This window comes from Hyla sarda, chromosome 1 (assembly GCF_029499605.1).
Source record: "Hyla sarda isolate aHylSar1 chromosome 1, aHylSar1.hap1, whole genome shotgun sequence".
Lineage (NCBI taxonomy): Eukaryota > Metazoa > Chordata > Amphibia > Anura > Hylidae > Hyla > Hyla sarda.
In genome coordinates this window covers 167,093,009-167,165,097 of record NC_079189.1, presented here as the reverse complement: position 1 = coordinate 167,165,097, position 72,089 = coordinate 167,093,009, and the positions used below count along the sequence as shown (strand labels likewise).

General features: G+C 45.8%; 1 long non-coding RNA gene across 1 annotated transcript; it reads right to left on the bottom strand.

The window, feature by feature from the left end:
* Window positions 1-45,529: 45,529 nt before the first annotated feature.
* Window positions 45,530-68,938, bottom strand: LOC130360989 (uncharacterized). Its single transcript, XR_008890870.1, has 3 exons — window positions 68,789-68,938; window positions 59,603-59,712; window positions 45,530-45,615 (listed from the first exon to the last, which is right to left on the bottom strand). It is a non-coding gene; the product is annotated as an uncharacterized LOC130360989 (long non-coding RNA).
* Window positions 68,939-72,089: the final 3,151 nt, after the last annotated feature.

The following is a 72,089-nucleotide window of genomic DNA, read 5'->3' as shown; positions in this document are numbered from 1 at the left end:
GCGGTCAACGGAGCCAGATTGGACTGCACCGTGCGTTACCGCACAGAACCCCTCCTGATGTCTATTGGACCCCACCTCGAGAGAATTGAGCTCTTCGTTCTCCCCGGCTGTACCTCTGAGGTCCTCCTCGGTCTGCCATGGCTCCGGCTTCATTCCCCCACCCTTGATTGGACCACCGGGGAGATCAAGAACTGGGACTCTGCCTGCCACAGGAAGTGCCTCTCCACCCCGCCCAGTCCCATCAGGCAAGCCTCCGTGTCCCCTCATGGCTCCCGTCCTTGTGTCTCCCTGCCCCGTGCCAAACTTCACCCTCTGCCCTCCCTCCCCATTCCAACTCCTGCTGTACTGCCTCCCGTTGAGGAAGCCCTCCATTCTTTCCCGGTGTCCTCATCCCAGGGGAGGCAGTTACCGGACAAAAAAAAGGGGAGACCTAAGGGGGGGGGTACTGTTACGCCTAGCGCTCCGGGTCCCCGCTCCTCCCCGGAGCGCTCACGGCGTCTTTCTCCCTGCAGCGCCCCGGTCAGTCCCGCTGACCGGGAGCGCTGCACTGTCATGGCCGTTGGGGATGCGATTCGCACAGCGGGACGCGCCCGCTCGCGAATCGCATCCCAGGTCACTTACCCGTCCCGGTCCACTGCTGTCATGTGCTGGCGCGCGCGGCTCCGCTCTCTAGGGCGCGCGCGCGCCAGCTCTCTGAGACTTAAAGGGCCAGTGCACCATTGATTGGTGCCTGGCCCAATTAGCTTAATTGGCTTCCACCTGCTCCAGACTATATCTGACCTCCTCCCATGCACTCCCTTGCCGGATCTTGTTGCCTTGTGCCAGTGAAAGCGTTTAGTGTGTCCAAAGCCTGTGTACCTGAACTTCTGCTATCCATCCTGACTACGAACCTTGCCGTCTGCCCCCGACCTTCTGCTACGTCTGACCTTGCCTCTGCCTAGTCCTTCTGTCCCACGCCTTCTCAGCAGTCAGTGAGGTTGAGCCGTTGCTAGTGGATACGACCTGGTTGCTACTGCCGCAGCAAGACCATCCCGCTTTGCGGCGGGCTCTGGTGAAAACCAGTAGCCTCTTAGAACCGGTCCACTAGCACGGTCCACGCCAATCCCTCGCTGACACAGCGGATCCACTACCCGTAAGCCGAATCGTGACAGTATCCTTTCACTGCTTCATTTTTTTAACAACCAATAAAAGTTTATAAAAGTTTAAATTGAGAAAAAAGGCCCTTTTCTATTTCACCATTACAAAACCCATAATTACATTTCACAGGAGCTTTACTATAAATACAATTATTTATGTCACTATGTATAATAACCTAAATGGCCGGCACAGACATCTACACCCATCCCATTAAAATCTATTAAGATGAACAGGAACTATGGGGGAAATATATGCAACTTTTTACACTTTCTCCTTATTGCAGTTCTACCTGCACAAATTTTATCAAATTTTCTTGTATGATGAATTTGTTTTTAATGCACTTTTTTGAAGTGTGGTTGTACACCACTTATTGATTGCCAAATGTTGTTAATTAAAAAGTCACATATAATAAACATGGCTATGAACTCACTACACTTAAACAGCACCACTTTTATCCTTAAGCCAACCCCCTTGGCAGAGTGACTAAAGCATAGGAAAAAGGTTTTGAGCAAAAAAAGGCTTGTGCAAAAATGTTACTTTTTCCCCAAGAAAACTAGGCCTTAAAGAGCACCTGTTACCAAATAAACCTTTTAATATAGTGTTCCTTGTATACCGTATTTATCGGCGTATAACACGCACTTTTTAGGCTAAAATTTTTAGCCTAAAGTCTATGTGCGTGTTATATGCCGATACCGCCCCAGGAAAGGCAGGGGGAGAGAGGCCGTCGCTGCCCGCTTCTCTCCCCCTGCCTTCCCTGGGGTCTAGAGCCCTACTGCTGGCCCTTCTCACCCCCTGGCTATCGGCGCCGCTGCCCGTTCTGTCCCCCTGACTATCGGTACCGGCTCCGATAGCCAGGGGGAGAGAAGGGGCAGAGGCACCCATTGCCGGCGCCGCTGCCCCGTTGCCTCCCCCCATCCCCGGTGGCATAATTACCTGAGTCGGGTCCGCGCTGCTGCAGGCCTCCGGCGTGCGTCCCCGGCGTCGTTGCTATGCGCTGAACGGTGCGGCGCATGACGTCAGTGCGCCGCGCCGTGCATAGCAACGACGCAGGGGACGCACGCCGGAGGCCTGCAGCAGCGCGGACCCGACTCAGGTAATTATGCCACCGGGGATGGGGGGAGGCAACGGGGCAGCGGCGCCGGCAATGGGTGCCGCTGCCCCTTCTCTCCCCATGGCTGTCGGCGCCGGCACCGATAGTCAGGGGGACAGAACGGGCAGCGGCGCCGATAGCCAGGGGGTGAGAAGGGCCGACAGCAGCGCTCTAGACCCCAGGGAAGGCAAGCGGAGAGAAGCGGGCAGCAACGGCCTTTCACCCCCTGCCTTTCCAGGGGGTATATCAGGGTATACACGCGCACACACGCACCCTCATTGTACCATGGATATTTGGGTAAAAGACTTTTTTTACCCAAATATCCTTGGTAAAATGAGGGTGCGTGTTATAGGCCGGTGCGTGGTATACCCCGATAAATTAGCAGACACTTTCCCATTCACTTGCTTTTAAAATTATCAACATAAATATGTTTAAATAGGCACAGTCAGATATAAAAAAAATTTGATATGTTGTAAAGCATGCAAAACCAATAGGTTTTTCAATTGCTTTCATTAGAAAATTTTTAGTATTTCATACAAAAAAAAACAGTCAAAATTAAGGTATTTCAGAAATAAAGCTAATTCTGAGAGAAATGTAGGTCATAGACACATAAAAAAGTACATGTACATGATCAGGATTTGATACTGAGCAACATATAACAGTTTTGTTTTTTTGAGTGATCTGACGGGTACACTTTAAAATGTAATATAAAAAATGCCACTAGGTGGCTCTGTTCTGTTCCCTGCCACAATTAATATAGCGAGTTCGGTCTCCTCCCGGCCTGGCAGGTGTCCAAACTCAGGAAGTGCTTCTCCCTGCACTGAGCTTGATTGACAGCTGCATAGAAATTGAAAGCTCCACAGATTCTCACAGAAAGCTGCACAGACTGAAAGCTGCAAAGAGCCTTAGGGTGCGTTCACACTGAGGAATTCACGAGGAATAATTCTGTCAGGAAATTGTTGCGTTCTCCATAAAGCGGAATTCAAACGGAATTCAAGCAGAATTTCTATGCGGAAATGAAGAGGAATGAAGGAGGAGGCTATTTAATCTACTTTTCTGAATTCCGCTTGAATTCCGCTTGAAAACGATGTTGGGCAGAATTTTTTTTACCATTGACTTCTATTGGATTCTGCTTGCGGATTCCGCTTGAAGAATGAACATGTTCTTTCTTCAAGCGGAAAGGAATTCAGCATCGGAATTCTGCTAAACAGGACAGCAGAAATAACATTAAAGTCAATGGGCAGAGGAGATGTGCATTAATTTGGAGAGGAGAATTCAAGAGGAATTACTCAAGTAAATTCCTCTTGAATTACTCAGTGTGAACGCACCCTTACTGACAGCAGCACAGACTGAAACATGTACAGAGCCTGAGGTCTTCTATTCATCACAGCACTGCAACCATGTGAGGGTGGAAGTGGTCCCCCAGCAGGCTTCAGTGATGTTATGCCTGTTGGGAAACACCCACTTTCTCCTGCTAGGAAACTGCATGTGAGCAAGAGTAAAAGTATGATACACAATTTTTTTTAAACTTTAAAAAAAATATAAGGACTGGAGGGGTGTTAGGAGTAGTTAGGGAACACAGCCTGAGTTAGTTTATAACAGTTTATTTAGTGACAGGTATTTTTTAATAAATTCCCCCCCTATGACTGTTAATGGCCTTGCTGTGCAACTGTTTAGACTCCCCCTATAGACTATATTCACTCTATAGACTATGATTGAGTGAAAGAGTTGGACTGAGCATCCAGCCAGGGAGTGGTGTGTGTGGCAGTGATCGCAGCGGTTTTTAGCATTGGGCCCGACTGTGATCTAAACTTTGACATGTCTGGATAAACTTTCTGTGGATAAGGGATAACATCAAAGCTTCATCCCCAATGGGTCAAATATAAAACCTTTCATTCTATATTATTATATGTAACTATTTCCATTGTGTGATTTGAGCTACATCATGGAGTGTGTAGCTAACAACTGTAACTGCAACTTGGATGTGTATCCAATGACTAACTTTAAAAAAAAAATCAAACAAATGTAGTAAACTGCTATGTGGTCTCTTTGTCCAACATATCAGCAAATTCTGCATGATAAGTTATTTTTTGTTTCAACATTGCCACTTCTTAAACAATCTTTTCTTTTCATGTTGTGGAAAATACACAATATTTAACAAACATCGTAACGTGCTAATTGGCATTCTAGAAAAAATGTGCAGTAATCACGTTCAAAGAAAACATCTGTCCTTTTGGTGTCTCAGAAACAAAGATTTTCTTTTCCAAAAGACTGTTAGGGAATGCATGTCTAAATTAAGACCAGGCTGTATGTCTAGTCAGTAAAAGATGAGGTGTAAAAATATAGGAGGAAACAGATGGTCTAAAGCACAAAAAATGTAAATATTGAGACTGTAAAAGAGATCCCCTTCTTTCTTATTCGTTATGTCATAAACCAAATATCATATTTATTTCATATTTATAAAGTTAATTGAACTACGTTTTGTAAGATCACTGATTATAGGAGGAAAGTCTTGAACCCTTTTACACAGGCCCATGGGCAATCACTGGATCGTTTGTGGGACAGGATTATCTGCCGCAAATGGCGATAATTTAAATGCATGCACAAAAGATCCAATCACCTGAAGTCCGCTGATCACTGTCCCTTTTACACAGTTACAGGCACATTGTCATATATGGCATCATTTAAAAGAGATATTAAGCCAAAAGTGGTAAAAATAAAACTTAAGATGCAGATGGAGTTTCCATCAGAAAGCAGAGCAGGTCACATGGTTAGAGAAACAGTGAATATAGATGAGTGAGGTGTGTGCACCTCAGCCAATCAGTGACAATCACACACTGCATCTGAAGTGCTGCTCTCTGAGCTGAGAAGAAGAGTGTGTGATGTTACAAAGTGACATGGTGGGCACCAGGCAAACTGGTGCCCGACAGTCATCATCATGTGTGCTAAGTACTATTGGACTTCCTACGTGGAGGCAAAACTGAGAGAAACATGGTACATGCTAAGCAAGGATTACACTTGTACATTGCAAAGTTATATAACTTTAACATGTACAGCTATATAAAGGTAATTTAATTTGGCTGGAGTTCTCCTAAGACAAGAAATAGTTGGTGTGGTCTTATCCTCTACTCTTATGTTTTTTTGCAAAAAGCAGAGCTGATTTCTTCAGGAAACGACACCCCATTTGTCTGCAGGTTGGGTGGGATTTGCTGTTTAGATCCATTGAAGGGGTACTCCACTGGAAAACATTTTCTTTTAAATCAACTGGTGCCATAAACAGATTTGTAAATTACTTGTATTAAAAAATCCAAATCCTTCCAGTATTTATCAGCTGCTGTATAATACACAGAAAGTTCTTTTCTTTTTTAATTTCCTTTCTGCCTGACCACAAGTGCTCTCTGCTGACACCTCTGTCCATGTCAGGAACTGTCCTGAGTAGGTACAAATCTGTAAGCCCTTCGTCCTTAAGGGGTTAAAATCAAACATTCTAAAGTCATGCTTATTTAACTCCTTAAGGACACAGGGTGTAAATGTACACCTTGTGCCTGCTCCCAATGAATGCAGCATGCTAAGGAGCTGAGTGTGCTTTATACACAGAGGGTCCTGGCTGATACTGTGAGGCTAAAGCCTAACATTACTGATCAGGCTGACATGTGGCATTATCCCTTTAGATGCAGTGATCAAAGTTCATTGCAGCATCTAAAAGTGCAAAAATCCATGTCCTGGTCCTTTATGTTAGCTGATCTCGACCACTGCAGCAAAATCGCAGGATCCAGATCAGATAGGGGTCAACTACCCTGCTTCAGCCTCGGCAACCTGTCCAAGTGGAGTGCCAATAACACTAGAATGATTGTAGGTAAGAGTTTCCTATGGGGATAAAAAAAAAATATTAATGTTATGATTCGGCAAGCTGGAGGTGGATCCTCTGTGTCAGAGAGGGATTGGCGTGGACCGTGCCAGCGGACCGGTTCTAAGTTGCTACTGGTATTCACCAGATCCCGCCGCAAAGCAGGATGGTCTTGCAGCACCGATAGCAACCAGGTCTTATCCACCGGGAACGGCTCAACCTCTCCGACTGCTGAGATAGGCGCGGTACAAAAGGACAAGGCAAGAGCAAGGTCGGACGTAGCAGAAGGTCAGGGCAGGCAGCAAGGGTCGTAGTCAGGGGCAACAGCAGAAGGTCTGGAACACAGGTTATGGACATACACTAAACGCTTTCTCTGGCACAAGGCAACAAGATCTGGCAAGGAAGGGAAGGGGAAGTGAGGTTATAAAGACAGGGAGCAGGTGGAAGCTAGTTAGACTGATTGGGCCAGGCACCAATCATTGGTGCACTGGCCCTTTAAATCTTAGAGAGCTGGCGCGCGCGCGCCCTAGAGAGCGGAACCGCGCGCGCCGGAAAGTGACAGCCGGGGACCGGGACGGGTAAGTGGCTTGGGATGCGTATCGCATCCCCGTCGTGAGTGTCAGTGCAGCGCTCCCGGTCAGCGGGTCTGACCGGGGCGCTGCAGAGAGGAGAACGCCGCGAGCGCTCCGGGGAGGAGCAGGGACCCGTAGCGCTCCGCGTAACAGTACCCCCCCCTTAGGTGTCCCCCTCTTTTTGACTCCTTGTCCCTTCAAATGAGACGAGAACATAGGGGGCGCCTCTTGAGTTTCCTTCCGGAACAAAAAGAAGTCCTGGGTAGCTACATCAGTGGCAGGTAATCCAGAAGAAGTGGGAATGGGGAGGGGGGCAGAGGGTGAAGCTTGTCACGGGGCAGAGTGTCACCAGGAAGGAGGCTATGAGGAGCAGATGTGAGGCATCGTTTGTGACAAGCAGGGCCCCAATTCTTGATCTCCCCGGTGGTCCAGTCAAGGGTGGGAGAATGACGCTGGAGCCATGGCAGACCGAGGAGGACTTCACAGGTGCAGTTGGGCAGAACAAAAAATTCAATTTTCTCGTGATGCAGTCCAATGCTCATAAGCAAGGGCTCTGTGCGGTAACGCACAGTGCAGTCCAACTTCACTCCGTTGACCGAAGAAATGTAGAGCGGCTTGACGAGACGGGTCACCGGGATGCAGAAACTATTAACCAAAGAGGCCAGAATAAAATTTCCAGCAGAACCAGAGTCCAAGAAGGCCACAGCTGAGAAGGAGGAGTTGGCAGAAGGAGCAATCTGCAAGGGCACAGTAAGACATGGAGAAGCAGAATTCACACCAAGGGACGCCACTCCCATTTGAACAGGGTGCGTGCGTGCGTTTCCCAGACGTGGAGGACGAATAGGGCAATCCACCAAGAAATGTTCGGTACTAGCGCAGTACAGACATAAATTTTTATCTCTGCGGCGAGTCCTCTCTTCATGGGTCAGGCGAGACCGATCCACTTGCATAGCCTCCTCGGCGGGAGGCACAGGGGTAGATTGCAAAGGATACTGGGAGAGAGGTGCCCAGAGATTAAGGTCCTTTTCCTGGTGTCTTTCAGAAAAACGCTTGTCAATGCGGGTGGCCAAAAGGATATGTTCTGACAGGTTAGCTGGAATTTCTCGTGCGACCAGTACATCTTTGATGTTGCTGGATAGGCCTTTTTTAAAGGTCGCGCAGAGGGCCTCGTTGTTCCAAGATAATTCAGAGGCGAGGGTACGAAATTGGATGGCGTATTCGCCTACAGAAGAATTTCCCTGGACCAGGTTCAGCAAGGCAGTTTCGTCAGAAGAAGCTCGGGCTGGTTCCTCGAAGACACTACGGACTTCAGCGAAGAAGGACTGGACTGAGGCTGTGGCAGGATCATTGCGGTCCCAGAGCGGTGTGGCCCAAGACAAGGCCTTTCCAGACAGAAGACTAACTACGAAAGCCACCTTAGACCATTCTGTAGGAAATTGGTCCGACAACATCTCCATATGTAGGGAACATTGAGACAGGAAACCACGGCAGAGTCTAGAGTCCCCATCAAATTTGTCCGGCAGGGACAAGCGGAGGCTAGGAGCGGCTATTCGCTGCGGAGGAGGTGCAGGCGCTGGCGGAGGAGATGGTTGCTGCTGTAGCAGTGGCAGAAGTTGCTGTAACATGGCGGTCAACTGTGACAGCTGCTGTCCTTGTTGGGCAGGGAGCAGGTGGAAGCTAGTTAGACTGATTGGGCCAGGCACCAATCATTGGTGCACTGGCCCTTTAAATCTTAGAGAGCTGGCGCGCACGCGCCCTAGAGAGCGGAGCCGCGCGCCAGAACGTGACAGCCGGGGACCGGGACGGGTAAGTGGTTTGGGATGTGATTCGCGAGCGGGTGCGTCCCGCTATGCGAATCGCATCCCCGTCGTCAGTGTCAGTGCAGCGCTCCCGGTCAGCGGGTCTGACCGGGGCGCTGCAGAGAGAATAACGCCGCGAGCGCTCCGGGGAGGAGCAGGGACCCGGAGCGCTCGGCGTAACAATTAATTTTTTTTTTTATGTTAATAAATGTAAATAAGCCCTTCCCCTAAAATAAAAATTAAATCACCCCCTTTTTAAATTTTTCAAATAAACTAATGTAAACAAAAAAAAACATAAACATATTTGGTCTCGCCGTGTGCAGAAATGTTTAAACTACTAAAATGAAATGTTAATGAAACCATACAGTAAATTGTGTAAACAAAAAAAAAAAAAAAAAACGATGTTCAGGATTGTAGATTTTCGGTCACTTCATTTACCAGAAATTTTTTTTATAAAAAGCAATCAAAAAGTCCCATCAAAGCAAAAAGGGTACTGATAAAAACTACAGATCACGGCGCCCCATATAAGAAAAAAAAAATGTTATAAGGGTGGACCATTTAAAGCATACTAGATATATATTTTTTTAAGTATTAAAATAAAACAAAATTTATATAAATTGGGTATCCTAATTATAATTTGGGTAATCATATGGACTAATAGAATAAAGATATTGGCCCTCATTTACTAAGACCAGAGAGTTTTTTTTGGAGTGTTTTTGCTTTTCCTCCATTATTTTTCTCACCTTATTTACTATTGTGTCGCAAGTGTCGGGTTTTTTCTGTCGCACGGAATATTGTTTGGTCGCACAAACTAGGCGGGTAAAATCCGGGTAAAAAAAATGCAGACTTGGAGACCCTATTGTGAAGAGAGGAACGTTTGTAGAAAATTACTATTTTCAAAGCAATAACAATCAAAATATCCATCACTAATCAAAATGTATTTTAAAGTTTACAAAAATAGTACATGTAAAGAAAGGCTGGCACAAAATCAACCACCAGCTTGTAAATCTAGCCTGAGAGATGCAAATAACATCTCTAATGGCTGTTGTGAACATCATTAAAAACCTTCGGTTTTTATGAACTTTCTGAGGCTTTCGGGTTTTCCTTTTCACAATCTCACACATTTTCCGTGTGTTTCACATTATACTCCGAGAGTTTTTTCTTATTTACTTGGGAACACATCTCATTTCATTGAAAACACACCCATTTGGTGTGTTTTACTAAACACTCGGAGTGTTTGCAAAAAGACACAAAGTGTTGCATACATCGTGCGACAGAATATTAGGTGCTAAACCCAACAAAAACACTCGGGTTCATGTTAGTAAATCAGGGCCATTGTGTCATTTGAACCGAAAAGTTCACACAGTAGAAACAACCCCCCCAAAAGTGCAAAATGGTGTGTGTAACAGGTCATGGCAGGTGGTGGATCCTCTGGGCCTGTGTGGATGATGATGTGAGCCACGCCAGAGAGCAGAGTCTAAGGTGCCACTGATTTTCACCAGAGTCTGACGCAAAGCGGGATGGTCTTACTGTGGCAGGTGGCACCCAGGTCGCTACCCCTGGCACGACTCTTCCACACAGGTGGCTGGGGGGTGGCATGGCACAGGAGACTGGCAGGACGTGACAAGATGTCAGTAGGTCAGGGCAGAAAACACAGGTGCAGGGTAGGTAAGGTAGCAAGGAACAGGTACACAGTAACAGAGACACAGGACTTTCACAATGGCAATAGACAACAAAAGATTCGGCACGGAAACAAGGGAGGAGCTGATATTTAAGGACAGGGTGCAAGTGTAGACACTTGATTAAATGAGCAATGGCTGTTTAACCCCTTGGGGATGGAGCCCATTATGACCCTTAGGACGGGAGCATTTTTTTCAAATCTGACCTCTATCACTTTATGCATTAATAATTCTGGGATGCTTTTACTTATAAATTTGATTCCAAAATAGTTTTTTTGTGACAGTCTACTTTATGTTACTGTTAAATTTTTGCATCATTTCTTGGTGAAAAATTTCTAAATTTCAGAAAAATTTGAAGTGTTTGTATTTTTCTAACTTTGAAGGAAAGGGGACATGTCAAATAAATGACATATTGATATGATACAATATGATAACTTTATGTTGCCATCATAAAGTTGACATGTTTTAACTTTTTGAAGACATCAGAGGGCTTCAAAGTATAGCAGCAATTTTCCATTTTTTCACGAAAATTTCAAAATATGAATTTTTCAGGGACCAGTTACGTATTGAAGTGAATATCAGGGTCTTTATGTTGGAAATCCCTTATAATGGACCCCAATATGAAAACTGCACCCCTCAAAGTATTACAAAGGACATTCAAAAAGTTTGTTAACCCTTTAGGTGTTTCACAGAAATAGCAGCAAAATGGAGGAGAAAAATAAAAATCTAAATTTTTTACACTAACATGGTATTGTAGCCCCATCTTTTTCCTTTTTACAAGGGGTAAAAGGTAAAAAGGCCCCCTAAAACTTGTAATTCATTTTCTCTTGAGTAAGGAAATACTTCATATGTGGATGTAAAGTAATCTGTGGGTGCACTAGAGGGCTCAGAAGGGAAGGAGTGACAATGGCATTTTGGAGAGCAAATTTTGTTGAAATGGTTTTTGGGAGGCATGTCGCATTTAGGAAGCCCCCATGATGCTAGAACAGTAAAAAAAAAAACACATGGCACATTATTTTGGAAACTACACCATTCAAGGAATGTAACAAGGGGTAAATTCAGTCTTTATACCCCACAGGTGATAGACGAACTTCGTTAAAGTGGGACAAGAAAATGAAAAATTACATTTTTAATACTAAAATGCTGGTGTTACCCCAGAGTTTTCATTTTCACAAGGGGTAATAGGAGAAAATGCCCCACAAAATGTTTAACACCATTTCTCTCGAGTAAGTAAATACCTCACATGTGAATGTAAAGTGCTCTGTGGGTGCACTAGAGGGCTCAGAAGGGAAGGAGCGGAACTGGGCTTTAGGAGAGCGAATTTTGATGAAATGGTTTTTTGGGGGGCGTATCGCATTTAGGAAGCCCCCATGATGCCAGAACAGTAAAAAAAAAAAAAAAATCACAAGCCACACTATTTTGGAAACTACACCCCTAAAGGAACGTAACAAGGAGAAAATTGAGTCTTTATACCCCACAGGTGATTGACGAACTTTCGTTAAAGTGGGACGTGAAAATGAAAAATTTGATTTTTAACACTAAAATGCTGGTGTTACCCCACACTGTTCATTTTCACAAGGGGTAATAGGAGAAAATGCCCCCCAAAATATGTAACACCATTTCTCTCGAGTAAGGAAATATTTCATATCTGGATGTAAAGTAATCTGTGGGTGCACCAGAGGGCTCACAAGGGAAGGAGCGACAATGGCATTTTGGAGAGCGGATTTTGCTGAAATGGTTTTTGGGGGGGCATGTCGCATTCAGGAAGCCCCCATGATGCCAGAACAGTAAAATAAAAACACATGGCACACTATTTTGGAAACTACACCCTTCAAGGAAATAACAAGGGGTAAATTGAGTCTTTATACCCCACAGATGATTGACAAACGTTCGTTAAAGTGGGATGAGAAAATGAAAAATTTTATTTTTTAACACTGAAATGCTGGTGTTACTCCAAACTTTTCATTTTCACAAGGGGTAATAGGAGAAAATACCCACAAAATGTGTAACCCAATTTCTCTCGAGTAAGGAAATACCTCATATGTGGATGTAAAGTGCTCTGTGGGTGCACTAGAGGACTCAGAAGGGAAGGAGCGACATTGGGCTTTTGGAGAGCAAATTTTGCTGAAATGGTTTTTGGGGGGCATGTCGCATTTAGGAAGCTCCCATGATGCCAGAACAGTAAAAAAAAAAAAACACACATGGCACTCTATTTTGGAAACTACACCCCTCAAGGAATTTTAACAAGGGGTAAAGTGAGCCTTAACACCCCACAGGTGATTGATGAATTTTCGTTAAAGTGGGACATAAAAAAAAAAAATTATTATTTTTTCAATAAAATGCTGGTGTTACCCCAAATTTTTCATTTTCACAAGGGGTAATAGGAGAAAAAGCCCACAAAAATGTGTAACCCCATTGGAAGTATGGAAATACCTCCTATTTGGATGTAAAGTGCTACAATGCTCAGAAGAGAAGGAGTGCTATTGGGCTTTTGGTGAGAGAATTTGGTTGGAATAGAAGTCGGGGGCCATGTGCGTTTACAAAGCCACCGTGGTGCCAGAACAGTGGACCCCCCCCACACACACACACACACATGTGACCCCATTTTGGAAACTACCCCCCTCATGGAATGTAATAAGGGGTGCAATGAGCATTTAGACCCCACTGGGGTTTAACAGATCTTTGGAACAGTGGGATGTGCAAATGAAAAATAAAATTTTTCATTTTTACGGACGACTGGTCCAAAAATCTGTCAGACACCTGTGGGGTGTAAATGCTCACTGCACCCCTTGTTACATTCTATGAGGGGTGTAGTTTCCAAAATGGGGTCACATGTGGGGGGGGTGTCCACTGTTCTGGCACCATGGGGGCTTTGTAAACACACATGGCCTTCAATTCCAGCCTAATTCTCTCTCCAAAAGCCCAATGGCACTCCTTCTCTTCTGAGCATTGTAGTTTGCCTTCAGAGCACTTTACTTCCCCATATGGGGTATTTCCTTACTCAGAAGAAATGTGGTTACACATTTTGGGTGCTTTTTTCCTATTATCCCATGTAAAAATGAAAAATTTCGGGTAACACCAGCATTTAAGGGAAAAAACCCTAATTTTTAATTTTCACGTCCAACTTTAACAAAAATTCTGTGTTAGTGTAGTGTTTTTAGGGTACATTCACACGGGCAGGGGTTCACAGTGAGTTTTCCGCTGGGAATTTGAGCTGCAGCGGAAAATGTTCCGCAGCTCAAACTTGTAGAAGGAAACCCACTGTAAACCACCGCCCGTGTGAATGCACTCTGTACATTCACATTTGGGGGGCGCCCCAAACCTTCAGCTGTTGCAAAACTACAACTCCCAGAATGCACTGACAGACCGTACATGCTGGGAGTTGTAGTTTTGCAACAGCTGTAGGCACACTGGTTGGAATCACTTAGTTAGGAAACATACTCTAGCTCAGTGTTTCCCAACCAGTGTGCCTACAGCTGTTGCAAAACTACAACTCCCAGTATGCACTGAAAGCCGAAACGCATGCTAGGAGTTGTAGTTATGCAACAACTGGGGAAGAACAGTTTGGACTGTGGTCTCCAAACTGTAGCCCTCCAGATGTTGCAAAACTACAACTCCAAGCATGCCCAGACTGTCCTGGCATGCTGGGAGTTGTAGTTTGGCAACATCTGAAGGGCCAGATGTGGCAGCACTACAACAACCAGCATGCTTGACTGTCTGGGCATGCTGGGAATTGTAGTTTTGCATAATCTGGAGGTCTACAGTTTGGAAACCACTGTATAGTGGTCTCCAAGCTGTGCCCCTCCAGATGTTGCAAAACTACAACTCCCAGCATGCCAAGACTGTCTGGGCATGATGAGAGTTGTAGTTTTGCAACATCTGGAAACCACAGTTTGGAGACAACTGCACAGTGGTCTCCAATCTGTGCCCATCCAGATGTTGAAAAACTACAACTCCCAGCATGCCAAGACAGTCAAAGGCTGTCTGGGAATGCTGGGAGTTATAGTTTTGTAACTTCTAGCAGGCCACAGTGAAGATCACTCACCAAAGAGAATCTTCCCTGTTGCCCGCAGTATCCTCCTCTGCCGCCGCAGCTCTTCCTGTGCCTGACACAGCTGCTCTTGAGCTGCACTGCTGTTGCCTGCCTGCCGGGTAAGACTCCCGCGCCACTTTCCAGCACCCCCCTCCTGCCATTGGTCAGTCAGTCCTGAGAGGCGGAAGATGAGGGAGGTGAGTGACGGGCTGGGATTCACATGCGGACGCCATGTGCGTTTACAAAGCCACCGTGGTGCCAGAACAGTGGACCCCCCCCCCCACACACACATCACACATGTGACCCCATTTTGGAAACTACACCCCTCACAGAATGTAATAAGGGGTACAGTGAGCATTTACACCCCACTGGGGTTTGACAGATCTTTGGAACAGTGGGCTGTGCAAATGAAAAATAAAATTTTTCATTTTTACGGACAACTGTTCAAAAAATCTGTCAGACACCAGTGGGGTGTAAATGCTCACTGCACCCCTTGTTACATTCTGTGAGGGGTATAGTTTCCAAAATGGGGTCAAATGTGGGGGGGGGGGTTCACTGTTCTGGCACCATGGGGGCTTTGTAAATGCACATAGCCTTCATTTGCAGCCTTATTCTCTCTCCAAAAGCCCAATAGGGCTCCTTCTCTTCTGAGCATTGTAGTTCGCCCGCAGAGCACTTAACATCCACATATGGGGTATTTCCTTACTCAGAAGAAATGGGGTTACTGATTTTGGGGGAATTTTTTCCTATTTCCCCTTGTGAAAATGAAAAATTTGGGGTAACACCAGCATTTAAGGAAAAAAAACTAATTTAAAATTTTCACATGCAACTTTAACAACAAAATCATCAAAGACCTGTGGGGTGTTAAGGCTCACTATACCCCTTATTACATTCTTTGAGGGGTGTAGTTTCCAAAATGGGGTCACATGTGTTACGCCGAGCGCTCCAGGTCCCCGCTCCTCCCGGGAGCGCTCACAGCGTTCTCTTATTCACAGCGCCCCGGTCAGACCTGCCGACCGGGTGCGCTGCGATAATGTTCCCAGCCGGGATGCGATTCGCGATGCGGGACGCGCCCGCTCGCGATGCGCATCCCGATTCCCTTACCAGACCCGTTCCCCGTCTGTGCTGTCCCGGCGCGCGCGGCCCCGCTCCTTAGGGCGCGCGCAAGCGCCGGGTCTTTGCGATTTAAAGGGCCGGTGCGCCACTGATTGGCGCATCAGGTTTTAATCAGTACCTTCACCTGTGCACTTCCCTACTTATACCTCACTTCCCCTGCACTCCCTCGCTGGATCTTGTTGCCATTGTGCCAGTGAAAGCGTTTCCTTGTGTGTTTCTAGCCTGTGTTCCAGACCTCCTGCCGTTGCCCCTGACTACGATCCTTGCTGCCTGCCCTGACCTTCTGCTACGTCCGACCTTGCTCTTGTCTACTCCCTTGTACAGCGCTTATCTCAGCAGTCAGAGAGGTTGAGCCGTTGCCGGTGGATACGACCTGGTTGCTACCGCCGCTGCAAGACCATCCCGCTTTGCGGCAGGCTCTGGTGAATACCAGTAGCAACTTAGAACCGGTCCACCGACATGGTCCACGCCAATCCCTCTCTGGCACAGAGGATCCACCTCCAGCCAGCCGAATCGTGACAGTAGATCCGGCCATGGATCCCGCTGAGGTCCCGCTGCCAGTTGTCGTCGACCTCACCACGGTGGTCGCCCAGCAGTCGCAACAGATAGCGCAACAAGGCCACCAGCTGTCTCAACTGACCGTGATGCTACAGCAGCTACTACCACAGCTTCAACAATCATCTCCTCCGCCAGCTCCTGCACCTCCTCCGCAGCAAGTGGCCGCATCCAGCCTCCGATTATCTTTGCCAGATAAATTTGATGGGGACTCTAAATTTTGCAGTGGTTTTCTTTCGCAATGTTCCCTGCATTTGGAGATGATGTCGGACCAGTTTCCAACTGAAAGGAATTGGAATTTGTGGATCCCGATTCCCTTACCAAACCCGTTCCCCGTCTGTGCTGTCCCGGCGCGCGCGGCCCCGCTCCTTAGGGTTGCCGGTGGATACGACCTGGTTGCTACCGCCGCTGCAAGACCATGCCGCTTTGCGGCGGGCTCTGATGAATACCAGTAGCAACTTAGAACCGGTCCACCGACACGGTCCACGCCAATTCCTCTCTGGCACAGAGGATCCACCTCCAGCCAGCCGAATCGTGACAACATGTGGGTGTTTTGTTTTTGTGTTTGTCAGAACTGCTGTAACTATCAGCCACCTCTATGCAAATAACCAATTTAGGCCTCAAATGTACATGGCGTTCTCTCACTCCTGAGCCTGCATGCGAATCAGAGCCCCGCAGACAGCAGGGATATAAGCAGAGAGCGCTCAAAGCCGTCAGAGCGCAGGTGTTACAGTACCCCCCCCCCCCCTTTGGTCTCCCCCTCTTCTTTGGAATTCAGAGAGTACCCCACTACATGAGACCAGGGGGTTTCTGGAATGGGCAAAGGCTGTAAGGAACTTGCAGGCTTCTGTCGTGGAGTCTTCCATCTTCTAAGGTGACCAACTGGCAAGGAAGAATGTCCCCAATTTAAGACTTTGCATCTGAGTTTAACAGGCACAGACAATATCACAGGGGGGCACAAGACAGTGATCTTGGCAATATTGTCCACAACAAGTGATTTCACCAGATTTCCAGTCAAGTTGTGGAGAATGACGTTGAAGCCAAGGAAGACCAAGAAGAAGCTCCGAAGTACAATATGGTAGCACATAGAACTCAATTTTTGCCTTATGCTAATTTCCTAATTGCATGACGAAGGGTTCCGTGCGAAATTGCACCTTACAGTTCATATTTTGTACATTAACAGAAGAGATGTAGAAGGGCTTGGCAAGACGAGACACTGGAAGACAGTGTTTATAGACCTGGGCGGCACCAATGAAGTTACCAGTGGAACCCGAGTCCAAAAGAGCAGAAGCAATGAAAGAAGTCTTGGCAGAGAAAAATACTTGAACTGGAGTGGTCAAGTGAGGAGGGGAAATATTAACATCTAGGGAAGCAACTCCTACTTGTCCAAATTGAGAGCGTTCTCCCGGACACGGAGCATGTATAGAACAGTCTTTGAGAAAGTGCTCCGGACTGGCACAATATAGGCACAAATTCTCATTGCATCGACTGGATTTTTCCTGCTGCATTAAGTGAAAACGGTCCACTTCCATAGCCTCTTCAGCAAGAGGCAAAGTAGAGAGTAGGGGTGGATGTTGGAACATGGGGGCCTGACGAGGTAAATGCCATGTTCTGGCAAGTTCTTTTTCTAAAGGAAATATCTCCTGCCTCTATGCAAAATGCACATCAATTTGAGTGGCTAAATGCATAAGGGTTGCCGGAGAATCTCGTGCAGCGAGAGCATCCTTGATTCGAGAGGAAAGTCCTTTTTTAAAGGTAGCACACAAGGCCTCGTCGTTCCAAGCAAGTTCAGAGGCAAGTGTGTGGAACTGGACCGCGTAGTCGCCAACGGAGGAGTTCCCTTGGCAAAGGTTCAGTAGAGTCATCTCGGCAGAGGAGGCTCACGCGGGTTCTTCATATGCATTGCGGAATTCTGCAAGGAAGTCTGACAGGTTCAAGGAGACCGGATCTCTACAATCCCAGAGAGGAGTTGCCCAGGCAAAAGCTTTTTCAGACAGTAGACTGAACACAAATGCCACTTTAGCACGCACCCTCAGGAACAGATCCACCATGAGTTCTAGTTGAATAGAACACTGTGTCACAAAGCCTCTACACAGCTTGGGATCTCCGTCATACTTAGAAGGCAAGGACAAACAAAGCTTGGTCCCAGGAGAAGCTGTAGACACAGGAGGAGGCTCAGGAACAGTGGGCTGCTGCAGTTGCTGTTGTTGCTGCCAAGCGGCAAGAGAGTTGATTCAGTTGTTGCGCCTGGCGGGCTAACTGCTGCAACTGCTGAGCCACGATGGTAAAAAGATCCGAGACATCTGACAAAGGCACCACAGAGGGATCCATGGCTGGATCTTACTGTAACGGGTCATGGCAGGTGGTGGATCCTCTGGGCCTGTGTGGATGATGACGTGAGCCGTGCCAGGGAGCGGAGTCTAAGGTGCCGCTGGTTTTCACCAGAGCCTGCAGCAAAGCAGGATGGTCTTGCTGCGGCAGGCGGCACCCAGGTTGCTACCCCAGGCATGACTCATCCACACAGATGGCTAGGGGGTGGTATGGCACAGAAGGAGACTGGCAGGATGTGGCAAGGTGGTAGTATGTCAGGGCAGGAAACACATGTGCAGGGTAGGTAAGGTAGCAAGGAACAGGTACACAGTAACAGAGACACAGGATTTTCACAATGGCAATAGACAACCAAAGATCCGGCAGGGAAACAAGGGAGGAGCTATTATTATAGGACAGGGTGCAGGTGTAGACAATTGATTAAATGAGCACTGGCCCTTTAAGAGTAAGAGCTCTGGTGCACGCGCGCCCTAGGAGGTGGGGGCACGTGCGCCAGGGCTGCGAGGATAAGGAGAGGCTGAAGATGAGAGAGGTGAGTAACGGGCTGGAATTCGCATGTGGGCATGCCGGCAGCGGGGCATTAGCTGAGAGAGCTCACGGCCGGCGTGTCTGGCCGGTGCACAGATGTGTTTGGTTTTTGTTTCAATTTTGCCCTACAAATAATTTTTTCTTTGGGTTTTGGCGTAGATTTTGTGGTAAAATGAGTGATGTCCTTACAAAGTACAATTGGTGGCAAAGTTATGGCTATGATACCTCATAGTAATCTGGTTCACTTGCACTATAACCCTGTTGGGTTTAGTGTGGGTGGACCCACTGTCGGTTTCCCTTTAAAGAAAACCTCAAGCGGTGTGATTTGACAATAGCCATGAACAAAATACAGGACAGCTGTGGATATTTCAAATTTCTTGTGGTTCCACTTAGTTCTCAACAGAAAGCTATAGACCATTGTATGATGTAAACAGTGTACTGCCTGCTGACAGGCTGACACACAAGCTTGGAGTTGCTCCAGCTGTCATGATCTATTTTAAGACTTCTCACTGCTAAAAAAGCATTTCTGTTAATAAACATGTATCAGGGAATAGCCATTTAAACAATGTCCTGACATAATAATCTACAATACAGTTTTTCTTTATCCGTTTTTTGCACTGCATGTGTTGGGTGGGTGAAGAAAAGAATGCCCTGATACTGGTCTTTACACTTTAACCCCTTAAAGGGGTACTCCGGTGGTAAACGTGTTTTTCCATTTTTGACTTACCCTATTTGTTTTGTTTCATTTCTATTCTTGTTGTTTAGCCTACTCTATTTCCGTTCTTTGTTGTCTTTTTATCCCGCACTTTGTTTTCCTATCTTTGCTTCTATTTCCTGTTTATTGCTGTGCTGAAAACTACAAATCCCAGCATGCCACATGCCTTGCTGGTTTGGGGCGTGTCAGGCCCAAGGCCTGATTATAGAAACATACATGTGTTTTATAAGACATGGGTGAGGGGTCATTCAGACGGTGTATACTTTGTTTTTTGTGTATTGCATTTCATTGGGAGGTCTGGCTGTTTGTTTGTATCTCCTTTGAAGTCATGCACTCTGGTCTCATCATATAATCAAAGAGATAAGGGGTCAAGAAGAGAGATGCCCCACCTGGTGGGATCAGAGGGGATGGGGGGAATGGAGTTTCCCTCCAAAGAAGCAGATAAGACTTAAAATGCTGGACTCAACTGTTGTTCAAGGCTGTGCAAAAAGCGGACAAGAGCTGGACTCTCACTCACTGAAGGACTGCTATACCATCATGCTGTAAGAACTTAATCTTTTGCTTTCTGAACTTGTCTTGCTAAACTCTTTTATATATTCTTATACCTGTATGTCATTTGTTTATTTTTATGCATAGCACTGTGATACCTTTTTTCAGATTAAGTGTTTAATTAATCAGCTCTGGTCTTTGATCTCTAAATATATGAGCTCCCCTTTCTGAAGGCAGCTCTGGTGGAAACACGTTTATCTAAGGGTTAATTTGGTGACTTGCTGGGACTAGTAGTGGATACCCAGAGGTCTGGTGGCCTTAACCCTTGCACCATCACACTCTCTCTAGCGTCTTGGCTGGACCAATAGGGTGTGATCGTGACCGGGCGGCTCCTTTTTTGTTTGTTTGTTCCGCCCTTTACCCATCCTACTATTTTCCCGGGTCGGCCCCCTTATACACAGCACACTAATATAATCAACCTTGGTTGGGATACACTGTCATACACACACAAAAGGGACTACAACTCCCAGTATGTGTCATTCAGGAGTCTTCAGTCTGTGCTATAACACCAGCATGCTGCCTCTGTAGAGTCCTGGGGGTTGTAGTTCACCACACCTCTGTAGGGCATACACCAGTGTTTCCCAACCAGGATGCCTCCAGGTGTTGCAAAACTACAACTCCCAGCATGCCCTGACAGCCTTTGGGCATGCTAGTAGTTGTAGTTTTGCAACAGCTGGAGGCACACTGGTTGGGAAACATTTGCAACAGCTGGAGGCACACTGGTTGGGAAACACTGGTGTAACATGATGTGTATGCTGAATAGGCTAGAACAGTGTTTCCCAACCAGTGTGCCTCCAGCTGTTGCAAATCTACAACTCCCAGCATGCCCAAAGTCTGTCAGGGCATGCTGGGAGTTGTAGTTTTGCAACAGCTGGAGGCACACTGGTTTGTAAACACTAGCATACACACACACAACAGAGACTACAACTCCCAGCATGTGTCATTCAGGAGTGCCCCCCTCCCCCTTCACATATGGAAATCATTCCCAGTATGAGATTTATTCCCCTGCAGTCCATACATCCCCAGCCCGTGCACCTTCTCATTCTCCCCTTCAGATAACACTTATCTTCTCTGTGAGGTCCTTCTCCTGTGCAGACCTGCATCCTTAGAATACAGAGCAGGGGGTAAGGGAGGTGAGGAGTTGTGTACTCAGCTGGATGAGATGAGGGGGCGTGGCTTATTTCTCTCATGCAGACAGAGAGAAAAAAAAAAGCTGTGACATCTTGTCCACAACAGACTCAGAACTGTGGACAACAGTAAAAGAAAACCCTCTGAACTACAGAACTTCCTGCCCAACAAACAGGAAAGAAAAACACACACATGCTGCCAAAACATATAACACATGTATATTGCAAAAAAACTAAACTTACAAAGAAGATGCCATATAGTCAAAAAAATTAACCACCGGAGTACCCCTTTAAGGACCCAGCCAATTTTCACTGTAGGACCCGGCCATTTTTTGCAAATCTGACCACTGTCACTTTAAACATTAATAACTCTGGGATGCTTTTACCTTTCATTCTGTTTCTACTTTATGTTAGTGGTAAAATTTTGTCGATACTTGCATCATCAATTCCAAAATTTTATGAAAAAATTGAAATGTTTTCATTTTTTTACTTTGAAGCTCTCTGCTTATAAGGAAAATGAATATTCCAAATAAATTATATATTGATTCACATATACAATATGTCTACTTTATGTTTGCATCATAAAGTTGACATGTTTTTACTTTTGGAAGACATCAGAGGGCTTCAAAGTATAGTAGCAATTTTCCAATTTTTCACAAAATTTTCTAAATCAAAATTTTTCAGGGACCAGTTCTGCTTTGAAGTGGATTTGAAGGGCCTTCTTATTAGAAATACCCCACAAATGACCCCATTATAAAAACTGCACCACTCAAAGTATTCAAAATGACATTCCAAATGTTTATTAACCCTTTAGGTGTTTCACAGGAATAGCAGCAAATTGAAGGAGAAAATTCAAAATCTTCATTTTTACACTGGCACGTTCTTGTAGACCCAGTTTATGAATTTTTACAAGGGGTAAAAGTAGAGAAGTCTTCCTTAAATGTGTAACCCAATTTCTCTCGAGTAAGGAAATACCTCATATGTATATGTCAAGTGTTTGGCGGGTGCACTAGAGGGCTCAGAAGGGAAGGAGCTACAGAGGGATTTTGGAAAGTGAGTTTTTCTGAAATGGTTTTGGGGGGGCATGTCGCATTTAGGAAGCCCCTATGGTGCCAGAACAACAAAAAAAAACACATGGCATACTATTTTGGAAACTACAACTTTTTGTTAAAGTTGGATGTGTAAATTATTATTTTTTTCACTGAAATGCTAGTTTTCCCCCAAATTTTTAATTTTTACAAGGGATAATAGGAGAAAATGCCCCCCAAAATTTGTAACCCCATCTCTTCTGAGTATGGAAACACCACATATGTGGAGGTCAAGTGCACTGCGGGCGAACTACAATGCTCAGAAGAGTCACATTTGGCTTCTGCAAATCAAATTTTGCTGAAATGGTTTTTGGGGGGCATGTCCCATTTAGGAAGCCCCTATGGTGCCAGGACAGCAAAAAACACCCCACATGGCATACTATTTTGGAAACTACACCCCTCAAGGAACGTAACAAGGGGTACAGTGAGCCTTAACACCCCACAGGTGTTTCACGACTTTTCGTTACAGTTGGATGTGTAAATGATTATTTTTTTTTCACTAAAATGCTAGTTTTCCACAAAATTTTACATTTTTACAAGGGGTAATAGGAGAAAATGCCCCCAAAATTTGTAAACCCATCTCTTCTGAGTATGGAAACACCACATATGTGGAGGTCAAATGCACTGCTGGCGCACTACAATTCTCAGAAGAGAAGGAGTCACATTTGGCTTTTGCAAGTCCCATTTAGGAAGCCCCTATGGCGCTAGGACAGCAAACAAAAAACCCACATGGCATACTATTTTGGAAACTACACCCTCAAGGAATGTAACAATGGGTACAGTGAGCCTTAACACCCCACAGGTGTTTCACGACTTTTCGTTAAAGTTGGATGTGTAAATGATATTTTTCTTCACTAAAATGCTAGTTTCCCCCAAATTTTACATTTTTACAAGGCGTAATAGGAGAAAATGCCCCCCCAAATTTGTATCCCCGTCTCTTCTGAGTATGTAAATGTTACGCTCAGCGCTCCGGGTCCCTGCTCCTCCTCAGAGCACTCGCGGCGTTCTCCTCTCTGCAGCGCCCCGGTCAGACCCGCTGACCGGGAGAGCTGCACTGACATTCACGATGGGGATGCGATTCGCATAGCGGGACGCGCCCGCTCGCGAATCGCATCCCAAGCCACTTACCCGTCCCGGTCCCCGGCTGTCACGTTCTGGCGCGTGGGGCTTCCCTCTCTAGGGCGCGCGCGCGCCAGCTCTCTAAGATTTAAAGGGCCAGTGCACCAATGATTGGTGCCTGGCCCAATCTGTCTGATTAGCTTCCACCTGTGTCCCTGTCTATTTAACCTCACTTCCCCTGCACTTCCTGGCCGGATCTTGTTGCCTTGTGCCAGAGAAAGCGTTTAGTGTTGTCCAAAGCCTGTGTTCCAGACCTTCTGCTATTGCTATTGACTACGAACCTTGCTGCCTGCCCCCGACCTTCTGCTACGTCTGACCTTGCCTCTGTCTAGTCCTTCTGTCCCACGCCTTCTCAGCAGTCAGCGAGGTTGAGCCGTTGCCGGTGGATACGACCTGATTGCTACCGCCGCAGCAAGACCATCCCGCTTTGCGGCAGGCTCTGGTGAAAACCAGTAGCAACCTAGAACCGGTCCACCGACACGGTCCACGCCAATCCCTCGCTGACACAGAGGATCCACATCCAGCTAGCCGAATCATAACAGGAAACACCACATATGTGGACGTCAAGTGCACTGCTGGCGCACTACAATGCTCAGAAGAGAAGGAGTCACATTTGGCTTCTGCAAATCAGATTTTGCTGAAATGGTTTTTGGGGGGCATGTCCAATTTAGGAAGCCCCTATGGTGCCAGGACAGCAAAAAAAAAAACTGCTGGGACACTACAATGCTCAGAAAAGAAGGAGTCACACCTTCTGATGTGATCCAATGAGTGCAGAGGGGGGGTCCCTGTCTCCTCTTGCAGCGCTGCCCGCTGACTGAACCCAGCTAACGGTCAGAACTGCAGAGGATGCTGTTTAACCCCTCCCCTGCCGGCTGCTATTGGCTGGACCGTCACCTCCCCATAGATACAATAGGTGATAGGGGGTGTATTCTACACCCCGGATCACCTTGCATCTCCCGGAATTGCGCAAAGTGATTTCACTTGCGATTTGCGACGATCGCCCCCGCCCCCCCCCCCCTGGCATTTGCGCGGGGTGCCTGCTGATCAATATCAGCAGTCACCCCGGTCCGGTCCCCACCCAGCGCGTGGCAGGGACCGGAATTCCCACGGGCCCACCTGTACGCCCTGTGGCCTTAACCCCTTAAGGCCACAGTTTTTCCGTTTTTGCATTTAAATTTTTTCCTCATCACCTTCTAAAAATCATAACGCTTTCAATTTTGCACCTAAAAATCCATATGATGGTTAATTTTTTGCACCACCAATTCTACTTTGCAGTGACGTTAGTCATTTTACAAAAAAAATTCATGGTGTGACAAAATTGAAGAAAAAAATTCATTTTGTGACTTTTGGGGGCTTCCGTTTCTACGTAGTGCATTTTTTGGTCAAAATTACACCTTATCTTTATTCTGTAGATCCATACGGTTAAAACTTATATAGGTTTGATTTTGTCGCACTTCTGCAAAAAATCATAACTACATGCAGGAAAATTTATACGTTTAAAATTATCAGATTCTGACCCCTGTAACTTTTTTATTTTTCCACGTAGGGGCCGGTATGAGGGCTCATTTTTTGCGCCGTGTTCTGAAGTTTTTATCGGTACCATTTTTTGTGTTGATCAGACTTTTTGATTGCTTTTTATTCATTTTTTATCATATAAAAAGTGACCAAAAATACGCTATTTTGGACTTTGGAATTTATTTGCGCGTACGCCATTGACCGTGCGGTTTAATTAATTATATAATTTTATAGATCGGACATTTACACATGTGGCGATACCACATATGTTAATTTTTATTTTTATTTACACAGTTTTTTTGGGGGAAAAGTGGGGTGATTCAAACTTTTATTAGGGAAGGGGTTAAATTACCTTTGTTAACTTTTTTTTCCACTTTTTTTCTTCCCGGTGTGTTGAACATTTGAACATGCTCCACAAGTTGTATTTCTTTCTGGAATTCTTTTCAGTCTGACCACAGTGCTCTCTGCTAACACCTCTGTCTGTATCAGGAACTGTCCAGAGCAGGAGAGGATTGCTATGGGGATTTGCTTGTACTCTGGAAAGTTCCTGACATGGACAGACATGTCAGCAGAGAGCACTATGGTCAAACTAAAAAGAATTCCAGAAAGAAATACAACTTCATGTGAAGCCTACAGCTTTGCACAGATCAGTCAGGGATAGGGGCTTGATTGCTCAAGTCTGTAGCTCAGGCTTGGAGCAACCAATCGACGACCGGACGCCGCAGAGAGAGGTAAGGAGACCTCCGCCTAAGTCCCAGCTGATCGGAACATCGCGATTTTATCACGATGTCCTGATCAGCCCGACTGAGCTGCCGGGAATCGTTTACTTTCGTTTTCAGACGCGGCCATCAACTTTGATCGCCGCAGCTGAAGGGTTAACAGCGCATGGCACAACGATCGGTGCCGCACGCTGTTAGCCCAGGTACTGGCGTGACACCGTTTTTCACAGCGGGACCAGGCTCAGGGTGTACAGGTACGCCCTGAGTCCTTAAGAGGTTAAGACCCAAGTACAGAAGGCGTATCCATACGCCCTCGGTCCTGTATGGGTTAAAGGGGTACTCCAGTAGAAAACAAATCTTTTTAAATCAACTGGTACCACAACAGATTTGCAAATTACTTCTATTTAAAAATCTTAATCCTACCAGTACTTAGCTGCTGTATGCCCCACAAGTTGTATTTCTTTCTGGAATTCTTTTCAGTCTGACCACAGTGCTCTTTGCTGACACCTCTGTCTGTATCAGGAACTGTCCAGAGCAGGAGAGGATTGCTATGGGGATTTGCTTGTACTCTGGAAAGTTCCTGACATGGACAGACATGTTAGCAGAGAGCACTATGGTCAAACTAAAAAGAATCCCAGAAAGAAATACAACTTCATGTGAAGCATACAGCAGCTCATAAGTACTGGAATAATTAAGATTCTTCAACAGAAGTAATTTACAAATCTGTTTAACTTTCCGGCACCAGTTGATTTAAAAAAATTGTTTTCCACCGAAGTACCCCTTTAAGTATATTTTTTTCTACTCTTCACTTATTGGGGGAGATTTATCAAGACCTGTGGAGAAGAAACATTGATCAGCTGCCCATAGCAACCAATCAGATTGCTTCTTTCATTTATAACAAAGCCTCTGAAAAATGAAAAAAGCGATCTGATTTATTGCTTGGGGCAACTGGGCAACTTTTCCTCTGCACAAGTTTTGATTAATCTTTCCCATTATCCTTGCATTTATTTATTTCTAGTTTTTTCCTAGTTCACTAAGATTATTTGTGGAGTTTATGAACGCCTTCACAACCATACATTGGCGGTCGTATGGGGGAGTATGAAATGAGATCAGGAGATAAGTTAGCTCCATACACGGCAGGTGCTGGCTGCTATCTGCAGCTAATATCTGCTGCTGATGACCGACATTAGCAATCGTACTGATGTTGGTCATTTAACGCCCCAAATGCCGCAATAAATAACAATTAAATACCATGGCAGCTGGGGGCCTTCTGAAATGTCTAATCCATTCAAATATAATATTATTCATCCTGCATGGTAAACCACGTACATGAAAAAATAAAAACAGATACATGAATAGCTATTTGTCCAGCACAGTATTTTTTGTAGGAGATTGGACTAGGGTTTAGTGCATTTAGGACTTTAATACCCCTTGAGGGATCATACAGGTGTTTACTCATTACATCTCCTATAGTACAAATAAGACCCTTGGGAAAAGATGCAAGTTTCCTGCAGGAGGATCCCTGAAATAAACTGCTGTCATGGGAAATTTGCAGTTCAAAGGATTACAACCATACAAAATAATAATAAAAACTCTCTTTATATAGGGCATGTTCACTTGTGGAGTATATGCTGCCGATTTTGATCTGCGGATTTTATGTGTACTTCCTTTATATAATATTACATTTTCTAGTAATAATTTATCACAGCATACAGTCTGCAGCATAAAATCTGTGGCATATATGTTATGTGTAAACACACAACTGAGTCCAGTCAGATTCAAGTGCTGGTTAATGAAAAATAAGATGAAGATAGTTGAGTGGTAGTTAAGAATATGAAGCAACAGAGCAAAGCTGAACTTTTACCGGTGATCTGGGATTCAGTGAAAGTTATTTGACTTAAAGGAGAACTCTGGTAAATAACATTATCCCCAATCTGCAGGATAAGGGATAAGAGTCTATTCCTGAAGGGTCTGACCGCTGGGACCCCCATGATCTCCTGTCCGGCTTCCCGGTGTTTTGAACATTTGTGTTCAGAACACTAGCTCTTCTCTTGCTCGAAGCAGCCAGGGTCTCTATGGGAAAGCCAATTATACAGTGCTTATGTATCTACGGCTCTACCATTGAAATTCCTGGAAGGGGGTGTGTTAACCACAGCTTTTTGCAGTAGTTGGCAGTCTCCTTGAACCAAGCAGAGATCTCTCTATGTATGAGGAGACCCTGGGCACCAGGCAGGAGATTGCGGGGGTCCCAGTGGTCAGACTCCCATTGATTAGACACTTATCCCCTATCCTGAGGATAGGAGATGAGATGTAATGTACTGGGGTTCTTCTTTAATATCAGCAAGTGGCATGCAACTGGATTGAATGAAGATAGGGGATCAATCTAAATTTACTGAACTTTCATTGGCACAGCCTAGAACAGAACATGTATGCTGCCTTAAAGGAAGCAGGACTCTTAAAGGGGCTATCCAGGAAAAAAACTTATATTTATATATCAACTGGCTCAAGAAAGTTAAACAGATTTGTAAATGACTTCTATTAAAAAAATCTTAATCCTTTCAGTACTTATGAGCTGCTGACGTTGAGTTGACTCTGTGCAGTTCCCGAGACAAGCAGAGATGTCAGCAAAGAGCACTGTTGCCAGACAGAAAAGAACAACTCAACTTCAGCAGCTGATAATTATTGGAAGGATTAAGATTTTGTAATAGAATAATTTACAAATCTGTTTAACTTTCTGGAGCCAGTTGATATAAAAAAAATTTTTTTTTCCTGGAATACCCCTTTAAGTGTTTCAAGGCAGAGCTGTTGGATTTCCCGATTGTCATGGAAAGCACAGGCTTTTTCTACAAATAGACCTTTACAATAGACCAGTACAACAATAGAATTCAAGTTTTTGCATGGGGTAATGCTTTGTAAATTACACATAAATCCTACTTGCTATAATTTAAAAAGCATGCTTTTTTATAAAACGATTGTTCACGGCCATTTTAATCTGCATTTGCCTGGTTTTCATAGTGATGTTTTGATAGCATCAGAAGTGAACACAGTAGCTCAGAAGAGAAAACATCACAAAAGCACAGTAGTACATTTACTAGCAATGTACAATTTATTATATTCACCTTTTTTGAAAGGCTATGAGGTAAAAAACTGGGCATTGGTCCAGTGTTGATAATGAATAGCCAAAGAAATTGCATTTTATTATATAGGAATATAAGAACCATACAGGAGAGAGAAAAACACTTTCACGCTGAACTTTAAAAAAAGTAAGGCCGTATGCAAAGGTTCCTATAAAATACTAACAAAAGCTAAACAGTTTTAGTATAAACTTACATTATTATAGATTTAGACACAGACATAATCCATCAGTTTAGACTGTCTATCCTTATGGTAAAACCCCTTTAATCAAAACCTGTTGCAAAGTTGCTTTATTTTTTCATTCTAAATGTTTAGGGGAAAAATAAGTGGTCATAGCTTTTAAACTCTTAAAGTGAAAGTATTGCCTTCCAATTTGTTATATCACTCTGCAGATGTCCTGATCAGTCCCCTTGAACCCACCAGCACATGTAATGCACATGGAATTTTTTGGTTTCAAATGCCTCAGTCAATTTTGCGGCATCTAAAGTTTTAATGCCCGACATCGGCATGATTGCCGATGTCCACCATCAGTGGTGAGTTAGGGGTTAAAATGGTCAGTTTGCACATAAGTGATGTGATTGGTGTGAAATGGCTTAAAGGGGTACTCCGGTGCTTATACATCTTATCCCCTATCCAAGAGGATAAGATGCCTGATCACGGGAGTCCCGCCGCTGGGGACCCCCGGGATCATGCACACGGCACCCCGTTTGTAATCAGTCCCCGGAGCGTGTTCGCTCCGGGACTGATTACGGTCGACCGCAGGGCCAGCGGAGTGTGACGTCACGCCCCGGTGTGACGTCATGCTCCGCCCCTCAATGCAAGCCTACGGGAGGGGGGGTGATAGCTGATTACAAACTGGGTGCCGCGTGCATGATCACGCATCTGCAGGACTCCCGCGATCAGGCATCTTATCCCCTATCCTTTGGATAGGGGATAAGATGTGTAAGCACCAGAGTACCCCTTTTAATTGGCACAATGAAACACATAAAAATACAAAACAACCAAATACATTAAGCAACAAGTAGACTAATAGAAGACCTAATGAGATGAGAACCCAAAAACCTAGAGTCAGCTTTTTGAAAAGTAAATCTGGGCCAATAAGTGGTAATAGATAAAAAATAATACACCTCATTACCAAATCAATTTTTTTCCCTGAGTATTGCAGGAAAACAGGATTGCCTTTCAAATAAACAGAGAAAGATCAAAATCTCGTTGTAACCCTCACGTTTCAGAAGACAGGAACTCCGGTGGATGTAGATCCACTGGACCTGTGTGGCAGATGACTCGGACCGTACCAGGGATCGGAGTCTAAGGTGCCGCTGTTTTCACCAGAGCCCACCGCAAAGCGGGATGGACTTTCTGCGGCAGGCAGCACCCAGGTCGCTACCCCTGGCACGGCTTGACCACACAGGCGGCTGAGGAGATGCGGGGCACAGGAGGGATAAGGCAGCTTGTAGTCAGGATAGCAGAAGGTCCAGGCAGGCGGCAAAATAGCCTAGTTGGGACGTAGCAGAAGGTCAGTAGGCAGGCGGCAGAGGAGCAAGGCCAAATCACAGAGCAAAGGATCAGATACACGGTAAGAAGCACCAGGTAAGTGACGGACTGGGGCTTGCATGCGGGCGCGTTTCCCCGATGCGAGTCCCAGCCCCGCCGGCAGCAGCAGGTAACAGGACCATGCGCTCACCAGTGCGGCTGGAGCACATAATGTAACACTGGTGAGATTCTCTTCTTATCTGTTAAATATCAACTGTGAGGGGGAGCTGATTCTATATAGTGTTTCATGCTCAGAGGAGCCCTATGCTCAGATCTGGCCACAAGTCTGGATTTGATGTTTTGCCGAATCCGTGGTCCATAAAATACAATGTGAAAGTCAATTAATTAATTTTTTTTCCATAAATTTGTCAAATGCATCTAATGGGCAGTTAATTAAGGAAACACAAATTATGCAAAAAAAAAATCCTCACTTCTCACCAAGAATCTGAACTTATAGTACAGAATATGGTTAATTATCAGCCAGGGTTTCTCTGTTTATTACGTTGCTTAGCTGGTTCTTAAAGTGCACCTGTCATAAGCATAAACTTTTTTGTGACATTGCTCCCGGCTCACACATCAGGATAACTGAATAGCCAGGAGCCTACACAGAGCCCTGCTTGTCCTGCCCTCACGTCCTGTATGTGGTCTCTTCACACAGACAAACAGAAAATAGCTGCAGGGACAGCATTTCTTTTACCCAAACATGTACACGTTTTAACCAATGTATATTACAAATATATAAATATATATATATATATATATATATATATATATATATATATATACATAGTGGAGCAAAAAGAGTATTTAGTCAGCCACCAATTGTGCAAGTTCTCCCACTTAAAAAGATTACATAGACCTGTAATGTTAATCATAGGTATACCTCAACTATGAGAGACATAAGGGGGGAGATTTATGAAAACCTGTCCAGAGGAAAAGTTGCTTAGTTGCCGATAGCAACCAATCAGATCGCTTCTTTCATTTTTCAAAGAGGCATTTTCAAAGAGGCATTTTCAAAGATGAAAGAAGCAATCTGATTGGTTGCTATGGGCAACTTAGCAACTTTTCCTCTGGACAGGTTTTGATAAATCTCCCCCAATGAGAAAAAAAATCCATAAAATCACAGTCATATTTTTAAAGAATTTATTAGCAAATTATGGTGGAAAATAAGTATTTGGTCACCTACAAATAAGCAAGATTTCTGGCTCTCACAGACCTGTGACTTCTTCTTTAAGAGTCTCCTCTGTCCTCAACTCGTTACCTGTATTAACCCCTTAAGGACCGGGGGGTTTTCCGTTTTTGCATTTTCGTTTTTTGCTCCTTGCCTTTAAAAAATCATAACTCTTTCAAATTTACACCTAAAAATCCATATGATGGCTTATTTTTTGCGCCACCAATTCTACTTTGTAATGACGTCATTCATTTTGCCCAAAAATCTATGGTGAAGCGGGAAAAAAAATCATTGTGCGACAAAATTGAAAAAAAAAACCTGTTTTGTAACTTTTGGGGGCTTCCGTTTCTACGTAGTACATTTTTCGGTAAAAATGACACCTGATATGTATTCTGTAGGTCCATACAATTAAAATGATACCCTACTTATATAGGTTTGATTTTGTCGGACTTCTGGAAAAAATCATAACTACATGCAGGAAAATTAATACGTTTAAAATTGTCATCTTCTGACCCCTATAACTTTTTTATTTTTCCGTGTATGGGGCGGTATGAGAGCTAATTTTTTGCGCCGTGATCTGAAGTTTTTAACGGTACCATTTTTGCATTGATAGGACTTATTGATCACTTTTTATTCATTTTTAAATTATATAAAAAGTGACCAAAAATGCACTATTTTGGACTTTGGAATTTTTTTGCGCGCACGCCATTGACCGAGCGGTTTAATTAATGATATATTTTTATAATTCGGACATTTCCGCACGCGGTGATACCACATATGTTTATTTTTATTTTTATTTACACTGTGTTTTTTTTTTATGGGAAAAGGGGGGTGATTCAAACTTTTAATAGGGGAGGAGTTAAATGATCTTTATTCACTTTTTTTTTTCCCTTTTTTTTTGCAGTGTTATAGGTCCCATAGGGACCTATAACACTGCACACACTGATCTTCTATGTTGATCACTGGTTTCTCATAAGAAACCAGTGATCAACGATTCTGCCGCATGACTGCTCATGCCTGGATCTCAGGCACTGAGCAGTCATTCGGCGATCGGACAGCGAGGAGGCAGGAAGGGGCCCTCCCGCTGTCCTGTCAGCTGTTCGGGATGCCGCGATTAGCCGCGGCTATCCCGAACAGCCCGACTGAGCTAGCCGGGAACTTTCACTTTCACTTTTAGCCGCGATCGGCGCTGCGCGCTATTAGAGGCGGGTCCCGGCTTCACTATGACGCCGGGCTCGCCGTGATATGACGCGGGGTTACTGTGTAACCCCGCGTTATATCAGAAGAGCAGGACCAAGGACGTACCGGTACATCCTTGGTCCTTAAGGGGTTAAAGGTACCTGTTTGAATTTGTTATCAGTATAAAAAACACCTGTCCACAACCTCAAAGAGTCACACTCCAAACTCCACTATGGTCAAGACCAAAGAGCTGTTGAAGGACACCAGAAACCAAATTGTAGACCTGCACCAGGCTGGGAAGACTGAATCTACAATAGGCAAGCAGCTTTGTGTGAAGAAATCAACTGTGGGAGCAATTATTAGAAAATGGACATACAAGTCCACTGATAATCTCCCTCGATCTGGGGCACCAGGCAAGATCTCACACCGTGCACCAGAACCAAGGGGGGGGGGGACCTAACGAATGACCTGCCGAGAGCTGGGAACAAAGTAACAAAGGCTACCATCAGTAACACACTATGCCGCCAGGGACTCAAATCAGGCAGTGCCAGACGTGTCCCCCTGCTTAAGCCAGTACATGTGAGGGCCCATCTGAAGTTTGCTAGAGAGCATTTGGATGATCCAGAAGAGTATTGGGAGAATGTCATATGGTCAGATGAAACCAAAGTAGAACTTTTTGGTAAAAACTCGTCGTGTTTGGAGGAGAAAGAATGCTTATTTGTATCCAACGAACACCATACCTACTGTGAAGCATGGGGGTGGAAACATCCTGCTTTGGGGCTGTTTTTCAGCAAAGGGACCAGGACGACTGATCCATGTAAAGGAAAGAATGAATGGGGCTGTCAGGATCCGGACTGGTATGCAGGGAGGACACAGGTGGTGGATCCTCTGTGTCAGTGAGGTGATGGCATGGGCCGTACCAGGGGAACGGAATCTAAGAGGTTACTGGTTTTCACCAGAGCCCGCTGCAGGTAACCCCCAGGCCGTTCCACCCCATAGCGACTCAACCTCACTGACTGCTGAGTCCGGCGCGGTACACAAGGATTAGGCAAAGGCAAGGTCAGACGTAGCAGAAGGTCAGGACAGGCGGCAACGGTTCGTAGTCAAGGGCAACGGCAAGGGTCTGGATACACAGGCAATGGACACACTGGAACGCTTTCACTGGCACAAGGCAACAAGATCCGGCAGGGACAGGAAGGGGAAGTGGACTTTTATAATGTAGGGAGTGCTTGGAACTAATTGGGCCAGGCACCAATCAATGGTGCACTGGCCCTTTAAATCTGATAGACTCGGCATGCACGCGCCCTAGAGAGCGGGGCCGCGCGCGTCGGGACTGAGCAGGAGGACGGGGCAGATGAGAAACATGAGGCGCGATCCGAGAGCGGGCACGCCCCGTGCCTCGGATCGCGTCCCCTCCGGTGACATGGGAACAGCGCTCGCGGTCAGCGGTGCCGACCGGAGCGCTGCATGCAGAGAAACGCCGTGAGCGCTCCGGGGAGGCAGCGGGACCCGGAGCGCTCGGCGTGACAGTACCCCCCCCCCCCTTGGGTCTCCCCCTCTTTTTAGAACCGAGGAATCTGTGGATGAGATCTTTGTCTAGAATATTGGCCTCAGGTTCCCATGATCTCTCCTCAGGGCCACAATTCTCCCAATCAACCAAAACATTTTTTTTACCTCTGACGACTTTGGAGGCGAGGATTTCTTTAACGGAGAAGACATCAGAGGAGCCAGAGATAGGAGCAGGAACAGTGACCTTGGGAGAAAAGCGGTTAAGTACAAGAGGTTTGAGAAGAGACACATGAAAAGAGTTGGGAATACGAAGAGAAGAAGGAAGATGAAGTTTGTAAGAGACAGAATTGATTTGGTTCTTGATTTTGAAAAGTCCGAGGTACGAAGGACCAAGCTTGTAGTTAGGGACACGGAAACGGATGTACTTGGCGGAGAGCCATACTTTGTCACAGGGAGCAAAGACAGGAGGAATTCTTCTCTTCTTATCAGCATGTCTCTTCATGCGAGATGAGGCCAGTAGGAGCGATTTTTGAGTCTCTTTCCAGATGGAGAAGTCTTTTGTTAACTTGTCTACAGCAGGAACTCCAAAAGAAGTGGGAATGGGGAGGGGGGGGGGGGGGAGTGGGTGACGGCCGTACATCACAAAAAATGGAGATCTGGAGGAAGATTCAGAATTCTTGAAATTGTACGAGAATTCAGCCCAGGGCAGAAGGTCGACCCAATCATCTTGACGGGAGGAGACAAAATGCCAAAGGTAGTCACCAAGGATCTGGTTTACTCTTTCCACTTGTCCATTGGATTGTGGATGATAGGAGGAAGAAAAATTATATTTGATCTTCAATTGACTACAAAGTGCTCTCCAAAATTTAGAAATAAATTGAACGCCTCTATCAGACACAATATGCGTGGGAAGTCCGTGGAGATGAAAAATATGGAGAAAAAATTGCTTTGCCAACTGAGGCGCAGAAGGAAGACCTGGAAGCGGGACAAAGTGAGCCATTTTGGAAAAACGATCCACAACCACCCAAATGACAGTGTTGCCATGAGATACGGGAAGGTCAGTGATAAAGTCCATACCTATATGAGACCATGGCTGTTCAGGCACAGGCAGAGGAAGGAGAAGACCAGACAGCTTCTGGCGTGGAGTCTTGTCTTGTGCACACACAGTACAGGCCCATACAAAATCGGTCACATCTTTCTCCAGGGAAGACCACCAATAGTGTCTGGAGATTAGCTGTATGGATTTTTTGATTCCAGCATGGCCTGCCAGGTGGGAGGAATGACCTCATTTGAGAGTCTGGAGGTGAAGACGTGGAGGAACATAAGTCTTTCCGGGAGGAATTGGCACCAAAGAAGCTGGGGCGGAAACGACCAGACACTCCGGAGGTATGATGTGTTGAGGAAGAATTTCAGATTCTGAGGCATCGGTGGCACGTGATAGAGCATCAGCCCTGACATTCTTGTGCGCAGGACGAAAATGAATTTGAAAATTGAAGCGGGCAAAGAACAATGACCATCTAGCCTGGCGAGGATTTAACCGCTGGGCGGATCATTTTAGATGATGATAGATGATGATGGGATGCAAGGATCCTTCTAGAAGATGTCTCCATTCCTCAAGTGCCAACTTAATGGCTAATAATTCACGGTCTCCAATGGAATAGTTCTTTTCAGGGGGAAAGAAGGTCTTGGAGAAAAATCCACAAGTGATATTTTTTCCTTTAGTGGTTTTTTGAAGAAGGACGGCTCTGGTACCAACGGAGGAGGCGTCAACCTCAAGGTAGAAGGGCTTCAAAGGATCTGGCTTGGACAGGACTGGAGCAGAAGAGAAGGCGGGTTTGAGGTGTTTAAAGGCTTCCTCCGCCTGCGGTGGCCAGGATTTTGGATTGGCATTTTTCTTGGTCAAGGCCACAATAGGTGCAACAATGGTGGAGAAGTGGGGAATGAACTGACGATAATAGTTTGCAAATCCGAGGAAACGTTGGATGGATCGCAAACCAGTGGGATGTGGCCAATCTATTATTGCAGACAAGTTATCAGGGTCCATTTGAAGACCTTGACCTGAGACTATGTTTCCCAAGAAGGGAAGGCTGCTGCGTTTGAAAAGGCATTTCTCCATCTTGGCATAGAGGAGATTCTTGCGCAGGCGCTGAAGCAGTTGACGGACATGGAGGCGATGTTCTTCCAGGTTGGAAGAAAAAATAAGAATATCATCAAGGTAGACCACCACACAGGAATACAGCAAGTCCCGGAAGATCTCGTTGGGGCGGAAGACTGGAAGACTGCTGGGGCGTTGCACAGACCAAATGGCATGACTAGATATTCAAAGTGTCCATCTCTGGTATTGAAGGCGGTTTTCCACTCGTCGCACTCACGAATGCGGATGAGATTATAGGCGCCTCTTAGGTCAAGTTTGGTGAAGACCTTAGCCCCACGCAATCGATCGAATAGTTCAGAGATGAGTGGAAGAGGGTAGCGATTTTTCACAGTGATCTTATTAAGGCCGCGGTAGTCGATACAAGGGCGTAGCGACCCGTCCTTCTTGGCCACGAAGAATCCGGCTCCGGCTGGAGAAGAAGATTTTTGGCTAAAACCTCTTATGAGGTTTTCCTGGATGTACTCCGTCATGGCTTGTGTTTTCGGGGCAGAAAGTGGGTAGATCCTACCACGGGGTGGGGTGGTACCAGGGAGCAAATTGATAGGACAGTCATAAGGTCTTTGTGGAGGTAAGATCTCTGCTTGCTTTTTGCAGAAGACATCAGCATAGTCCTGATAGGCCTTAGGAAGGCCTGGAAATGGAGTTGTAATGGAGACTTGGCAAGAAGGAACTGAGTGAAGACAACGCTTGTGGCAAGAAGATCCCAAACTTTTAATTTCCCCAGTGGCCCAGTTGAGACTAGGCGAGTGACGTTGGAGCCAAGGCAAGCCCAGAAGTATTTCAGAAGTACAGTTGGGCAGCACAAAAAATTCAATGTGTTCGTGATGGTGAATTCCCACACTCATGAGCAGAGGTTGAGTGCGGTAACGCACAGTGCAGACCCACCTTTCTCCATTGACGGATGAAATGAAGAGAGGGGTAACTGGAATATTTAACTTGTTGATGAGGGAGGCTTCAATGAAGCTTCCTGCTGAACCAGAGTCCAAGAAGGCCACAGCGGAGAAGGAAGTATTAGCGGACGTAGCAATCCGCACAGGTATAGTCAGTCTTGGAGAGGAAGAATTCACACCTAGCAACGCCTCTCCTACGTTAACTAGGTGCGTGCGTTTCCCTGACGTGGAGGATGAATAGGACAGTCCTTTAGGACTAGACACAGGTTTTCATTCCTATGGCGAGTCCTCTCTTGTAGGGTCAGGCGAGACCGATCCACTTGCATGGCCTAAACATGGCTGGGTCTTTCAGCATGACAATGATCCCAAACACACCGCCCAGGCAATGAAGGAGTGGCTTCGTAAGAGGCATTTCAAGGTCCAGGAGTCGCCTAGCCAGTCTCCAGATCTCAACCCCATAGAAAACCTTTGGAGGGGGTTGAAAGTCTGTGTTGCCCAGGGACAGCCCCAAAACATCACTGCTCTAGAGGAGATCTGCATGAAGGAATGGGACAAAATACCAGCAACCATGTGTAAAAACCTTGTGAAGACTTACAGAAAATGTTTGACCTCTGTCATTGCCAACAAAGGGAATACTGTATAACAAAGTATTGAGAGGAACTTTTGTTATTGACCAAATACTTATTTTCCACCACAATTTGCAAATAAATACTTTAAAAAAATCAGACAATGTGATTTTATGGATTTTCTCATTATGTCTCTCATAGTTGATGAAATATTGACCACATCCTGTGTTGTTCAGATGAAAAACCAGCTTGTCAGGCTGAAACAAAAGCATATATCCAAGAGAAGCAAAATGACAGCACAACTCCAAGAATCCAGTCTTTTAAATCAGGGATGAATCTTTATTGCACCAAGCAGTAAACAGTGTGATGTTTTGGCATACAATGCCTTTATCAGGCATGATAAATGCTTGATAAAGGCATTGTATGCTGAAACGTTGCACTGTTTACTGCTTGGTGCAATAAAAATTCAGCCCTGATTTGAAAGACTGGATCTCTGGAGTTGTGCTGTCATTTTGCTTCTCTTGGATACATATATATATACTGTATATATAATGGTATTACAAAAAAAAGGTAGAAGTTGGTATTTTTTCTGTATATAATGGTATTATCTACATTATATGAAAGTTTTTTTGCTAATGACAGCACTTTACAGAGTATCTGTCCTATCCTTGAAACAATTTTTTTTAAAATTATGTCTAGCACCTATAGTTCTCTCAGAAATACCTTCTTTTTAGTGCTTACTTGGTTTTTCATCCTGTGCTCTGGAGCAGGTATGTCTGCCTATTGTCCTCACTCTGTATGACTCATCTTCCTTATTTTTCTGTGCTGTGCTTGGTCTTTTCATCCAAGCACTGTAGGCTGTTCTGTAACCCTCATACCAAAGGGGGAATCTATTACTACCTTAAGGGGGTTACTAAAGGGGCTATTATTACTACCTAAAGGGGGTTTCTAAAGGGGGCTGTTATTACTACCTAAAGGGGACTTCTAAAGGGAGCTGTTTTTACTACCTAAAGGGTATTATTAAAGGAGTAGTCCAGTGGTGACTCAGTGGTGAACAACTTATCCCCTATCTTAAGGATAGGGGATAAATTGCAGATCGCGGGGGGTCCGATCGGTGGGGCCCCCTGCGATCTCCTGTACGGGGCCCCGACAGCCTGCGAGAAGGGGGCGTGTCGACCTCCGCACGAAGCGGCAGCCGACACGCCCCCTCAATACAACTCTATGGCAGAGCCGAAGCGCTGCCTTCGGCAATCTCCGGCTCTGCCATTGAGATGTATTGAGGGGGCGTGTCGGCCGCTGCTTCGTGCGGGGGTCGACACCCGCTATCTGGGCCGAGAGCCGGGGCCCTGTACAGAGAGATCGCAGGGGGCCCCAGTGGTCGGACCCCCCGCAATCTCAAACTTATCCCCTATCCTTAGGATAGGGGATACGTTTTTCACCACTGGACTACCCCTTTAAGAGGGGATCATATTAACTAAAAGGAGTTACTAAAGGGGGCTGCTATTACTACCTAAAGGGGGTTACTAAAGGGGGCTGTTGTTACTACCTAAAGGGGGCTGCTATTATGACCTGAAGGGGATTACTACTTCTAATACCTAAAGGGGGCTGATATTACTACCTAAGGGAGGCTCAACTAGCGTAACTGTATGTATGAACTAGTGCAACTGTATTTAATCACTTATATGGTCTGTAGAGCCTTTGTAGAGCCAGGGTCACCAACGTCTGTGTACAGTGGTTTCTATTCAGTATCAGTATGCTGGTCATGGTGTGGTATAATTATTTGTCCCTTGTATAGTGGTGATATTGGTGATACTAGTCTGTGTATAGTGGTTATTTTTTGTGATATTGGTCCGTGTATAGTGATTTTATTGGTGATACTAGTCTGTGTACAGTGGTTTTTATTCAGTGTCAGTATGGTGTATTACTCAATCACTATATGGTGGTAATGTGTAGTCAGGATGTGGTTCAATTATTTGCCTAAAGGATACATAATTGTTTACAAAAAGCTCTTCAAATTTATCACAAATTGTACCCCCTATCTGAAGCAATATTTTCTGGTAGTCCATGCAAACAGACAATGTTTTAATAAGCAATAACGACAATTGTTGTCACGATGCCGGCTGGCAGGTAGTGGATCCTCTGTGCCAGAGAGGGATTGGCGTGGACCGTGCTAGTGGATCGGTTCTAAGTCACTACTGGTTTTCACCAGAGCCCGCCGCAAAGCGGGATGGTCTTGCTGCGGCGGTAGTGACCAGGTCGTATCCACTAGCAACGGCTCAACCTCTCTGGCTGCTGAAGATAGGCGCGGTACAAGGGAGTAGACAGAAGCAAGGTCGGACGTAGCAGAAGGTCGGGGCAGGCAGCAAGGATCGTAGTCAGGGGCAACGGCAGGAGGTCTGGAACACAGGCTAGGAACATACAAGGAACGCTTTCACTGGCACAATGGCAACAAGATCCGGCAGGGAAGTGCAGGGGAAGTGAGGTGATATAGGGAAGTGCACAGGTGAAGACACTAATTGGAATCACTGCGCCAATCAGCGGCGCAGTGGCCCTTTAAATCGCAAAGACCCGGCGCGCGCGCGCCCTAGGGAGCGGGGCCGCGCGCGCCGGGACAGGACCGAGGGAGAGCGAGTCAGGTACGGGAGCCGGGGTGCGCATCGCGAGCGGGCGCTACCCGCATCGTGAATCGCATCCCGGCTGGCAGCAGAATCGCAGCGCCCCGGGTCAGTGGATCTGACCGGAGCGCTGCAGCGGAGAGAGTGTAGCGAGCGCTCCGGGGAGGAGCGGGGACCCGGAGCGCTCGGCGTAACAGTACCCCCCCCCTTGGGTCTCCCCCTCTTTTTAGGGCCTGAGAACCTGAGGAGCAGACTTTTATCTAGGATGTTGTCCTCAGGTTCCCAGGATCTCTCTTCAGGACCACAACCCTCCCAGTCCACTAAAAAAAAAGTTTTCCCTCTGACCTTTTTAGAGGCTAAGATCTCTTTGACAGAGAAGATGTCCGAGGAGCCGGAAACAGGAGTGGGAGGAACAGATTTGGGAGAAAAACGGTTGAGGATGAGTGGTTTAAGAAGAGAGACGTGAAAGGCATTAGGGATACGAAGAGAAGGAGGAAGAAGAAGTTTGTAAGAGACAGGATTAATTTGACACAAAATTTTGAAAGGACCAAGATAGCGTGGTCCCAACTTGTAGCTAGGGACACGGAAGCGGACATATTTAGCGGAGAGCCATACCTTGTCTCCAGGGGAAAAAACGGGAGGAGCTCTTCTTTTCTTATCCGCGAACCTCTTCATGCGTGAAGAAGCCTGTAAGAGAGAATTTTGGGTCTCTCTCCATATAATGGAAAGGTCACGAGAAATTTCATCCACAGCGGGCAGACCAGAGGGCAAGGGGGTAGGGAGGGGGGGAAGAGGGTGACGGCCGTACACCACGAAAAATGGGGATTTGGAGGAAGATTCAGAGACTCTGAAGTTATACGAGAATTCGGCCCATGGAAGGAGATCTGCCCAGTCATCCTGGCGGGAGGAAACAAAATGTCGCAAATAATCACCCAAGACTTGGTTAATTCTTTCTACTTGTCCATTGGACTGGGGATGATATGCAGAAGAAAAATTTAATTTAATCTTGAGTTGTTTACAGAGAGCCCTCCAGAATTTAGACACAAATTGGACGCCTCTATCCGAGACGATCTGCGTAGGCAACCCGTGAAGACGAAAAATGTGTACAAAAAATTGTTTAGCCAACTGAGGCGCTGAAGGAAGACCAGGAAGAGGGATGAAATGTGCCATTTTGGAGAATCGATCAACGACCACCCAAATAACAGTGTTGCCACGGGAAGGGGGTAAATCAGTAATAAAATCCATACCAATCAGAGACCAAGGCTGTTCGGGGACAGGCAGGGGATGAAGAAAACCAGCGGGCTTCTGGCGAGGAGTCTTATCCCGGGCACAGATAGTGCAGGCTCGCACAAAGTCCACAACATCCGTCTCCAGAGTCGGCCACCAATAGAAGCGGGAGATGAGTTGCACAGATTTCTTGATGCCCCCATGACCAGCGAGATGGGAGGAGTGACCCCATTTGAGGATTCCGAGGCGTTGGCGTGGAGAAACAAAGGTCTTTCCTGGAGGAGTTTGCCTGATGGAGGCTGGAGAAGTGGAGATCAGGCAGTCAGGTGGAATGATGTGTTGCGGAGAGAGTTCAACTTCTGAGGCATCCGAGGAACGAGAGAGAGCATCGGCCCTAATGTTCTTATCGGCAGGACGAAAGTGAATCTCAAAATTAAATCGGGCAAAGAACAGAGACCACCGGGCCTGGCGAGGATTCAGCCGTTGGGCAGACTGGAGGTAGGAGAGGTTCTTGTGGTCGGTGTAAATAATAACTGGAAATCTTGATCCCTCCAGCAGATGCCTCCATTCCTCAAGTGCTAATTTAATGGCTAGAAGCTCTCGATCCCCGATGGAGTAGTTCCTCTCCGCCGGAGAGAAGGTCCTAGAAAAAAAACCACAAGTGACAGCATGCCCGGAAGAATTTTTTTGTAAAAGAACAGCTCCAGCTCCCACTGAGGAGGCATCAACCTCCAATAGGAAGGGTTTGGAAGGGTCAGGTCTGGAGAGCACGGGAGCCGAAGAAAAGGCAGACTTGAGTCGTTTAAAGGCGTCTTCCGCTTGAGGAGGCCACGACTTGGGATCGGCATTTTTTTTTGGTTAAAGCCACGATAGGAGCCACAACGGTAGAAAAATGTGGAATAAATTGCCTGTAATAATTGGCGAACCCCAAAAAGCGTTGGATAGCACGGAGTCCGGAGGGGCGTGGCCAATCTAAGACGGCAGAGAGTTTGTCTGGATCCATTTGTAGTCCCTGGCCAGAGACCAAATATCCTAGAAAAGGAAGAGATTGGCATTCAAACAGACATTTCTCAATTTTGGCATAGAGTTGATTGTCACGAAGTCTCTGAAGAACCATACGGACATGCTGGCGGTGTTCTTCTAGATTGGCAGAAAAAATTAGGATATCGTCCAGATATACAACAACACAGGAGTATAACAGATCACGAAAAATTTCATTGACAAAGTCTTGGAAGACAGCAGGGGCGTTGCACAGGCCAAAGGGCATGACCAGATACTCAAAGTGTCCATCTCTGGTGTTAAACGCCGTTTTCCACTCATCCCCCTCTCTGATGCGGATGAGGTTATAGGCGCCTCTTAAGTCCAATTTAGTAAAGATGTGGGCACCTTGGAGGCGATCAAAGAGTTCAGAGATGAGGGGTAGGGGGTAGCGGTTCTTAACCGTGATTTTATTAAGACCGCGGTAGTCAATGCAAGGACGTAGGGAGCCATCTTTTTTGGACACAAAGAAAAATCCAGCTCCGGCAGGAGAGGAGGATTTACGGATAAAGCCCTTTTTTAAATTTTCCTGGACATACTCAGACATGGCAAGAGTCTCTGGGGCAGAGAGAGGATAAATTCTGCCCCGGGGTGGAGTAGTACCCGGGAGGAGGTCGATAGGGCAATCATAAGGCCTGTGAGGAGGTAGAGTCTCAGCTTGTTTTTTGCAGAAAACATCCGCGAAGTCCATATAGGCCTTAGGGAGACCGGTTACTGAGGGAACCACAGAGTCACGGCAAGGGTTACTGGGAACCGGTCTTAGACAGTCCTTGGAACAAGAGGGCCCCCAACTCTTGATCTCCCCAGTGGACCAATCCAGGGTTGGGGAATGAAGTTGAAGCCAGGGAAGTCCAAGGAGAATTTCCGAGGTGCAATTGGGGAGGACCAAAAGTTCAATCCTCTCGTGATGAGATCCGATGCTCATTAGAAGGGGCTCCGTGCGGAAGCGTATGGTACAGTCCAATCTTTCATTGTTTACACAATTGATGTAAAGGGGTCTGGCGAGACTGGTCACTGGGATGTTGAACCTGTTGACGAGAGAGGCCAAAATAAAATTTCCTGCAGATCCAGAGTCCAAGAAGGCCACGGTAGAGAAGGAGAAGGCAGAGGCAGACATCCGCACAGGCACAGTAAGACGTGGAGAAGCAGAGTAGACATCAAGGACTGTCTCTCCTTTGTGCGGAGTCAGCGGACGTCTTTCCAGGCGGGGAGGACGGATAGGACAATCCCTCAGGAAGTGTTCGGTACTAGCACAGTACAGGCAGAGGTTCTCCATGCGGCGTCGTGTCCTCTCTTGAGGTGTCAGGCGAGACCGGTCGACCTGCATAGCCTCCACGGCGGGAGGCACAGGAACAGATTGCAGGGGACCAGAGGAGAGAGGAGCCGAGGAGAAGAAACGCCTCGTGCGAACAGAGTCCATATCTTGGCGGAGCTCCTGATGCCTTTCGGAAAAACGCATGTCAATGCGAGTGGCTAGGTGAATAAGTTCATGTAGATTAGCAGGAATTTCTCGTGCGGCCAGAACATCTTTAATGTTGCTGGATAGGCCTTTTTTAAAGGTCGCGCAGAGGGCCTCATTATTCCAGGACAATTCTGAAGCAAGAGTACGGAATTGTACGGCATACTCGCCAACGGAAGAATTACCCTGGACCAGGTTCAACAGGGCAGTCTCAGCAGAAGAGGCTCGGGCAGGTTCCTCAAAGACACTTCGGACTTCCGAGAAGAAGGAGTGTACAGAGGCAGTGACAGGATCATTGCGGTCCCAGAGCGGTGTGGCCCATGACAGGGCTTTTCCGGACAGAAGGCTGACTACGAAAGCCACCTTAGACCTTTCAGTGGGAAACAGGTCCGACATCATCTCCAGATGCAGGGAACATTGGGAAAGAAAGCCACGGCAAAACTTAGAGTCCCCATCAAATTTATCCGGCAAGGATAGGCGTAGCCCAGGAGCGGCCACTCGCTGCGGAGGAGGTGCAGGAGCTGGCGGAGGAGATGACTGCTGAAGCTGTGGTAGTAACTGTTGTAGCATAACGGTCAGTTGAGACAGCTGTTGGCCTTGTTGCGCTATCTGTTGTGACTGCTGGGCGACCACCGTGGTGAGGTCAGCGACAACTGGCAGAGGAACTTCAGCGGGATCCATGGCCGGATCTACTGTCACGATGCCGGCTGGCAGGTAGTGGATCCTCTGTGCCAGAGAGGGATTGGCGTGGACCGTGCTAGTGGATCGGTTCTAAGTCACTACTGGTTTTCACCAGAGCCCGCCGCAAAGCGGGATGGTCTTGCTGCGGCGGTAGTGACCAGGTCGTATCCACTAGCAACGGCTCAACCTCTCTGGCTGCTGAAGATAGGCGCGGTACAAGGGAGTAGACAGAAGCAAGGTCGGACGTAGCAGAAGGTCGGGGCAGGCAGCAAGGATCGTAGTCAGGGGCAACGGCAGGAGGTCTGGAACACAGGCTAGGAACATACAAGGAACGCTTTCACTGGCACAATGGCAACAAGATCCGGCAGGGAAGTGCAGGGGAAGTGAGGTGATATAGGGAAGTGCACAGGTGAAGACACTAATTGGAATCACTGCGCCAATCAGCGGCGCAGTGGCCCTTTAAATCGCAAAGACCCGGCGCGCGCGCGCCCTAGGGAGCGGGGCCGCGCGCGCCGGGACAGGACCGAGGGAGAGCGAGTCAGGTACGGGAGCCGGGGTGCGCATCGCGAGCGGGCGCTACCCGCATCGTGAATCGCATCCCGGCTGGCAGCAGAATCGCAGCGCCCCGGGTCAGTGGATCTGACCGGAGCGCTGCAGCGGAGAGAGTGTAGCGAGCGCTCCGGGGAGGAGCGGGGACCCGGAGCGCTCGGCGTAACAATTGTTTAGCATTAGGTAATCATTTTAGAGAAATAAGATGGCACATTTCACTAACCTGACAACAACTACGCTGAGAAACTTGCAGGTCATTGACAAAATCCATTGACAGATTAGACCACAGTTTCTGAGGAGTCTGTGGGAAACACAATTGACCTGTGGGTCTAGATCTAGGAGTTTAGCACCTGGAGCAAATCTCACAAGAATTAACATAAGTCTCCACATCCCTAGAGAGGAAAATAATTTCTGGTTACTAAGTGTTTACTATCAACTATACCAGGATGACCATCCAAGACTTAGTCATGGCTCTCTCCCAAAAGACACAAGCGCAAATGAAAAGGTACAAACATTATTTCTCAGGGTAAATCATGGGGTGCTTGATCTTGATTGTTCCTTATCTTAGTAGCAAGATTGGGACCCACAGCTGACATTACAATACCTGTGGATAAGAATCCTCTCGGTTTTGACACCAATATTTTTAGAACCATAAGGCCCAACAAGCTTGTCGAGGGTTCAAACCTTTGGCAGATTCAAAAAAACATTACATTGTTTTGTGACCCTCCAGAAAATTTTGCAAATGCCCATTTTATTGTCAGGAGATCTCTGTTGTATTCTTCATAATTCTATTTAGTACTAGAAATTTCCTAGAAAAGAATCTACAAGGGTGAAAGGATTAAAGAGACGCAGTGCTTTGTGATAGCACAGCCCTTGCTCCAACCTCAGAGAAATCAACCTCAACAACAAAGGGGGAGATTTATCAAAACATGTCCAGAGGAAAAGTTGCCCATAGCTACCACAGCTCGCTTCTTTTATTTTTAACAAGGACTCTGCAAAATGAAAGAAACCATCTGATTGGGTGATATGGGCAACTTTTCCTTTGCACAGGTTTTGATAAATCACCCCAAAGAGTTTAATCTGATAGGGCTGACTCAGGACTAATGCCTTAATAAAAGAACTTTAAATGGAAACCCCAGTATATAAGTTCTTATCCTCTATCCACTGGGACCCACACAATCTCCTGCCCAGCACCCAAACTCTTCTCCGCTCGGCTCCACATCAAGCGGAGGTCGACACAACCCCCCCCCCCCCATGTAGCTCTATAGGAAAGCCAGATATACAACGCTCGTGTATCTACGGCTTTCTCATAGAGATACATGGAGGGGGCATTTTGCCCAGCGCTTTGTGCATTGCTCGACAGAAATCCATGCATGGAGCGAACGCCGCTTCGTGTATGAGGAGAGCTGGGTTTGTGGGAAGGAGATCGAAGGTGTCAATGGTCAGACCCCCTGCGATCAGAAACTTATGTCCTATCCTGTGGATAGCGGATAAGAACTTATGTACCGGAGTTCCTCTTTAAGAGGCTTCTGGTTGCCAATGAGAAAGATATGACCCTTTCTTGGTCAGATCAGTAGGTAGTATTGCAATTACAGAAAAGTTATTTATAATAATTTGCAAACCCCAAGAAGCCTTGTAGAGCTTTCAATGAGGTCGGAGGAACCCAATAAACTATGGAACAAGAATATACCTAAGGAATGACACCTCTTGCACCCCTTAAACACATTTTTCGATCTTGACAAACAGGTGATTCTCCTTAGGATTTGCAATGCAGACCTAATATGTTGTACATGAGAATTGCAATCCCGAGAGAATATAAGGATAACATCAAGGTATACCACCAAGTATTTACCCAAGAGATTGAGAAAAATGTCACTGACAAAATTTAAAACAACTGCTGGAGTGTTACTGAGACCAAAAGGCATAACTAGGTATTTTAACCCCTTAAGGACTCAGGGTTTTTCCGTTTTTGCACTTTCGTTTTTTCCTCCTTACCTTTTAAAAATCATAACCCTTTCAATTTTCCACCTAAAAATCCATATTATGGCTTATTTTTTGCGTCGCCAATTCTACTTTGCAGTGAAATTAGTCATTTTACCCAAAAATGCACGGCAAAACGGAAAAAAAAAATCATTGTGCGACAAAATCGAAGAAAAAACGCTATTTTGTAACTTTTGGGGGCTTCCGTTTCTACGCAGTGTATATTTCGGTAAAAATTACACCTTATCATTCTGTAGGTCCATACGGTTAAAATGATACCCTACTTATATAGGTTTGATTTTGTCGCACTTCTGGAAAAAATCATAACTACAATTTATACGTTTAAAAATGTCACCTTCTGACCCCTATAACTTTTTTATTTTTCAACGTACAGGGCGGTATGAGGACTAATTTTTGGCGCCGTGATTTGAAGTTTTTATCGGTATGATTTTTATTTTGATCGGACTTTTTTATCACTTTTTATTAATTTTTTAATGGTATAAAAAGTGACCAAAAATGCACTTTTTTTGACTTTGGAATTTTTTTGCGCGTACGCCATTGACCGTGTGGATTAATTAATGATATATTTTTATAGTTCGAACATTTACGCACGCGGCGATACCACATATGTTTACTTTTATTTTTTTTTACACTGTTTTATTTTTTTTATGGGAAAAGGGGGGTGATTCAAACTTTTATTAGGGAAGGGGTTAAATGACCTTTATTAACACTTTTTTTTACATTTTTTTTGCAGTGCTATGGGACCTATAACACTGCACACACTGATCTTTTACACAGATCACAGGCGTGTATTAACACGCCTGTGATCAGTGTTATTGGCGCTTGACTGCTCCTGCCTGGATCTCAGGCACGGAGCAGTCATTCGTCGATCGGACACCAAGGAGGCAGGTAAGGGCCCTCCCGGTGTCCTGTCAGCTGTTCGGGAAGCCGCGATTTCACCGCGGCGGTCCCGAACAGCCCGACTGAGCAGCCGGGTCACTTTCACTTTCACTTTAGAAGCGGCGGTCAGCTTTGACCGCCGCTTCTAAAGGGTTAATACCGCACATCGCCGCAATCGGCGATGTGTGGTATTAGCCGCGGGTCCCGGTCGTTGATGAGCGCCGGGACCGGCGCGATATGATGCGGGATCGCGGCGCGATCCCGCTTCATATCGCGGGAGCCGGCGCAGGACGTAAATATACGTCCTGCGTCGTTAAGGGGTTAAATGCCCCTCAAGAGTGTTGAAAGACGTCTTCCACTCATCTCCTTTCCTATAGGAATAATGTTGTAAGCACCCTTCAAATCCAATTTCAAAAACCATTGAGCCCTAAAACCAGTCTGGGGTGAGGGGTAAAGGATACTGATTTTTGATGTGGTATGGTTCTGCAGCTCAGTTCCATTGAAGTGAATGGAGCCAAGTTGAAATACCACACCCAAACTGGAGACAGACAGGGCACGGTTTTTGAAAGAAAATAGCTCTGTTTTTCTATTCCTGGATAACCCCTTTAAATGGGAACTGTCATTAAAACAAATTTTTGCTATTGCACTCCTTATGGTAAATAAAAAAAATCTTTATAATGTACTTTGTTTAAAAAAAAGGAAGTTTTCTATGTTTCCTTTGTGTTTAGAAAAGCTGCCACTAGGTGTCTTCCTACTTGTCCAGAGCACATTTCCCCCTATCTCATGCACAGACTTTGGACTCCTGCTGGCCTGGCAGAAGTCTAAAATCAGGAAATGCAGTCTGGAGTGCTGACCCATACTAAACTGCTCTGGGCTGTGTGTAGCAGAGTGAGGGAGGAAGTTCTCCCCTGTATGGCTTCAGATGATGTCACGCCTGCTGGGGAATGCCTGTTCCCAGTCTATGAAACTGACTGAGCAGAAAATCCAGAGCAATATCAAGGTAGAAAACTTCAAAATAATTAAAATAAATGCAGGGGAGGCTTATCATGATGGGGCAGTGGACTGGGAGGATTATAAAATGTAACAAGACCATGACAGGTACTCTTTAAGCTCCCTGTAGTCTATATAGGGCAGCATCCTTCTTCCCCACAAAAAAGAAACCTGCTCCCAAGGGAGAAACATTCTGAACTTCACTTGATGAGTTCACAAGAAGACCAATCAGTTGTGGGGTTATGGAATTTTAACTAGGGAATACTAGGGACAATGTTGGCAGACAAATTATTCTAGACATTCAGAGAACAGAATTAAAAATTGATGGATCCTACACACAAGCATATAACAGGCATATAAAACTCAATGAGTCCTTGAGCCAAAGGAGTAGCAAGGATACCTTCAACCCTTTAGGATTAAATAATTACCATAAAGGTAAACCCAAGGCAGCGAACTGGGACTCTGCTGCTGAGTCCACAAAAGCAGAACTAAAAACAACCTTGTTCTGAACCTGAGAGTGGGAGAGAAAAAAAGAGAAACCAACACAGGCGCCTTGTGCGTTACCACTAAACAGGGATAACAAATTAAAACAAAGTCGCAGTGAACGGGCAGGACTTGCCCCTAGGTAGTGGCCGCTCACCTTGAGCGAATAGGATATTCGCATATAACCCACACCGTGGGTGACAGAAAGGCTGGAACTGCTGCTGAGCCTGGGTCCCAGGGAAGGAAAAGATCCGATCCTGATAGAAGTGGAGGCGAAAAAGGAAAATTTGACCCTTACAGAGGCGCTGCTAGTTCCAGAGTAATGTAGATGCCAACCAGAGGTATTGGTAAAAAAAACACTGGAGTGGTTTATTAGAGCATAAGAGGACAATGAAGTACACAGATGACGCGTTTCGGGGGAGCCACCCCCTTCCTCAGATCAGTGTGCATGATACAGGTACAGATAAAGTTTAAATACACTAACAAATGGCGGCAAAAAACTAAAGGAGGCGGGGCCAAACAATGACATCACATCAGGTACATAGAAACAATATATAAGATAATAAAAGTATAATAAACATAAATATACAGACATGTTCATACAGAGTACATTGTATATGTGAGCCAAGGACTACTACAAAATGTGGAAAGTGTAGTTAATATATTAGAGATAAAACCGCGATGTTACTGTTGACATCCGGTCTCCAGATGTCAACATCCTGCCGCTGCACAGCAGAGGATACTGACAACATAGGAGCTGGCGTGAAGGACGCGTTGCCAAGGGGCGGAGGCATGTGGTAATGGCTAACCAATAAGACCCAGAGGGGCGGAGATAGGTACCAAGTATGACAGCACTGACGTGCCGAGCGCTGGATGCACACAGGGTAAGTGTGCGATCGTGCGCCGGCACTGTCAGTGTAAGTGTACATATGAATATGAGGAGATGGATGCCGGCTCGAGAGGTGTCACGGTATATAGTAAGCGGTGTGCACCGTGATGAGGTACAAAGGCCGGTGGCAGAGAATGAATCATGACATAGAAACTGGCAGCTCTGTCAGGTCAGCGCTGGGTGCACATAGTGTGAACCTGCATCCATGCGCCATGCGCATGTCAGAAACAATGTCCTTGATGAACCAAAAGCCCAGTCTTAGCTTATGTCTCAAGGTGTTTTTAACCCCTTAAGGACTGAGCCCTTTTTCACTTTAACCCCTTAACGACCAAGGACGTATATTTACGTCCTTGGCCGTCTCCCGCGATATAACGCGGGGTCATGCGGTGACCCCACGTCATATCAGGTCGGTCCCGGCATGTATCTGATGCCAGGACCCGGGCTATTAACCCTTTAGTTCAACTTTGAATGCCGCATCTAAAACGAAAGTGAAAGCTGCCCGGCTGCTCAGCGGGGCTGATCGGGACTGTCGCAGTGAAAATGCGGTGTCCCGATCAGCTGGGACACGAGCGGAGGTCCTCTTCCCTGCCTCCGGCGTGTCCCCTCGGGCAACTGATTGCTCCAAGCCTGAGATGCAGGCTTGAGCAATCGTCAGCCGATAACGCTGATCATTGCAAAGCTATGGCTTTGCAGTGAACAGTGCTGGCAATCAGTGTGTGCAGTGTTATAGGTCCCTATGGGAGCTAACACTGCAAAAAAAAAGTGTAAAAAAAAAAGTTAACAAATGTGATTTAACCCTTTTCTTAATAAAAGTTCAAATCACCTCCCCTTTCCCATAAAAAAAAATACCATGTAAATAACAATAAATATAAACATATGTGGTATCGCCGCGTGCGTAAATGTCCGAACTATAAAAATATATAATTAATTAAACCGCACGGTCAATGACGTAAGCGCAAAAAAATTCAAAAGTCCAAAATAATGTATTTTTGGTCACTTTTTATATCATGAAAAAATGAATAAAAAGAGATCAAAAAGTCTGATCAATACAAAAATGGCACCTCTAAAAACTTCACATATCGGCGCAAAAGATGAGTCCTCATACCACCCCATATGCGGAAAAATCTAAAAGTTATAGGGGTCAGAAGATGCCAATTTTAAACATATAAATTTTTCTGCATGCAGTTATGATTTTTTACAGAAGTACAACAAAATCAAACCTATATAAGTAGGGTATCATTTTAATTGTATGGACCTACAGAATAAAGATTAGGTGTCATTTTTACTGAAAAATGTACTGCATAGAAACGAAAGCCCCCAAAAGTTACAAAATGGCATTTTTTCTTCAATTTCGTCGCACAATGATTTGTTTTTTTCCATTTTGCCGTAGATTTTTGGGTAAAATGACTGATGTCACTGCAAAGTAGAATTGGTGGTGCAAAAAATATCATATGGATTTTTAGGTGCAAAATTGAAAGGGTTATGATTTTTGAAAGTTGAGGAGGAAAAAACGAAAGTGCAAAAACAGAAAAATCCGTGGTCCTGAAGGGGTTAAAGGAGAACTCCAGAATAGGAAAATTAATGTCCATAATGCCGGCAGTAAAAAAATAAACAGGTACATACCTTCTTTCGCTCCCCCGGTGCCTCCGGTAACCAGCTCCGGCCTCCGCCGCGATCCTCTTACTGGTTTCCGGTGGTCGGCAAGTCTTACTGCAATCACCGGCCACAGCGAAGTCCTGACTCAGCCAGCGATAGGGCTGAGTGGCAGGGTGACGTTTTCGGCCCCGGCACCTGCTGCCGGGGCTGAAAACGTCAAACTGACGCTCAGCCTATCGGCGACCGAGTCGGGACTTCGCTGAGGCCGGTGATTGGCTGAGTGCAGTATTACTCGCCGACCACCGGCAACCAGGAAGAGGATCGCGGCGGAGGCCGGAGACGGTTACCGGAGGCACCGGGGGAGCGAAGGAAGGTATGTACCTGTTTATTTTTTTTACTGCCGGCAGTATGGACTATAATTTTCCTATTCCGGAGTTCTCCTTTAAGGACTGAGCCCCTTTTTGCAATTCCGACCACTGTCCATTTATGCATTAATAACTCTGGGATGCTTTTACCGTTTATTCTGATTCTGAGATAGTTTTTTGCTTAATATTCTACTTTCACATAGTGGTAAATTTTTGTTGTTATTTGCATCCTTTTTTGGTGAAAAATCCCCAAATTTCGTGAAATTTTAGCATTTTTCTAATTTGGAACTCTCTGCTTGTAAGGGAAATAGATAATCCAAATAAATTATATATTTATTCACATATACAATATGTCTGCATTATGTTGGCATCATAAAGTTGACATTGACATGTTTTTACTTTTGGAAGACATTAGAGGGCTTAAAAATTCAGCAGCAATTTTCATATTTTTCACAAAAATTTCAAAATTGGAATTTTTCAGGGACCAGTTCAGTTTGAAGTGGATTTGAGTGGCTTTGATGTTAGAAATACCCCACAAATGACCCCATTATAAAAACTGCACCCCTTAAAGTATTCAAAATGACATTCAGAAAGTTTGTAAACCCTTTAGGTGTTTCACAGGAATAGCAGCAAAGTGAAGGAGTAAATTCAAAATCTCAATTTTTTACACTCACATGTTCTTGTAGAGCCATTTTTTTTACAAGGGGTAAGAGTAGAGAAAGACCCCCAAAATTTGTAAACCCATTTCTCTCGAGTAAGGAAACACCTCTTATGTGGATGTAAAATGCTCAGTGGGTGCACTAGAGGGCTCAGAAGGGAAGGAGCGACAATGAGATTTTGGAAAGTGGATTTTGCTGAAATGGTTTTTCGGGGGGCATGTCGCATTTAGGAAGCCACAATGGTGCCAGAACAGAAAAAAAAACACATGGCATACTATTTTGGAAACTACACCCCTCAAGAGATGTAAAAATGCATACAGTGAGTCTTAACACCCCACAGCTGTTTGACGACTTTTCGTTAAAGTCAGATGTGTAAATGAAAAAAAAAAGATTTTCACAAAAATGCTGATTTCCCCCCCAAATTTCACATTTTTATAAGGGGTAATAGGAGAAAGTGCCCCCCAAAATTTGTAACCCCAGTCCTTCTGAGTATGGAAATACCCCATGTGTGGACGTCAAGTGCTCTGCTGGCGCACTACAATGCTGAGAAGAGAAGGAGCGCCATTGGGCTTTTGGAGAGATAATTTGTTTGGAATGATAATCAGGGACCATGAGCATTTACAAAGCCCCCCGTGGTGCCAGAACAGTGGACCCCCCCACATGTGACCCCATTAGGGAAAATACAACCCTCACAGAATTTAGTGAGGGGTGCAGTGAGTATTTACACCACACTGGCATTTGACAGATCTTTGGAACAGTGGGCTGTACAAATAAAAAATAAAATTTTTCATTTTCACGAACCACTGTTCCACAAATCTGTCAGACACCGGTGAGTGTAAAAAATGTTACAAATTTTGGGGGGCTTTTTTTTTCCTATTTTCCCTTGTGAAAATAAAAAATTTAGGGTAACACCAGCAATTTTTTTTTTTCATTTTCCCGTCCAACTTTAACGAAAATTTGTCAAACACCTGTGGGGTGTTAAGGCTCACTATACCCCTTGTTACATTCCGTGAGAGGTGTAGTTTCCAAAATTGGGTCACACTTGGGTATTTATTTTTTTGGCATTTATGTCAGAAGCACTGTAAAATCAGCCGCCCCTGTGCAAAATCACCAATTTAGGCCTCAAATGTACATAGTGTGCTCTCACTCCTGAGCCTTGTTGTGTGTCCGCAGAGCATTTTACACCCACATATGGGGTATTTCCGTACTCAGGAGAAATTGCGTTACACATTTTGGGGGTCTTTTTTCCTTTTAACTATTGTGAAAATAAAAAGTTTGGGGCAACACCAGCATGTTAGTGTAACATTTTTAGTGTCTCTTCTGACCGACCAATAGCAGGGATAGGAGGGGTGGCACCCCTGTCACCTCTCTCCTATCCCTTCAGGGGGATTGTGGGTGTCTTGGACAGCCCCGATCCCCCTTATTTGCCAGATCACCGAAGACCCGTATGACCCGGAATCGCTGCAGATCGCCAGTCAATTCAGGGATGCCTGCTAAATGATTTCAGCAGGCATCCCGGTCCGGTCCCCGACCGGCTAGCAGCGGGGACCGGAATTCCCCCGGGCGTACCCATACGCCCTCAGTCCTTAACCTTTTAAGGACCCAGGACGTACGGGGACGTCCCCGCACCCTGGGCTTTAAGGACCCAGGACGTCTCCGTACGTCCTGGCGTTTTCCGGACCCTGCCGCCAGCCGGACAGAGATCGGAAGCGGATGCCTGCTGAAATGCTTCAGCAGGCATCCAGGGCAAACGCCGAGGGGGGCCATGATCGCCCTTGCGATCTGCGGTGATACCGGGCTGATCGCGTCTCTGGGACCCGACCGCCCGGTAATTTTACATGATCCCGGCTGTCACAGACAGCCAGGACCATGCTGGAGGCTAGGAACGAGGTGACAAGCCTGCCACCTCCTCCTATCCCCTGCGATCCGTCGGTTAGTTAACCGACCAATCGCAGGGGGGGGGGGGTTACTTCCTCCCGCCCTGCCCGGCCCCTTGAAGTCCGGAGAGGACAGGAGGAAGACCAGAGGACGCGGCGGGGGATGGGGGAGTGCTGGGGACCGGCCCCGGTACTTACCTCGTCCCTGAAGACCCGGATCCCAGCGATGAAGACGGCGGCGACAGGTGAGTTCCTCTTCAGCCGCGGTCGGGCCCTTTACAGTAATGCACGTCGCCGTAAAGCGACATGCATTGCTGTATTGGGACCCTGTATACTACAACTCCCAGCATGCCCAGACAGCCCTTTGCGTCTGGGCATGCTGGGAGTTGCAGTTTTGCAACTTCTGGAGGTCCACAGTTTGGAGACCACTGTGCCCTTCCAGATGTTACAAAACTACACATCCTCAGAATGCCCTTACTGTTCAGGCATGCTGGCAGTTGTAGTTCTGTAACATCTGGCCCTTCTGATGTTGCAGAACTACAACTCCCAGCATGCCTGGACAGTTTTTGCATACTGGGAATTGTAGTTTTGCAACATCTGGAAGGGCACAGATTGGAAACCACTGTATTAGTGGTCTGCAAACTGTAGTCCTACAGATGTTGCAAAACTACAACTCCAAGCATGCTGGGAGTTGTAGTTCGGCAACATCTGGCTCTAAAGATGTTGCCGAACTACTACTTCCAGCATGCCTGAGAATGTTTGGGAGTTATGGTTTTGCAACAACTGGAGGCACACTGGTTGGGAAACATTGTCTGTTTCCTAACTCAGTGTTTCCCAACTCGAGTGCCTCCAGCTGTTGCAAAATTATAACTACCAGCATGCACTGATAGATTGTGCATGCTGGGAGTTGTAGTTTTGCAACAGCTGGAGGTCCCTCCCCCCCCCCTGTGAATGTACAGGGTACATTCACATGGGCAGGGGGCTTACAGTGAGTATCAGGCTGCAAGTTTGCAATGCAGCAAATTTTGCGCGGCAGCTCAAACTCGCAGCGGGAAACTCGCTGTAATCCCCTGCCCGTGTGACTGCACCCTAAAAACACTACACTACACTAACACAAAATAAAATAAAAAGTAAAAAAACACTACATATACACATACCCCTACACAGCCCCCCTCCCCATCCCAATAAAAATGAAAAACGTCAGGTACGCCACTGTTTCCAAAATGGAGCCTCCAGCTGTTGCAAAACAACAACTCCCAGTATTGCCGGACAGCCGTTGACTGTCCAAGCATGCTGGGAGTTTTGCAACAGCTGGAGGCACCCTGTTTGGGAATCACTGGCGTAGAATACCCCTATGTCCACCCCTATGCAAATCCCTAATTCAGGCCTCAAATGCACATGGCGCTCTCACTTCGGAGCCCTGTCGTATTTCAAGGCAACAGTTTAGGGTCACATATGGGGTATCGCCGTACTCGAGAGAAATTGCCTAACAAATTTTGGGGGTCTTTTTCTCCTTTCACCCCTTATGAAAAGGTGAAGTTGGGGTCAACACCAGCATGATAGTGTAAAAAAAATAAATTTTTTACACTAACATGCTGGTGTTGCCCTATACTTTTCATTTTGACAAGAGGTAAAAGGGAAAAAAGCCCCCCAAAATTTGTAATGCAATTTCTCCCGACTACGGAGATACCCCATATGTGGGCGCAAAGTGCTCTGGGGGCGCACAACAAGGCCCAGAAGGGAGAGTACACCATGTACATTTGAGGTGATTTGCACAGGGGTGGCTGATTGTTACAGTGGTTTTGACAAACGCAAAAAAAACTAAACCCCACATGTGACCCCATTTCGGAAACTACACCCCTCACGGAATGTAATGAGGGGTGCAGTGAGAATTTACCCCCCACTGGTGTCTGACAGATCTTTGGAACAGTGGGCTGTGCAAAATAAAAATTTTGTACAGCCCACTGTTCCAAAGATCTGACAGACACCATTGGGGGGGTAAATGCTCACTTTATGCCTTGTTACGTTCCTCAGGGGGTCTAGTTTCCAAAATGGAATGCCATGTGGGGGTTATTTTGCTGTCCTGGCACCATAGGGGCTTCCTAAATGCGACATGTCCCCCGAGCAAAATTTGCTCTCAAAAAGCCAAATATGACTCCTTCTCTTCTGAGCATTGTAGTTTGCCCGTAGTGCACTTCAGTTCAACTTATGGGGTACCTCCATAGTCAGAAGAGATGGGGTAACACATTTTGTGGGGTATTTTCTGCTATTAACCCTTGCAAAAATTTGAAATTTGGGGTGGAAACACACATTTTAGTGAATTTTTTTTTTTTTTTACATATGCAAAAGTCGTGAAACACCTGTGGGGTATTAAGGCTCACTTTATTTCTTGTTATGTTCCTCAAGGGGTCTAGTTTCCAAAATGGTATGCCATGTATTTGTTTGTTTTTTGCTGTCCTGACATCATAGGGGCTTCCTAAATGCAACATGCCCCCGAGCAAAATTTGCTCTCAAAAAGCCAAATATGACTCCTTCTCTTCTGAGCATTGTAGTTCGCCCATAGTACACTTCAGGTCAACTTATGGGGTACCTTCATACTCAGAAGAAATGGGGTTACAAATTTTGGGGGATATTTTCTGCTATTATACCTTGCAAAATGTGAAATTTGGGGGGAAACACACATTTTAGTGAAATTTTATTTTTATTTTTTTACGTATGCAAAAGTCGTGAAACACCTATGAGGTATTAAGACTCACTTTATTCCTTGTTATGTACCTCAAGGGGTCTAGTTTCCAAAATGGTATGCCATGTGGGTTTTTTCTGCTGTTCTGGCACCATAGGGGCTTCCTAAATGCAACATGCCCCCAAAAAACCATTTCAGAAAAACGTACTCTCCAAAATCCCCTTGTCGCTCCTTCGCTTCTGAGCCCTCTACTGCGCCCGCCGAAGAAATTACATAGACATATGAGGTATGTGCTTACTCGAGAGAAATTGGGCTACAAATATAAGTATACATTTTTTCCTTTTACCCCTTGTAAAAATTCAAAAATTGGGTCTACAAGAACATGCGAGTGTAAAAAATGGAGATAGTGAATTTTCTCCTTCACTTTGCTGCTCTTCCTGTGAAACACCTAAAGGGTTAAAACGCTGACTGAATGTTATTTTGAATACTTTGGGGGTACAGTTTTTATAATGGGGTCATTTGTGGGGTATTTCTAATATGAAGACCCTTCAAATCCACTTCAAACCTGAACTGGTCCCTGAAAAATAGTGAGTTTGGAAATTTTGTGAAAAATTGGAAAATTGATGCTGAACTTTGAAGCCCTCTGGTGTCTTCCAAAAGTAAAAACACGTAAATTTTATGATTCAAACATAAAGTAGACATATTGTATATGTGAATAAAAAAAATTTTGGGGGGGAATATCCATTTTCCTTACAAGCAGAGAGCTTCAAAGTTAGAAAAATGCTAAATTTTTCATCAAATTTTGGGATTTTTCACCAAGAAAGGATGCAAAATACCACGAAATGTTACCACTATGTTAAAGTAGAATATGTCACGAAAAAACTATCTCGGAATCAGATTGATAAGCAAAAGCATTCCAGAGTTATTAATGTTTAAAGTGACAGTGGTCAGATGTGCATAAAATGGCCGGGTCCTAAGGTGTAAAATGGCTGGGTCCTTAAGGGGTTAAGGACTCTAAAAAAGGGGTGTATGGGTATGCCCTCAGTCCTTAAGAGGTTAAATGGGCACTGTTATTAAAATTATTTTTTTGCATGTGATACAGCAGGTAAAATAAATAAGATTTGTATTTTACTCCCTAAAAAAAAAAAATATTTTTATTTCACTTTCATGGCCTTATGAATTTGGCCACTAGGGGTCTCCCTTCTGGTTCAGACAACATTCCATCTGCTCAAAAGCACACACTTTGATTCCCTGCTGGACTGGCAGGAGACCAAACTCAGGAAGTGCCTTCTGGCCATAGTCAGTGAATAGCACTCACTCTCCCTGTTTCATACACAGGCAGAGAGCGAGTGCTATTCATTGCCTATGGCCAGACTGCACTTCCTGAGTTTGGTCTCCTGCCAGTCCAGCAGGATACCAAAGTCTGTGCTTTTGAGCAGACGGAATGCGGTCTGGACCAGAAGGGAGAACCTTATTGGCCAGATTTATAAGGCCATGAAAATTACATAAAAATATAATTTTTTTTACAGGGAGTAATTTACAAATCTTATTTATTCTACCTGCTGTATAATATGGCAAAAAATATTTTTAATGACAGTACCTATTTAACATCTATCAAGAATAGGAGAATTAGAAGTGGGCAGAGAGTTTTATTTATCACGCCCATGTTATATATCTATAAATTAGATGTTGCCCATTCTGAAATCATGGGGTTCTCTTTTTCAGGGTTGTTTACCTTCTTTCTGTATGATATCTGAACTAACCTTGTAACTAATTTTATATTGTGACATAGTTTCTATCTTAGGAAAACAGAAAGAAATTCCAGCTGGTAATCTTGGATGAAACTTTTTTTTAAATATTTAGTACAAAAGCACAGAAAAAATCCTTTGGTAGAAGTCCCAAAAATTCTCACCACACAAACACCTCCGACTGTAAAAAAATGAAGAAACAGACTTACACTTGGTGAGTGATTCTTTTACAAACCACTCACACACTTGAAACGCCTATATTCAACATCCCATGTGGATCCTTATCCTCTACAATCCATTTCGGCCGACTATGGACCACCTCGATTAGGAAGATGGAAAAAATGCAAAAGATTGGAAAGTGCATACAATGTCGTACGACAGACCTCTCCACATTTACTTCACTTAGAGGGGTTTGTACGTCCCAAAAAAAAACTCAAATCCTGCAAGCCTTCAGATAACTACTGTGAGTTCCTTCGTCTCCACGTTTCCTCTCCACACTAGGATCAGGAAGCACTCCTCAATCCTCCTTCTCACTTTGGAAGCAGCCGAAATCCAAACACTTATTTTTCATTTGCAAAGTAACAATTTATTGACATATATGAATGTTATAAAATATTTTAAAAAGTACTAGTACATGTGGATCCGACGCGTTGCGGGGATTATTCCCCTTCCTCAGGGATATACTATTATCTAACTGTGGCCATCTTATATATCTCCTTTTCTCCTCCCTTTCACCCGGAAGCTACTTCCAATAAAACATTCTTAACATAAAAACCTACTAATACTTCCAATATTTAACCATATTGGGGGATGCTCAATATTTTCATTAAAACCGTTCGGGACCTATGAGTTAAGCCTAAAAATGTAAAAACTTTCTCTTCTGCATAGAGTAGAGAGCCTACGTAAACCCTTTGCTATTTGTTCTATGGGAATCACCCGAAGCAACCCCCAGGATCTGCATTGTGGCACACAGCAAAGTGCTGGGAAACACTGTGTTTTGGATATTTGTGTTATATGTTTAACCTATGGGAATTTATGTGCTTACGGAGTGTCTGAGATGTTCGGCCCAAATATTGGGTCCCGCAAGGACACTCCAACACATAAATCGCATAGTCACTCGCACAGCTGAGATGGGATTTAATGGGAATATTTCCACCTGTTGAAGCACATGTTATACTTTGTTTACCATCCTTTATATGTGAACAAGTACCACATATTTTTTTGTTACATTTAAAAGAACCTTTTTGCCGTGTTTCTTCTCTTTTCATTTTACTTAATCTTGGAAAAGAGGGTGCTATTTCTTGTGCCACAGTTTTCACCCACAGATAAATAAATTTGGGTTTTAAATTATCAGTTCCTATAGCTTCCTTTAAAAAAGGGTCTTGTAGCAATATGTCCCAATGTTTTTTAATAATATTTCAAACTTTTTTCGCATCCCCCAAAAAACAGGAGATGAACACTGTGCAAAATTTATTGGCAGTCTTATCCTTTTTCTTATAGGTGAGTGTCACGATTCGGCTGGCTGGAGGTGGATCCTCTGTGCCAGAGAGGGATTGGCGTGGACCGTGTTGGTGGACCGGTTCTAAGTTGCTACTGGTATTCACCAGAGCCCGCCGCAAAGCGGGATGGTCTTGCAGCGGTGGTAGCAACCAGGTCGTATCCACCAGCAACGGCTCAACCTCTCTGACTGCTGAAAATAGGCGCGGTGCAAGGGAGTAGACAAGAGCAAGGTCGGACGTAGCAGAAGGTCAGGGCAGGCAGCAAGGATCGTAGTCAGGGGCAACGGCAGGAGGTCTGGAACACAGGCTAGGAACACACAAGGAAACGCTTTCACTGGCACAATGGCAACAAGATCCGGCGAGGGAGTGCAGGGGAAGTGAGGTATAAGTAGGGAGTGCACAGGTGAACATACTGATTAAGCCTGCTGCGCCAATCAGTGGCATAGCGGCCCTTTAAATTGCAGAGACCCGGCGCGCGCGCGCCCTAAGGAGCGGGGCCGCGCGCGCCGGGACAAGACAGACGGGGAACGGGTCAGGTACGGGAGCCGGGATGCGCATCGCGAGCGGGCGCCTACCGCATCGCGAATCGCATCCCGGCTGAGAGTGATATTGCAGCGCACCCGGTCAGCAGGTCTGACCGGGGCGCTGCGAATGAGAGGATGCTGCGAGCGCTCCGGGGAGGAGCGGGGACCCGGAGCGCTCGGCGTAACAGTACCCCCCCCTTGGGTCTCCCCCTCTTCTTGGAGCCTGAAAACCTGAGGATAAGACTTTTGTCTAGGATGTTGTCCTCAGGTTCCCAGGATCTCTCCTCTGGGCCACAGCCTTCCCAATCCACCCCCAAATTTTTTTTTCCCTCTGACAGTCTTGGAGGCCAGAATCTCCTTCACGGAGAAGACGTCAGAAGAACCGGAAACAGGAGTGGGAGAAACAAGTTTGGGAGAGAAGCGGTTAATGATGAGAGGTTTAAGGAGAGAGACATGGAAGGCATTGGGAATACGAAGAGAAGGAGGAAGAAGGAGTTTGTAAGAGACAGGGTTAATCTGGCACAAGACTTTGAAAGGGCCAAGATAGCGTGGTCCCAGTTTGTAACTGGGGACACGAAAGCGGACATATTTAGCGGAGAGCCATACCTTGTCTCCGGGGGCAAAAATGAGGGGAGTTCTTCTTTTCTTATCGGCAAATCTTTTCATCCGGGATGAAGCCTGTAAAAGAGAATTTTGGGTCTCTTTCCATATGGTGGAAAGATCACGAGTCACTTCATCCACAGCGGGCAAACCAGGGGGCAAGGGAGTAGGGAGGGGGGAAGAGGGTGACGGCCGTACACCACGAAAAATGGGGATTTAGCAGAAGATTCGGAGACTCTGAAGTTGTATGAGAATTCGGCCCATGGTAGAAGATCTGCCCAGTCATCCTGGCAGGAGGAAACAAAATGCCGTAAATAGTCACCCAGGACCTGATTAATTCTTTCTACTTGCCCATTGGATTGGGGATGATAAGAAGAAGAGAAGTTTAATTTGATCTTGAGCTGTTTACAGAGGGCCCTCCAGAATTTAGACACGAATTGGACACCTCTATCCGAGACGATATGCGAGGGCAAACCGTGAAGGCGAAAAATGTGTACAAAAAATTGTTTTGCCAACTGAGGCGCTGAAGGAAGACCGGGGAGAGGAATAAAATGTGCCATCTTGGAAAATCGATCAACGACCACCCAAACAACTGTGTTGCCACGGGATGAGGGCAAGTCCGTAATAAAGTCCATACCAATCTGTGACCAAGGCTGTTCAGGAACAGGCAGAGGATGAAGGAGACCAGCAGGCTTCTGGCGAGGAGTCTTATCCCGGGCACAGACAGTACAGGCCCGCACAAAATCAACAACATCAGTCTCCAGAGTCGGCCACCAATAAAAACGAGAGATGAGTTGCAAGGATTTTTTGATGCCCGCATGGCCTGCGAGGTGGGAGGAGTGTCCCCATTTGAGAATCCCGAGACGCTGGCGTTGAGAAACGAAGGTCTTCCCTGGAGGAGTTTGCCTGATGAAGGCTGGAGAAGTGGAGATCAGACAGTCAGGAGGAATGATGTGTTGCGGAGAGACCTCTACTTCAGAGGCATCAGAAGAACGAGAGAGGGCATCGGCCTTAATGTTCTTGTCAGCAGGGCGAAAATGGATTTCAAAGTTAAAACGGGCAAAGAACAACAACCACCTAGCCTGGCGAGGGTTCAGCCGTTGGGCAGACTGGAGATAGGAGAGATTCTTGTGATCAGTGTATATGATAACTGGAAATTTTGATCCCTCCAGCAGGTGCCTCCATTCTTCAAGCGCCAATTTAATGGCCAGTAGTTCTCGATCACCAATGGAGTAGTTTCTCTCCGCCGGAGAGAAGGTCCTAGAAAAAACCCCACAAGTAACAGCATGCCCGGAAGAATTTTTTTGTAGAAGGACAGCTCCAGCTCCCACAGAGGAGGCATCTACCTCCAATAGAAAGGGTTTAGATGGGTCAGGTCTGGAGAACACGGGGGCAGAAGAAAAGGCAGACTTGAGATGTTTGAATGCGTCTTCCGCTTGGGGAGACCAGGACTTAGGATTGGCATTTTTCTTGGTTAAAGCCACGATAGTGGCCACAATAGTGGAAAAGTGTGGAATGAATTGTCTGTAATAATTGGCGAACCCCAAAAACCGTTGGATAGCACGGAGTCCGGAGGGGCGTGGCCAATCTAAGACGGCAGAAAGTTTATCTGGGTCCATTTGTAGTCCCTGGCCAGAGACCAAGTATCCTAGGAAAGGAAGAGATTGACATTCAAAGAGACATTTCTCCATTTTGGCATAAAGTTGATTGTCCCAAAGTCTCTGAAGAACCATGCGGACATGCCGGCGGTGTTCTTCTACGTTGGCAGAAAAAATCAGAATATCGTCCAGATAAACCACAACACAGGAATATAGGAGATCACGAAAAATTTCATTAACAAAGTCTTGGAAGACGGCAGGGGCGTTGCACAGGCCAAAGGGCATGACCAGATACTCAAAGTGTCCATCTCTGGTGTTAAATGCAGTCTTCCATTCGTCCCCCTCCCTGATGCGGATGAGAATATAAGCACCTCTTAAGTCCAGTTTGGTAAAGATGTGGGCGCCTTGTAGGCGATCAAAGAGTTCCGAAATAAGAGGTAAGGGGTAGCGTTTTTTTACCGTGATTTTATCAAGTCCGCGGTAATCAATGCAAGGGCGTAGGGAGCCATCTTTTTTGGACACAAAAAAAAATCCAGCTCCGGCAGGAGAGGAGGACTTGCAGATAAACCCCTTTTTTAAATTCTCATGGATGTACTCCGACATGGCTAGAGTCTCTGGAGCGGACAGAGGATAGATTCTGCCCCGGGGTGGAGTAGTACCCGGGAGGAGGTCAATAGGACAGTCATAAGGCCTGTGAGGAGGTAAAGTCTCTGCTTGCTTTTTGCAAAAAACATCAGCATAGTCCATATAAGCCTTAGGAAGACCGGATACAGGAGACACCACAGGGTCACGACAGGGAGTACTGGGAACCGGTTTAAGACAGTCCTTGTGACAAGAGGTACCCCAGTTCTTGATTTCTCCTGTGGACCAATCAAGGGTTGGGGAATGGCGTTGAAGCCACGGTAATCCAAGAAGAATCTCAGAAGTGCAGTTGGAGAGGACCAAAAATTAAATTTTTTCGTGATGAGGTCCGATGCACATTAGGAGAGGTTCCGTGCGGTAACGCACGGTACAGTCCAATCTTTCATTGTTAACAGAATTGATGTAGAGGGGTCTGGCGAGACTGGTCACCGGGATGTTGAACCTGTTGATGAGAGAGGCCAAAATAAAATTTCCTGCAGATCCGGAATCCAAGAAGGCCATAGCAGAGAAGGAGAAGGTAGAAGAAGATATCCGCACAGGCACAGTAAGGCGTGGAGAAGCAGAGTTCACATCAAGAGCTGTCTCACCTTTGTGCGGAGTCAGCGTACGTCTTTCCAGGCGAGGAGGACGGATAGGACAGTCCTTCAAGAAGTGTTAGGTACCGGCACAGTACAGTCAAAGGTTCTCCATGCGGTGTCGTGTCCTCTCTTGAGGTGTCAAGCGAGACCGGTCAACTTGCATAGCCTCCACGGCGGAAGGCACAGGAACGGATTGCAGATGACCAGAGGAGAGAGGAGCCGGGGAGAGAAACCGCCTCGTGCGAACAAAGTCCATATCCTGGCGGAGCTCTTGACGCCTTTCGGAAAAACGCATGTCAATGCGGGTGGCAAGATGAATAAGTTCATGCAGGTTAGCAGGAATTTCTCGTGCGGCCAGCACATCTTTAATGTTGCTGGATAGGCCTTTTTTAAAGGTCGCGCAGAGGGCCTCATTATTCCAGGATAATTCGGAGGCAAGAGTACGGAATTGGATGGCGTACTCGCCAACAGAAGAATTACCCTGGACCAGGTTCAGCAGGGCAGTCTCAGCAGAAGAGGCTCGGGCAGGTTCCTCAAAGACACTTCGAAGCTCCGTGAAGAAGGAGTGTACAGAGGCAGTGACAGGATCATTGCGGTCCCAGAGCGGTGTGGCCCATGACAGGGCTTTCCCAGACAGAAGGCTGACTACGAAAGCCACCTTAGACCTTTCAGTAGGAAACTGGTCCGACATCATCTCCAAGTGCAGGGAACATTGCGAAAGAAAGCCACGGCAAAACTTAGAGTCCCCATCAAATTTATCCGGCAAGGATAATCGTAGGCCGGAAGCGGCCACTCGCTGCGGAGGAGGTGCAGGAGCTGGCGGAGGAGATTGTTGCTGGAGCTGTGGTAATAGCTGCTGTAGCATCACGGTCAGTTGAGACAGCTGGTGGCCTTGTTGCGCTATCTGTTGCGACTGCTGGGCGACCACCGTGGTGAGGTCGGCGACAACTGGCAGTGGGACTTCAGCGGGATCCATGGCCGGATCTACTGTCACGATTCGGCTGGCTGGAGGTGGATCTTCTGTGCCAGAGAGGGATTGGCGTGGACCGTGTTGGTGGACCGGTTCTAAGTTGCTACTGGTATTCACCAGAGCCCGCCGCAAAGCGGGATGGTCTTGCAGCGGCGGTAGCAACCAGGTCGTATCCACCATCAACGTCTCAACCTCTCTGACTGCTGAAGATAGGCGCGGTACAAGGGAGTAGACAAGAGCAAGGTCGGACGTAGCAGAAGGTCAGGGCAGGCAGCAAGGATCGTAGTCAGGGGCAACGGCAGGAGGTCTGGAACACAGGCTAGGAACACACAAGGAAACGCTTTCACTGGCACAATGGCAACAAGATCCGGCGAGGGAGTGCAGGGGAAGTGAGGTATAAGTAGGGAGTGCACAGGTGAACATACTGATTAAGCCTGCTGCGCCAATCAGTGGCGCAGCGGCCCTTTAAATTGCAAAGACCCGGCGCGCGAGCGCCCTAAGGAGCGGGGCCGCGCGCGCCGGGACAAGACAGACGGGGTCAGGTACGGGAGTCGGGATGCGCATCGCGAGCGGGTGCCTACCGCATCGCGAATCACATCCCGGCTGAGAGTGATATTGCAGCGCACCCGGTCAGCAGGTCTGACCGGGGCGCTGCGAATGAGAGGATGCTGCGAGCGCTCAGGGGAGGAGCGGGGACCCGGAGTGCTCGGCGTAACAGTGAGATTCTGTTTTTTATTTGTTCAGTCCTCACAATTAAGTCTGGCTCCTTTTACCACTCCTTTTTTTCTGGCTCCTTTTACCACTGTTTGGGGTAAACCTCTTCTAAAAATCTCTTTTCTATAATCTTTGCCTGATCCTCATAGCATTTCTGTTCTGAACAATTTATTTTAATCCTATTAAGTTGTCCAAACGGTATATTCACCTTCCAATTTTTCAGGTGACTACTTTTAAAGTGCAGATATCCATGAGCATCTATAGATTTAAAAAAAAGTTTTTGTGTTTATCTTATTTTCTGTAATATATATTTTTAAATCTAAAAAGTTGATGGCCTTTTTATCTATATGTTCGGTGAATTTTAAACCCCACTGATTTTCAATAAGTTTATTAAAAAATTAATAAAAAACAATTTTTACTTTCTTCCCAAATTATAATCAAGTCATCAATATATCTTTCATAAAATTTGATATGTTTAAAATGACGACTCTTCTCTATACATATTTTTTATACAGTACTCATTTACAAATTTGCAAAAACTGGTGCGCAATTCACACCCATTGCAGTCCATGGTGCTGAATATAAAACTGGTCCTCAAATATAATTTATAATATGATCCTTGGAGATCTCCCTAGTCCTTCTTCCATAATTAGTTTCAAATGGGGCTCTGATAGTGCCCGAGGGAGACCCCCCAAAAAAAAGAGATGGGGAAAACAATTCCTCCCCTCCGGTTTTATTCCCTGGACTTTTAACTATAGTTTGTCTATATTCCTCTCTAAGTAGGGTGTTCTCTGTGGTATCTTGTATTTGTGTCAATTTTGGAATGATGACAATATTTTCGTTATAGTTATTATTTTGTTTCAAATAGCCTGAATTATAAAAGGTCCTGGTAAAGTTATATTGATTGCTTGTGGTGACTCTTGAACTAGGGTTCCTATAATGATGCTTACAATTCTTTTTATAGTTATTTTTATAATTATATGATGTTTTAATTTGTGTACCTCTTTCATTCTGCTCTTTATTCTTACTCAATTCTCCCACTGACTGTAACTGCAAAATGGCTGTGTAAGAATTAGTGGGTTTTTATGTTAGGAATGTGTTTTATTGGAATGAGCTTCCGGGGAAAGGGAGGAGAAAAGGAGATATATAAGATGGCCACAGTTGGATAATAGTATATCCCTGAGGAAGGGGAATAATCCCTGCAAAGCGTGGGATCCACATGTACTAGTACTTTTTAAAATATTTTATAACATTTTATAACTTTGCAAATGAAAAAGAAGTGTTTGGCTTTCGACTGCTTCCGAAGTGAGAAGGAGGATTGAAGAGTGCTTCCTGATCCAAGCTTGGAGAGGAAACGTGGAGACGAAGGAAATCAGAGTAGTACATTCTATCTGCAATTACAAGGGACAGTGATGAGGGCGGCATGTGCACCATCCAACACAAATCTGTTTTTTGGGTCATGGGAAAGTGCCATTTTTCTCACTGCCCCCTCTCCTTTAATTGACAGGGTGTAGATGTAAGCACGCTATAGAGATGACATATTCTTTGTGTGGAAAGGCTCATCTGAGGAACTGAAAGAGTTTATTAACAATTTAAATCACAATCACTTCAATATCAAACTCATCAAATGTAAACATGCTTTTCTTGGACATATCTTTCAATGTGAATGTGCAAATTTACTGCAACCAACTCATTGTTGAATGCCCAGTCATCACATCCTCAAAATATTATTAAGAGTATCTCTGTTAGACAATTTTTGAGCCTGCGCCATATTTACTACTCAGATGTGTCATTTGAGAAACATTCTTCGGAGTTATGTAACTGGTTCAGAGAAGGATATAGCGAGAAATGGATTCAGAGCATATCTGAGAGCCAAAAAAATGAATAGATCCTCCCCTTCAAGTCAGATAACCAAGTAAGGTTACATGCACACCACGTTTTCCCTACGTTATGTACCGTATACGGCTGGAGAGAGGGGGCGGAGCTGTCGACAGCGTTTGTAGGTCCGGTAGGGAAACCGTATACGGGGCAAAACGGAGCCGACCGGAGGCAGCCTTTCACTCCGGTCGCTCATTGAAATACATTAGATAGGGGACCGCATACGGCAGCATGCGGTTGCCCCACCCCCGACTCTCCGTCCCCTCTCCCCAGCCGTATACGGTTCAAAACGTAGGGAAAACGTGGTGTGCATGTAGCCTTAGACTCATTTTGCCTTATCATGCACAGGTGATCTTGGCTAAACATTGGGATATTCTTTAGTTAGACCCTACCTTGAAATTTTACAGTGGCAGCCGCCACTCGAGATGGGATTTCATACAGGGGAACACCGTGGGTTTGAGCCACATTACCATCTTCATCTCATCACTCTCCAGAGGACTACGATGGGAGAAACGTGTCGAGAGTCTTGCTGTTGACATCATTTGGACAGCTATCTGTATAAGTATACAATTTATGTATCGCCATTTATTTCAATGCATCTGACATAGTAGTTATATCAGTCATGTTTGCATTGGTGTTTATCTGACTTATATCTGGTGTGTATTTGTAGGTAACATCACAGTGCCTACACTATTACACATTTTGCCCTGATAGTTAATATGCACAATTGACACATAACTTAATATGCATAACTGGCTACACATTTTGCCCTGATAGTGAATATGCATTACTGACATTCTGGGCTGATATTAATTTCTGCATGTGAAAAGATATTTTGATTAACATAATTCATCTAGTCTGCTTCTGCTTTATCTTGCATGATCAATGTTGCGTTTTGTGCATGGCTTTATGCATGGCCTGTAATACTAATCCTTTTGTAGAAAATGTGGCTTCATTTGATTTGTCATCTGTGAGTCTGCTTTGCATGTTGTGTATATTGTGCTTATTTGTATCCATCGCACCTGCCTATATGTGCATATACGTGCTTAATTTCATATAATTGATTGCCCATTTTAATTGGTTCTCACTATCTGTAAGTATATCAATACTATTTGACACTATTTGGGGTCTTTTCTAAAGATTCATAATAGTACCATCCGTATACTTTACAGTGGCAACGTCTCTCCTCTCCCCTAATCCAGGGCCGGCCTTAGGGGTGTGCGAGCTGTGCGGCCGCACAGGGCATCATAGTAACAGGGGCGCCGGGCGGCCGACACAGCTCGCACCAAGTATATATAATTTGTATTGCCCGACGCCCTGGATTCAGCCCTGCTTCGTGCAAGCAACGCTAAATGCCGGTGTGATGAAGAAAACTGTGCCCTGTAGCGGAATGTGACCCTCCGCACAGGGACACGGTTTTCTGCCGCTCCCTCTCATTACATTCACACTACCCTCCCTCAACTGTGTCCCTATGCGGAGGGTCACATTCCGCTTCAGGGCACAGTTTTCTTCATTACACCGGAAGGCTTCACTTACCCCGACCTCCTCCGCGTCTCCAGTTGGCTAGTGGCCCGAGTCTGAAGAGGGACGTTACTCATGTGGCGTACCTCCGCAGACCCGCACAGGACGTCAGTGACGTCACTCGTCAGGGTGCCGCCGGAGAGAAGAGAAGCGCAGAGCAGGTCAGGTAAGGTTGTCTATGTGTCTGTGTGTGTGTGTGTGTGCATGTGTGGTTGCCTGTGTGCGTGTGTGAGTCGGTGGGGGGAGGGGAGGGGGATGGGGGAACGACAATGCTACCGAATTTGGGGAACCTGCTACTACCTAATGTGGGGAAACTGCTTCTTCCTAATGTGGGGCTATACTGCACCTAATGTGGGGAGCTATACTGCACCTAATGTGGGGAGCCATACTGCCAACCTAATGTGGGGGAGCTATACTGCACCTAATGTGGGGAACCTGCTTCTTCCTAATGTGGGGCTATACTGGACCTATTGTGGGGAGCTATACTGCCAACCCAATGTGGGGGAGCAATACTGCACCTAATGTGGGGAGCTATACTGCACCTAATGTTGAGAACTATACTGCACCTAATGTGGGGAGCTATACTGCACCTAATGTGGGGAGCTATACTGCACCTGATGTGGGGAACTATACTGCCAACCTAATGTGGGGGAGCTATACTGCACCTAATGTGGGGATCTATACTGCACCTAATGTGGGAAACTATACTGAACCTAATGTGGGGAACTATACTGCACCTAATGTGGGGGAACATTATACTGCACCTAATGTGGGGGAGCTATACTGCACCTAATGTGGGGGAACTATACTGCACCTAATGTGGGGAGCTATACTGCCAACTTAATGTGGGGGAGCTATACTGCACCTAATGCGGGGAGCTATACTGCACCTAATATGGGGAACTATACTGCACCTAATGTGGGGGGAACTATACTGCACCTAATGTGGGGAACTATACTGCACCTAATGTGGGGAACTATACTGCACCTAATGTGGGGGAACATTATACTGCACCTAATGTGGGGGAGCTATACTGCACCTAATGTGGGGGAACTATGCTGCACCTAATGTGGGGGAGCTATACTGCACCTAATGTGGGGAACTATACTCCACCTAATGTGGGGAACTATACTGCACCTAATGTGGGGAACTATACTGCACCTAATGTGGGGGAACATTATACTGCACCTAATGTGGGGAACTATACTGCACCTAATGTGGGGAGCTATACTGCACCTAATGTGGGGAACTATACTGCACCTAATGTGGAGAACTATACTGCACCTAATGTGGGGGAACATACTGCACCTAATGTGGGGGAACTGTACTGCACCTATTGTGGGGGAACTGTACTGCACCTAATGTGAATGAACTATACTGCACCTAATGTGGAGGACTATACTGCACCTAATGTGGAGAACTATACTGCACCTAATGTGGGGAACTATACTGCACTTAATGTGGGGAACTATACTGCACCTAATGTGGGGAACTATACTGCACCTAATATGGGGAGCTATACTGCACCTAATGTGGGGAACTATACTGCACCTAATGTGGGGGGGAACTATACTGCACCTAATGTGGGGAGCTATACTGCACCTAATGTGGAGAACTATACTGCACCTAATGTGGGGGAGCTATACTGCACCAAATGTGGGGGAACTATACTGCACCTAATGTGGGGGAGCTATACTGCCAACCTAATGTGGGGGAGCTATACTGCACCTAATGTGGGGAGCTATACTGCACCTAATGTGGGGAACTATACTGCACCTAATGTGGGGAACTATACTGCACCTAATGTGGGGGAACATTATACTGCACCTAATGTGGGGAGCTATACTGCACCTAATGTGGGGGACTATAATGCACCTAATGTGGGGAGCTATACTGCACCTAATGTGGGGAACTATACTGCACCTAACGTGGGGACCTATACTGCACCTACTGTGGAGGACTATACTGCACCTAATGTGGGGAGCTATACTGCACCTAATGTGGGGAACTATACTGCACCTACTGTGGGGAGCTATACTGCACCTAATGTGGGGGAACTATACTGCATCTGATTAAGGGGGACATGGGACTGATTAAGGGGGCAGGGGAATGATTAAATATTAAAAAAAATATTTGTTACAAAGATTTTTTTCCTCTTTGTGTACGTTTATG